The sequence below is a fragment of the Phoenix dactylifera genome, chromosome 4 (assembly GCF_051530095.1).
Source record: "Phoenix dactylifera cultivar Ajwa chromosome 4, Ajwa_hap1_PhDact_Kaust_v1.1, whole genome shotgun sequence".
NCBI lineage: Eukaryota > Viridiplantae > Streptophyta > Magnoliopsida > Arecales > Arecaceae > Phoenix > Phoenix dactylifera.
Window position 1 is genome coordinate 46,415,171 of NC_143193.1, and position 67,659 is coordinate 46,482,829.

At 38.4% G+C, this 67,659-nt stretch overlaps 2 protein-coding genes and 1 pseudogene across 3 annotated transcripts; 2 read left to right on the top strand and 1 right to left on the bottom strand.

Annotated features, from left to right (window-relative positions):
• The first annotated feature begins 3,159 nt into the window (after positions 1–3,159).
• LOC103724095 (putative E3 ubiquitin-protein ligase ARI8) lies at positions 3,160–32,189 on the top strand. Of its 2 annotated transcripts, none has more exons than XM_088720122.2 (15): positions 3,160–3,659; positions 6,386–6,510; positions 10,313–10,415; positions 10,566–10,656; positions 18,675–18,847; positions 22,772–22,876; positions 22,979–23,067; positions 24,132–24,239; positions 24,328–24,418; positions 24,525–24,614; positions 28,139–28,186; positions 28,498–28,569; positions 28,663–28,762; positions 28,849–28,975; positions 31,581–32,189. In XM_088720122.2, exons 1-15 carry the CDS (start codon positions 3,495–3,497, stop codon positions 31,858–31,860), a joined length of 1,767 nt encoding a protein of 588 aa, XP_088576248.2. In that variant the 5' UTR covers positions 3,160–3,494; the 3' UTR covers positions 31,861–32,189. The 2 variants fall into 2 exon arrangements, 1 of the variants encoding a protein (XP_088576248.2); XR_015977255.2 differs by having other exon boundaries at positions 3,252–3,659; positions 28,849–31,475.
• On the top strand, positions 15,185–16,570 carry LOC149767816 (uncharacterized; annotated as a pseudogene).
• A 1,344-nt stretch (positions 32,190–33,533) lies between the features above and the next one.
• On the bottom strand, positions 33,534–37,699 carry LOC103716121 (nicotinamidase 1-like). Its single transcript, XM_039133728.3, has 5 exons — positions 37,372–37,699; positions 36,454–36,637; positions 36,139–36,272; positions 35,767–35,952; positions 33,534–33,966 (listed from the first exon to the last, which is right to left on the bottom strand). The coding sequence occupies exons 1-5, from the start codon at positions 37,531–37,533 to the stop codon at positions 33,874–33,876; spliced, it is 759 nt and encodes a 252-aa protein (XP_038989656.3). The 5' UTR covers positions 37,534–37,699; the 3' UTR covers positions 33,534–33,873.
• Positions 37,700–67,659: the final 29,960 nt, after the last annotated feature.

The window sequence follows — 67,659 nt, forward strand, 5'->3', positions numbered from 1 at the left end:
GTTATTTCAGCAGGTTTTATATGTATTAATTTTGTGTTATAACAATGTCTGGGCGCGCATAATAATTTGATCTAAAATATAAATATTTTTGTATTACTACATTTGATTATTTCAGCAGGTTTTATGTGAAATTATTTGGATGGTTACAAGAAACAATGAGCATTTTAGGTTGCGAAACTTTCGATTTAGGAGCCTCTAGTGAGGAATGTTCACATCAAAATAGAGGACAACAGTTAAATTAATGAGATAGTATTTCAAACAAATTTTCTATATATTCCATCATTCAACATTTTAGATGAAAATATATTTCAGTTGTAATTGGAATATACTTAAACTAAATCATTTCTAATTTCACACCTTTAACTAAGGAAAAAATGAAATTAAATTTTACACATCCAAGAAATTAGAGCAGTCTCAAAAGCAAAATAAAGGAGATGATAGGGCTATATTTAGGAGAAAATTGGAATGCGTCTAGTTGACCTGGTGAAGTCACTAGACTTGGATATTAGTGGTGAAGTATCTACCACCACAACATTGCAAGGACCGAGCTAAAACAGAATTAATTAAGAGTCTTTACATGCATTCACTAATTTCACTAATCCTAGACAATGAGGCTTGTCCAGATGAAGAAAGTTGCTGAAAACATGGACCCTTCACAAATCCGTGCAACTGAGCACAAGTTCATTCATATTATGAATTAAAAGTAACCATCATTTTTATAGCATCAAAGTGCACATCCAACCACATGCAAGTATGCAACCAACATCGACGGTAGGCAAGGAACTAATTAAGACTGCATAAAGTTAATGTTGACCTAGCATAAACCATCTATTTGGCTACCTATATCCATTTTATGGCTCATGTGGAATCATAACCTACTAAAGGTGCCATTTAGGTTGGGCTCAACATGAACTTGCCTATCAAATCCACTTATTAGATAGGGTACCAATTTCAATTGGGCTTGGGCTAAAAAAGCTCAATACAACCTTTATTTGGGCTACCCTTACTCAAGTTGGACCCAACCTAACCCAACTCAATATATAAATGAATAAATAATTTACATACATACATATACATATACATATACGTGTGCGCTATGATATGATATGGATAAATAGTTTATATACATCTACTAAGGGCTCGTTTGGTTCGCGGGAAGCATTTTCCTTCCTAGGAATATGATTCCTGGGAAACAAATTCCTAGGAAGAGGATGCCTAGGAAAGTACTTTTGGCATGTTTGGTTGACCATGGGAAAGTGACAAATTTCCAAGATGCTTATGTTTGGTTGGCCATCCACTTTCCTAGGAAAGTTATATATAATTCCTATTATGCCCTTAATAAAAATTAGGTTTTTAATGCCTCTTTTATGCTTCTTTAATGTTGAAGGGACTTTTTGGGAAAAAGTAAAAATGGAATGATTCCCGCCTCATGGGAAAGTAACTTTCCCATGTTTCTCATGGGAAAGACTTTCCCATGAAATGTGGGAATCATATTCCCATGGGAATACAACTTTCCCTTCTCTCTCCTTTGAAAACTCCAACCAAACAAGAGGCATCTCATTACTTTCCCGTTGACCACACTTTCCCCCCTTCTTTTCCCGCGAACCAAACGAGCCCTAAAGTGAAAGTCAGAGTCAGTGACAATCTTACAAAAAGATAGGAAACCCCAGCAATATAAAACTTACAGACAACAGAAGCAGAGGATAGCTAAATTCTTCCAAGATCTTCAAATGCAGCTGGAAACCTGACATGCATCTAATGGGCAATACAGAGACAAATATTCCAACCAAGAACAGCAGTGTCAAAACAGAACAAGGTGCAGCCGGCTGAAGATGATATTGATCTTAATTTGCAGTTGCCCTTCTCAGAATCGGCCATGAGGATGAGCCCAAGCGAAGGAGGAACTGCATCTCCTGTGTCAAAAATAATATACGGCCAATAAGGCAATGTTAGCTAAGAAATTAGCTGCTCGGTTAATTTCTCTGTAAACATGGGATGCTATGAAGAAGTGATAAGAAGCTTTCTAAGCCATAGGACTTTTGTGATGCCTGCAATGGGCTGGAGATGAAATCCTTTGGATAACCACCGCTGAATCTCCTTCCAAGCATAGCTGCTCAACTCCTAGACAGTAGCTTGCGTGATACAAACTCATAAGCTCACGCATCCTTTAAAGCAAGACTCCACTTGCACTAAAGCATTCATTTAATAGCTTTTTTATAAGGTTTTCTCCTAGGAGTGAACCTGCAAATGGAAAAGGGCTCTTAACCTTTCCAATTGCAGCAGGGTTATACATGACACCCTTCCACTCTAACGATGATGATTCCGCGGCAGCCGGCACTCACAGCACCTCCATTTAATACCTCATTCCAAGGTCACTTCCAGCGGTAGTCCGGCAACCACAAGGTCCAAGTTTCCATGCAAGGAAATTAATTAATCAATCAATCAAAGAAAAGATAGATGGTGTAAGTAAGTATATAGAGGTGTTGGTGATGAAAGAAAATATGAACATAGGATTAACTTTTGCAGCCTCATTAAAATGTGCAAATCTGTACCTAACCTTCATTGGATTGAACACCGATAGATAAATCGGGTATTGGAATCAGAAAAAAAAAAGAGCAACTTTACACTTTGATGTTTAAGTAAGTAGAAGTTTAATCCAATCCGAGCCACTGTTAGAGTAGGAATTTTATTTTTCCATGCTCAACTTCTTTGGAAAGAAAACCTAATAGTTTATCTAGTATATAGTGTAGTTCTTATCCTATTTTTAGCGAATGCTCGAAAAGGAATAAGTGGAAATTGAGGATTCCGAAAAGTGGCATTGGCTCCGGAATTAAACTCTGGTCTTGATCTATGCTTGATTTAACTTATAATTAAGCTAATATTTACTCGAGCTTCTAGCTAACACAATTTTTACATATAAGATGTGAAGGTTAAAACATATATGAGTCTAATTCTAACTAATATAATAGCATCACTAATAAACTTCTCATGGATGATATATACTTTGTCATGCAAAAAAAGAAAAATATTTGCAAATGTTCGCCCTTTTTAGCTCTTCCCGTTTAAGTATGTATAAAGTATTAAATACAAAACGGTTAAGATTTATCTGTATGATGATCCATGCATAATTTAAGCTAATTAAAATCGTGTCGGAATAGCAGCGCGCATGTCAGGAAAAGGTGGAGTGAGTTTATCGGGTCGCTTGCCAAAAATCTCTGTCGCATAAAAATAGCATCTGGTTACCGTTTACCTTCCGTTTCCCTTCCTATTTTTTTATGTAAGAAGCCCGCAAGATTCCTCCTTTCCAGTAAAATTCCAAGACCCAAACCCTAGAATCTCCCAGCATTCTCTTCCCCAAATCCGATCTCCTCCCTGTCTCCATCGGTCGGATCCTCCTCATTCCCGCCCCGATTCGAGCCCTAATCGCCCGTTCCGGCGGAATTCTAGGGTTTCTTGGGCGCCTGGGGCTGGGGATCGGGGGCCGGCGGGGAAAGATGGACTCGGAGGACGACATGCATGATGCGAATGATTTGGAGTCCCTGGACGACGATTTCTACAGCGGGGAGACCGCGATGGGCAGCGACGATGGCGACGCCGACTACGATTTTGTCGATAATGAGTCGGACGGCTCCGAGGACATCATCTCCCATCGCCAGCAGGTGAAGGGATAGGAAACAGTTGGCTTTTTTCTTCTGATCGCGCGTGCTTGCTTGCTTCGCTTCAGTGTCGTTTAGGTTTGGTGGTATCGATGTTAGAGCTGGATCTGAGATACTTATTGATGGATGAGCTAGCAGTAGGTGATATCTTGAATAAAAGAGAAGTTTGTGCTAATTTGTGTTGGAACTACGGCGTGATTGTTTCTGTCTCAATGTCTTGCTTCGTAAATTGTCTTAGACTGATAAATTTAAGATTTTGATGGTTTGGCACCTCACATTGCATTGTCATGTTAATAAAAGCAGGCAATCCTTTTTCCACATATTTCTTTTTCATCAATAAGTTGGTTTCTTGCCCCTCTTCATGGGTAATGTTTTCATGTTGTGGACCCGGTGGATAAAATTTACAGTCAGGGCATGCTCTTCAAGCCTTTCGAATGGTATCCTGCTTTTCAAAATCACATCTGCTTTCATATTTGCTTGTTTCTGAGTGGTAGCTGCTAATGCTCTGATATGGAAGACGAGCATAATAAATGTCACATGGATTTTGTTTCCTTCCTGTTATATTTCTAGCTTATTTATATTTTCTGTATCTTTTCTCTCACCTTGCTGATGCCATGCATAGTATGTCGAATGGTGAATGGGATTTTAGTCACCTGAGCAGCTTTAAATGTTTGCTTTAGCTTTGTGCATAGGATTTCATAAATTGTTGCTTAGCATCTTACTTTGCAAGTGCATCGACTGATGACCTTTGGTTTGTCTGAAGAAGGATTCGAGCATATCAGCATAGTGCATGTTTTGGTTCAATGGCTCTAGCATTTGACTCTATCTAGCCTTGCTATCTTAGACTGGACTTTCTTAATATCTTATGATAGTTACATCAGTAGCAGATATTACATTTGTGGTATAACAGCACAAAGTTAGAGTGGTTACAGTCATGTGAACAAAGAAGGGCTGGTTCTAGAGGATGATAGGAATTGAAGTATGTTACTAGCTTTTAAGGTAAAATATCACAGTGTGTTTTAGTTGCTACTAACATGTAATTTGATAATCGTGTTTTTAAATAATTTGATTCAGACATTCAGCATGCAAAAATTAATGAAGTGTTGAATGGCTAGTCCAAATGCTATATAGACAAGGCCAAAGATGGTCTGAAATAGGAATCTTGGCAAGCAATCTGGTCCTTTTTTTGAGTATATCTAGAGCAAGAAATCCTTTTCCCCCCCTTTTTTCTAGACCTTTTATTCAACTTATTAATTCATTGCTCAAGTTGTATTTTTTTTTTGTTCATTGGTTTAAACCCAAAAAGTATATAGTTCTCTATGGGATAATTTTTTTATCATGTACAAAGACATTTTTGTTCTACATCATATTGTATTCTTCTAAGATGATAGACACTAGCTAAAAACCTGCCTACACCATAGGCGCACCAGGAACCTAAACAATTGCAACCATATACATATGAAATGATAGCAATGGAGTATCAATCCTTGGTTTTGATTTGTAAAGTCTCAATTCCTTGGCAATCAAAGCCCAAAGATCTATGAACTAGCTCATGCTTGACCAACCTATCAGATAAATGATCTTGCGACATCTTCTTGATCTCTCCACCATTTATATTTGTATTGAGTATTTCACGTTCACTACATTTACAATGAAAATTTCAAAGATTAACCCACTGTTTCTTATTCTGCACAAATGAACCATGCTTGATGCACTAATTTGTGGGAACATGTCAAACTTTGGGTTTTGAAAAATGTTTTAGAAGGCATGATTTCTTAGGGTTGCTGAGGTCATAGTTCCACATTGACTAATAAATGGGGCGCTACACAGGTTTACTAGCCCGAGTCAGTCCTTCTCCCAACAACTTAAGCTTTTGGGCTGTGAGCCCATGACAGGTGGTATCAAAGCCAGGTCCATTGCGCGTCATAATCTTTATTAGTTATATGGGCTTCTCATTGGGGGATACCAAGGTTGAGGAGGACTCGGGCCATAGGTGGGCTCCCCCTCTCTCGAGTAGGAGCCAACCGTGATGAGGGCGTTATGAGGTTGAGTGGGGTGATTGTCGTAGTCCCACATTGACTAATAAAAATTGTACCATATTGGTTTATTAGCTTGGGCCGGTCCTCGTCCGACAACTTAAGCTTTTGGGTTGTGAGTCCGTGATATGAGGCTGTCAAGAAAGAACTTAGCAACAAAGATTTGTATGTTCACATTTGGTTACTGATTGCTCATTCAAAATCATATCTTATTATATTTATTTGGATCCATAAATTTGACTCCAAATACTTTGGACAAGGTTGGATGGTCATGGTTATGACACAGGTCCTTGGAAATAGTAATTATGGCATGGTCCTTAGAAATTCTTGAAGCATATATGAATAGGAGATAAATCTAGAATGATTCTCAGGTCTGCTAAGGCAGTGAAGATAGAACTGAGCGACAAAGATTTGTTATTGTTGCATTTGGTTACCTATTTCTTATTCAAAATCACATCTAATTATATTTATTTGAGTGTATTTCTTCATTTTGCACATGTACAAATAAAAGTATGCAAGTAATTGTAACTTTTCTTGAAAGGTGTTTACTTAAGCAAATAAAAGTTTTTTGAGCATGATAAATTTACTGAGAATATGCTGTAATTTATGCTATATGTTCCATGTATGGTTCTTTTACATGTGCTATCGTTTTCTAGTTTGTTTAATTATCACCTTGCTGATTTATAATTTCAGCAAAATTATACTATTTTGAGCGAAGCTGGTATACGACAGCATCAAGAGGAAGACATAAATAGGGTGTCTACTGTACTTTCAATATCAAGATCTGCAGCATTCATTCTTTTGCGCTATTATAACTGGTAAGAGAGTTCAGTTTGTAGAAGTGGAATATCTTTTTGTATATTTTTACTGAGGTTTCTGATATAAACTCTTTCAGTTATGCAAGATTCTCTTAGGTGCTTGTGGTGGACACTTTCTTTGTATGCTCATATAGGATAGCAATAAAACATGGTTAATATTGTGAAAATATTCATTTTCTTTGTTTGGTTGTCCAACTTTTATGGGGGGACATTTCAGTCTAAATTTTGGATTCAAGTGGACTATTTTTAGGTTGAAACACTTTCATATCTTGTCAAATGTGCGAAAAGAGGAAATTGTAAAATTGTAAAATTGTTATAAAATAAGAACATATAAGAATCAAGTTGAAAAAAATTGACCTCATTTTACTATTATCTCTTTAAATTTATAATATATTTTCATTAAAAATCTATGAAGTTGTAATCGAGCCAATGCATTCCATTCACCTCTTTAAATCTAATTAGTTAATTTTTTTAAAGGAAAAAGGAAATAAAAGAGTGCCAATAGTGTCTTTTCATACTGCCTAACTTGACCTAAATGATTTGAGCCTTCCAATTCAAATATAGTCTTTTAGATGCAGAACAATGGCGTGCCTCAACCACCAATTTCAATCACGATCAAGAGAGCAGGAGAGCTCTGAGTTCAAGACCTAATTTCATTGAGAGACTACACATAACTGTCTTCTTTTATCTAGTAAGAATGTAAAATAAATTGTGTTCAACACTGTGACACTCACCTTCAGATCTTGCTGGTCTATAGTCTACTTGATGAATGGTCGTGGTATGTAGGATTTTGGAGAGTGGCAATTGGAGGCGCAGTTGCTTCCTCTTGGATAGTTAGTTTGCTGTGAGTGGTTGCTGTCTCTTACACTATGGGGCAGCTCTCCCTTCTCCCTTCTTCCTTCACCCTTCGCTTTTGGTCAAAGATCCAGACTATATATTTTTTTTCTCTCATAGTGGCAGACTAGAGTAGCATTAGTATCATCTCCTACTTGGCAGGGAGCAACAAGGTGAGCATAGGAAGGGATTCTTGGATGGGAGGGTGATCACATGCCACAATTGCATCATGGTCGTGGAACTGAACTGGCATGTTGGTGGGGGCAAATATGGACTCACGATCCTCGTGGGACCCAAGGCTTACACTATAGTTCACCGAGTGGGAACATGTGTTAGTAGCACTTGCCAATGCTGAATTTATCCGACACTGCTGGTCCCAAAATTCTAAATGTCCATTCTTTTGGTATCATCTTCTTCTCTTGGAAAAAGTGGAGACTTTGTGAGTCTACTCTCTCTTGATCCCTTTGAAAGAAAGAATAGCTTTTCTCTCTTCCCTTTTCCTTTCTGCCTTATGCTTCCCTTGAATCTTGTCAACTACCTTGCTGGGATGCTCGCATCCGCCACCCTCCTCCTTACCAGCTTTTTCAAATTTCCCTCCTCCTCCCCACTTCCACCTCTTCTGCTGCCTCCTCTGACCTCGTCACTGTCTCCACCACCGATTCCCTTGGCTTCCACCCCAAAGACCATTTCACCAATCTTGCTGTTGCGTTCACTCAGTGGGACTCCAGGATGAGGTATACATGATTCGAGGAAAGGCATGAAGGATAGATGACCACTGCATCATTATACAGGAGGCCATTTGTGGGGATTGTGTCACATTGAGGATGGATCATGTCAACATCTTGGCGGAGGAGTGGACTTGGATTGTGGACAATATATATAATCTGTACTGGTATTGATGCAAAATGACTTGTCTATGAACCAAGTCCCTTAAAAATATTGTTATAAAAATATTATAATCTGGCAATCATATAATTGACTTGAGGGTGATGTTTGTTGACTTGTTTCTCAGTTGACCAGGTGATGTGGGTTCTATTGCCTCAGTGTAGAGCACTTGACGATTTCTAGCACAAGTGGGATAGTCATAAGGGAACACAAGGATAAAAAGCGGACGAGCCCAAGTGGAAGTGCAATATATATGTATGTTTGTATGCATGTATATATGTATATTGGAACAAATGACACAGGGATAAGCCTCCATTGTGCATGGAATGCTTTGAAGGGAAGCAATTTGAAAGATGAACTGCACAGCAGGTCAGGCCTCCACAAAGGGGTTGCTTCATATGCATAATGATGATGTGTGCAAAAGAGGTTGACCTTCGCTCCCCTGGGATATGGTAGAGTAATTCAAATGTTGTAGTCTGAAGGGTGGTTCTAACCTCCACTCTGTATGGTTCGGCCGAATCTATTGACGTGCCTGCTTGTGCCATAATCCTTGCACAGAATTCCCTCCAATAGGAATGGAAAGGCATGCTCAGTTAACTAAAGTTCTTCAATGGAAGTCCTTCCATTGCCTGTGAAGTGAATACTTGTGTTGCTTCACTATGTGATCGGTTGCCACATCACCTTTTTTTTGGATATTTAGGAGTTGGAATGTCTGAAGTCTATGTTCTGATGGTCTTTAGCTTTATTTGTTTCAGATACCACTATATTCATTTAACATGCATGATAACCCCTGTCCCCTATATATAAAAAAAAAAACAAAGTCGCCTAAAACAAAAAAAAATCCCTCTTTGCATGTGCTGTAGCACATTAGATGCTGTCTGGCTCAGCCCGCATTCTGTGCCATGTGTTGTAGCAAGCACTGTGGCTAAATTTTGGGGTACACATAGTTGAAGTAGGATAGAGATGGAACAGCCTGTCTGGTTATCCATGCAATGGTATATTCAAGATCATGATCAACATATCATTTATCCAAGTGGGAGGGTGTGAAACCTTTAGGAAGAAATTGAGATGCCTTCTGTATCATGTATAAGCTTTTTTAGGATGAGGAGATAATAGTTTGATGTCAAAACTCTATAGGAGATAATAATGATGAGATTGTGAGAGACATGCAAATAGTTTTTCAGCTGTAGGTTGGATAAGCTATCTCCAGTTTAATTTAATTTAATCTATATGATTATAAATATGCATATATGTATGTCTGCATATGCATCACTAGAGTCCACTTATTTCTTTTTTCCTTTTTAACATATTGTGTGTTACCAAACTGAAGATAGTTGTTGCACCTTCTTTTTTTATCAGATGTGCTTTCTCAACTAGTATGTCTAATGATATACTTTTTGTAATAGTGTATTTCCAAACAGAAGACAGTTGTTGCACCTCTTTTTATTGGATGTGCTTTCTCAATTAGTGTGGCTAATGATGTAATTTTTGGAATGTCTTATGCTGCTTTAGATCACTATATTATGTATATGACTAGAATTTGTCTTCTTTTTTAATGAATATAAAAAATCATCCAAGATTTTCTATAATAACAATAAAAAACTTCTATACTGGTTTTGGTGAAAGGAATGCTGACAAAATAGGCTTAGTAAAAATGCTGTTACAATAGTGAGATTGTGCATCCCATAAACAAGTTAAAGTAACCTATATTACATGAACTCAGGTAAGCATTCAGTCCAGGGTGTATTTTAACTGCTGAATCCTTCCAATATGTAAGGTTTTCTTCTTACAGAGCTGCATTGAAGCATCAAACCATAGCCATATCTAAATGTTGGGTGCGGTTAATTACACGAAAACAAAGGGGTCCATGTATCATGGGAAATAATACAAAGTTGTGAATGCAAAATGCTATACATTTGTTTGTAACTTTTCTGTTTGATAATTGGAGGTTTATGTAATCTTATAAGACACATCATCTATTGTTATGATGTCTACTATCTTTCATCTTTGCATGAGAATGCATTTATTTTTAATATTCAACTTTAATTCTTTAGTCTGAAATACTTGTTTCTTGAGTATACAGGAGTGTCAGTAAGGTGCATGATGAATGGTTTGCAGATGAAGAAAATGTTCGGAAGGCCATTGGCTTGTTGGAGAATCCGGTGGAAATGCTGAATGCTAGGGAAGTAAGTCAGATTCATTGATTATCTAAGCTTTTACCTATGAGACAATTCAATGTATATATCTGAGACAGGATATTTTTAGTGTTGCATAAACTCTGTTTATTATTTAATTCATTTTTGTTGCTTCTTATGGACTGTTTACTTTTGTGGCAGCTGACTTGTGGCATTTGTTTTGAAAACTATCCCCGTAATAACATGAGTGCTGCTGCTTGTGGCCATCATTTTTGTGGCGCATGCTGGAGAGGTTTGTTTATCCAGAATCTGTTGGATGTTATTTGGTTGTATAGAGTTTTTGAAACGTATTGTTGGCTTCAGTTTTTGATATCACACGTACCCTGCCTTTTATCTTATCATGAATCAGCATGTAACAATGCATGTGGTGTTTGATAGGAGGGGGTTTGGTTCCATTGTGCAATGAGAAAACAATGGTGCGGTATGCATGTTCTTTCAGATTTGTGTTAATATTTTCATACAAATTCATCACTCATCTTAAAATCCACGTATTCATAACTAACGCCAATTGGCTGCTGCATAGAGTGCATGACCTGTATTCCATGTGAGAGTATGTGACTGCTCTGATATTCGAGTTGTGTTATCTATTAATTGTGATAGTCGAGCGGCTAGTACTAAATTCTTTGGTGTGCTGTACCCTATTTTGACTATTATTGCATGCTGATATATTAGTATGCTAACCTTGTTCTTAATCAGATCTTACAGATCATTATTTTGTATATTAGTGCTGAAGTGGTCATCTGCAGATTCTACATTGTTAAGGCTATTTTTGTTGTCAACCTTAGTAAAGGAGGAGTTCCTAGAAGTCTCATGTAGTTTCAAAATTGTGATTTTTTTCTGCCCTATGCAGCATAAATGATTAGTCTGGACAAGATACGCGGTACCGACCATACCGACGTACCGGTGGGCATCGGTACCGAACCGAGCCGAATCGGTACCGAACCGATGGGGCTGGTTCAGCCGAGTTTCGACCCTGTCGTCGTTTTTTTTTTGAAGAGTTCTCTCATTTTTGGATCTTTTTTTGATGTTTCTATGTTTATGTATAAGGTTTAAACTAGATGATGTATCTTATTACTTCCAAATGATTCAAATAATGAGATGAAGAACATAAAATATCTTCAAATTAAGATACAATCAATTACATACATTTAAAGTACTCTCGAATATCTAAAATCGGGTCGAGTGGCGATGCGTCTCGTCGATATCTGGATCATCAGCATAATAAGGAGGCAGATCAACCCATCCCTCTACCAAGCGGCATTGTAGTCTTGTATGCTCAATCCTTGAGGAATGCGCGTCGGGTCATAAGAACTCTCGGATCTTTCATTAAAGTTCTGGCTCTGAGAGGTGTACTGTTGTTGATAATGGCTGTGGAGGGGCCCATCCGATATGCCGGCACCAAATCCGACCCATAAGACCCTCCGGGCTGCGCAGGGTAGTAGCTATCGGAAGATGACTTCGATGCACCATATCCATAAGCTGGCTAAGGCTGCGGATAATAGGAAGATTCAGAACTTGATATATTTATGGATCCTACTCTACATGCGAGGTCATCGCAGCTGCATCCTGTCCTCCTGAACGACCTTGAGGAATCCGTCTTCGATATGCAATGGAATCCGACCGAGGTCTATCAGACGACCTACCGTGGTTCGTATCTTGTGTAGCATGCGTAAATTGGGACTTACTGGTGTATCGAAGATCTGCCTCCGGCTGTGTCTCATAAGTAGTACTATACTGTCTTCCACTTTCTCTATGGCTAGCAAATCCATCACCACCAGAACCTTCATCGCTGCTGGTCCAGGTCTCCTCGACACTCTCCATTGGGGCTCTTTTCTTTTCTTTTCTCGTTTGCTGGGATTGACGCCCTCCTGACCGAGTTGACTGGGTACTAGAGCATCCTCGTCTGAGCATCTCTCGATCATCTCCCTGAGAGGGTGTGTCGTACCAGTCATGTGGTGACTGGCTTTCTTTTTAGCCACGTCCTATCAGCTATAGGACTGCGTAGAATGTTGCGCTCAATCCATTGCTCTGGATCGACCCTAGTCTTGCTGGCTATAAAGTCGGCTGGTCGTCGAGGTGATCCTGGCTAGTCAAGCTCGGGCTCCTGCTGTTGGCTCACAAGCCAGCCGAGCATAGGATCATTATCATCTGTGAAAGTCGTATAGATGAGATCTGCATACTTGAGCTCCACTTCCTCCTGAATGCATTTGAGCCTCAACCGCAGATTGTGGTGCACATAAATTAGGTCGTTGAGGCGCTTTTATGTCAAACGGTTTCTCTGTTTGCTATGGATGAGGGCGAAGGTAGACCAGTTGCGCTCACAGCCACTCGAGAAGACCGTTTGGGAGAGGATGCGGATAGCTATCCGCTTAAGATTTTTCGTGGATCCGCCAAAATGAATCCACCATTCAGCTGCAAAAATATTGAAAGATAATTACATATATGATGGCCTCATAGTTGAAGATAATTCAGCTGCAAAAATGTCTTGCAGATTTGTATTATACCTGGATTCATAGTTGTCTTGCTCACGACAGCTGATTGCTATCCAAAGCTGTAGCTGCCGTCTCTAAATAATTTGGTCTGTGAAAAAGAAGCGTGGTATACTATGTTAATAATAGAAGATTCGATATACTTACACATGCTACTAAATCATAGTTACCTCTTCTATACATGACGCGGCGACTTCTGGATCAAGCTCCATCTTGTAAATAACATTATGCAGAGCATCCAGAAGTTCATCATCCATACCAATTCCATTCTCGTACTGGAACCGGGGATTCAGATAGTATGCTGCACATAGATGACACCGTCTTAGTATAATTATACAAATATATCCATTAGTATAATTATCAATGTTATTGCTTATCTGCTAGATGTAATTTTCTACCCATTTGGGCTCTCCACCACCGCTCAATGATATCGATGTACTTGTGGGCATGGGCTAGATCTGCCTTCATGATCTAAGCCTTTGCCTTCTCCATCATGTGATACAGAAAGTCCATCTGGAGGTACCTTTCGCTATCCACGGCCCGCAGCACTTGATATAATGGTTTGATAGCCTTGACTATCGCATTGGCCCGCTGCAAGAATGACTGCCTCATCACTAAGTCTTCCATCCTGCTTCCTTTAGTGCCGACCTGGGCATATCTACTTTTCTGCCACTCAGGACTGATAAACATCTAACGTAGGGCTCCTTTCTTCTCGATAAGGCTATCAAGTGCAATGTAGTTCGTAGCAAATCATGTGACCCCTGGTCTCCGAATCTCTTCTTTAAAAAAGAATATAGGGAAAGAAATCTTACCTTATTTAGCTTTTGCTGGATCTTTCTTGAAGAAAAACGATGCTTTCTGATCCTCAATTTTTTTCACGCTTTTGTCTTTGCCTCTCTTCCTTTCCTCCTCTTTTGTCTTTACCTAGCTTTCAGTTTCTTTCAGCCCCTGCCTAATGCATCGTTCGGCTTTTATAGCTGAACCCACGCATTGTGGTAGCCACAGCGCGTGGCACTTTCGGCCACGCTGGGCGCTGCATTGTGGTAGCCACAGTGCGTGGCACTTTCGGCGATGCTGGGCGTCGTGGCACTTTCGAAAGTGCCACGGCGCGTGCCGCTTCCGGAAGTGCCACGGCGCGTGCCGCTTCCGGAAGTGCCACGGCGCGTGCCGCTTCCGGAAGTGCCACGGCGCGTGCCGCTTTCGAAGTGCCATAGCGCATGCCGCTTTCGGCCAGTTAATGGCGCTGTGGCACTTTCAGAAGTGCCACAACGCGTGGCACTTTCAAACCACGCTTGGCGCTGTGGCATTTTCAAAAATGCCACAGCGTGGGGACTTAACGCGTGGCTTTAGTCACGCGTTGTCTTGCATGAACTCACCCCGAATCGGTGTGTACCACTAGGTTTGCACGGTTCGCACCGGTACGGGTATGTACCGGTGTCGGTTCGCACCGGTACGGGTATGTACCGGTGTCGGTTCGCACCGGTACAGCCCATGAACCGATTGGGTCGGTTGGGTCGGAATCGATTTTCATAGCCGTACCCAAGGTCCGCTGTACCGGTACCGGTTGGCGTACTGGCGGCGGCCCGGACCGGTACGAACCGGTCCCTTACCGGGCCTATACCGGTACGAACCGGTCCCGTACCGGGCCTATACCGGTCCGAACCGGTTTCGTACCGGTCCTCCAACAATAAACTACCGGTACCGGATTCCACGCTAATCCGGTACCAATTCCAGGCCGGACCGGTACGTACCAGCCCGTACCGGCCGGTACGGACCGGTACGACAGACCATGGCCGTACCGGACTGGTACGCATCGGTTCGGGGTGAGTTCACGCGAGACAGCGCGTGGCTTTAGCCACGCGCTAAGTCCCCACACTGTGGAAAGTGCCACAGCGCCAAGCGTGGTTTGAAAGTGCCAGGCGCTGTGGCACTTTTGAAAGTGCCACAACGCCATTAACTGGCCGAAAGTGCCACGTGCTGTGGCGCTTTCGAAAGTGGCACGCGCTGTGGCGCTTTCCAAGTGCCACAGCGCCCAACGTGGCCGAAAGTGCCACGCACTGTGGTTGCCACAATGCGTGGGTTCGGCTATAAAAGCCGAACGATGCATCAAGCAGGGCCAGAAAGAAGCTGAAAGCAAAGACAGAGACAAAGAAGGAGGAAAGGAAGAGAAAGGCAAAGACAAAGGCGTGAACAAAATTGAGGAGGGTCAGAAAGCATCGTTTTTCTTCAAGAAAAATCCAGCAAAAGCTAAATAAGGTAAGATTTTTTTTCCCTATATATTTTTTTAGGAGAGATTTTAGACCAGAAGTCCCACGATTTGCTACGAACTATATTGCACTTGATAGCCTTATCGAGAAGAAAGGAGCCCTACGTCAGATGTTTGTCAATTTCGAGTGGCAGAAAAGTAGATATGCCCAGTTCGGCACTGAAGAAAGCAGGATGGAAGACTTGATGACGAGGCAGTCATTCTTGCAGCGGGCCAATGCGATAGTCAAGGCTATCAAACCATTATACCAAGTGCTGCGGGCTGTGGATAGCGAGAGGTACCCCCAGATGGGCTTTCTGTATCACATGATGGAGAAGGCAAAGATTCAGATCATGGAGGCAGATCTAGCTCCTGCCCACGAGTACATAGACATCATTGAGCGGCGGTGGGGAGCCTAAATGGGTAGAAAATTGTATCTCGCAGGTAAGCGATAACATTGATAATTATACTGATAGACATATTTGTTTAAGTATACTAAGACGGTGTCGCCTATGTGCAGCATACTATCTGAATCCTCGGTTTCAGTACGAGAGTGGAATTGGTATGGATGATGAACTTCTGGATGCTCTACGTAATGTTATTTACAAGTTGGAGCCTGATCCAGAAGTCGCCGTGTCATGTATAGAAGAAGTAACTATGATTTAGTAGCATGTGTAAGTATATCGAATCTTCTATTATTAACATTGTACAACACGTTTCTTTTTCATAGACCAAATTATTTAGGGAGGGCAGCTACAGCTTTGGACGACCAACTGTCGTGAGCAAGACAACTATGAATCTAGGTACACTACAAATTTGCAAGACATTTTTGCAGCTAAATTATCTTCAACTATGAGGCCATCATATATGTAATTATCTTTAATATTTTTGCAGCTGAATGGTGGATTCATTTTGGCGGATCCGTGAAAAATCTTAAACGGATAGCTATCCGGATCCTCTCCCAAACGGTCTTCTTGAGTGGCTGTGAGCGCAATTGGTCCACTTTCGCCCTTATCCACAGTAAATAAAGAAATCGTTTGACACAAAAGCGCCTCAACGATCTAGTTTATGTGCACTACAATCTGCGGTTGAGGCCAAAATGCATTCAGAAGGAAGTGGAGCTCAAGTATGCAGATCCCTTCTGTAGGACTTTCACATATGATGACGATGATCCTATGCTCAGTTGGCTTGTGGGCCAGCAGCAGGAGCCCGAGCTTGACGAGTCAGGATTACCTCGACGACTAGCCGGCTTGATAGCCAGGGAGGCTAGGGCCAATCTAGAGTAATGGGCTGAGCGCAACATTCCACGCACTCCTATAGCTGATAGGACATGGCCAGAGGAGAGCCAGTCACCACATGATTGGTACGACATAACCTCTTAAAGAGATGATCGAGAGATGCTTAGATGAGGACGCTCTGGTACCCAGTCGACTCGGTCAGGAGGGCGTTAATCCTAGCAAACGAGAAAAGAAAAGGAAAGGGCCCCAATGGAGAGTGTCGAGGAGACTTGGACCAGCAGCGATGAAGGTTTTGGTGGTGATGGATCTGCTAGCCATAAAAGGAGTGGAGGACAGTATGGTACTACTTATGAGACACAGCCGGAGGTAGGTCTTCGATACACCGGTGAGTCCCAGTTTACACATGCTACACAAGATACGGACCACGGTAGGCCATCTGATAGATCTCGATCGGGTATCATTGCATATCGAAGACGGGTTCCTCGAGGTCGTTCAGGAGGACATGATGCAGCTACAGATGACCTCGCATGTGGAGTAGAATCTATAAATGTATCAAGTTTCGAGTCTTCCTATTATCCGCGGCCTTAGCTAGCCTATGGATATGGTGCATCGGAGTCATCTTCCGGTGGCTACTACCCTGTGCAGCCCGGAGGGTCTTACAGGTCGGATTTTGGTGCCGGCATAATCGGATGGGCTCCTCCATAGCCATATTATCAACAATAGGATATCTCTCAGAGTCAGAGTTTCAGCGAGAGATCCGAGAGTTCTTATGACCCGACGTGCATTCCTCGAGGATTGAGCATATAAGACTATAACGCCGCTTGGTTAGAGGGATGTGTTGATCTGTCTCCTTATTATATTGATGATCCAGATATCGACAAGAAGTATCGCCACTCGACCCGATTTTAGATATCCGAGAGTGCTTTAAATGTATGTAATTGATTGTATTTTAATTTGAAAATATTTTATGTTCTTCATCTCATTATTTGAATCATTTGAAAGTAGTAAGATGCATTATCTAGTTTAAACTTTGAACCTAAACATAGAAATATCAAAAAAAGATTCGGAACTGATAGAACTCCCCCCCCCCCCCCCCCCCCCCCCCCCCCCCCGCCAAAAAAAAAAAAGAAATACTAAGGAGGTCACATATTCTGCTGCATGGTGGTGAGTGGATTGCCTTTTTGGCCAATTTGCAGTATGACTGCATATGGTAACTGCATGCAGGCGGCACAATGCAGTCAAGGGATGGCATTCATATATGTGGATGCATATGCGACAGTATCATTGCACTTCAAAACACTGTCGGCTACTATGTTGTGAAACTAGTCCCAAAATCCCTTATTCCAACAACTTATGCTTGAATAATGCAGACTTCTTTGGGAGAATGATTTTTCATTGTACTGCAATGATGGCACTGCACATAAACATAATAGAGACCAAAGCTATAATTTTTAGAATGGTAAATGTCATCCATGGCATAATATCAGAAATGCTGTTAGTGCATTTTTTATGACATGATACTGTATTTAGCTTTAGCAATTTGTGTTTTGATGCACCTGTAATGGAACTTTGGCCAGTTTATGATGTTTTTATCATAGTGATAAATGGTGATGATGTTTAAAAGTATCTTTGCAAATTCATTATACAGATTTATTTTTCAATGAATGAATTTTAACCTTATACTCTGCAACTAGTTGTCAAGCATTATGTTGTCCCCCCCATCGCAGTTAGATGTTGGATCAATTTAATGCTCTGCAAAATATTAATCACAAAGTGTAATCACCAGAAGCATCTGAATGCTAAGAGGTTATATAGGGGGCTCCATCATGTTTCATCTGTAAATAACCTCTGACAAGCTCTTTTTAACTAAATCATGGAAGGACTCGTTTAAAATCAAAAGAATGAATACATACTTCAATTCTTTTCCTTCATTGATATCTATGTCTAGCAAACATGCATCCTTTCTAATCCTGATTATAGCAGTTGTCTTTTATGTTTCCTTGCAGAATCATCTTAGTGGTTTTTTATACAGACATTTCTGGGCTTTTTATGATTGTAACAATACCTGAAAACATCCTCTCTCTCTCTCTTTTTTCCTTGTAAATATTGAATTGACTCTGAATTAAAATCTAGATTGGCAAGACTAGGTTCATGACATAGACTTGCATCATATATTCCCTAGCAGTTCTTTCTCTTTTGTTTGGTCCAATGTTTTGTTTAAAGGTTTATCTTAAGTTTTTGTACCAAAAAAAGGTTCATCTTAAGTTTTCACCTGCAGGTTATATTAGTACATCAATAAGCGATGGCCCAGGATGCTTAATGTTGCGATGCCCTGATCCATCATGTGGTGCTGCTGTTGGTGAAGACATGATTAATGTATTAGCTACTGATGAAGATAAAAAGAAGTACTCACGTTATTTTCTTAGATCTTATATTGAAGATAACAGAAAGGTACATGTGGAGTCTGCAGAATACGCTTCTCTTCCATTTCTTCTCATCTTACTACTTCTATCTGAAACTAAAATAAAAAGAAATTATATTTATGTCCGTGCCATCTGCTAAAAGCTTTTATTATTATGAGTGATAATTGACGAAGTTAAAAAATCTGTTTTTTCTCTACATAGTCCACTGATTGGGCAGATTGTAGAAAATTATAGAAGAGAGTTGCCAGTAACATCTGGCAGATCAGACTCATTGTTATGTTAGATATATACTTGAGACAAATGAATAAAGTTCTGACTGTTGTTTCTTCTTTTCAACCTCATTATCAAAACTTTTTCCACTTTTTTTAAAGAAAAAACTGTTCGAGAAAATGTTTACTCTTGCTATATGCTAGTATTTGTTTTCAGCTTATTACATTGTGGTGAGGATAGTGATTCGAGAAATGTGGATGTGAATATTTCTTGTTGACCACCTTGAGAGAACCATTCACTCGTTAGATGATGTCACTGGCAGTCGGCAGACCCAATAATCATTTCAATTATTGTGCTTCACAATCTTTTTAAACATACAAATCAAGTTCATATGTGCTATTGAAATTTCGGATTTAGCCAAACCTTTTCTAGTACTCTGTCTGCCAGTTGCAAAGCATCTCCTATTGGAAAACAATTCTGCAAGTTGATTATTTATATTTCGACACTGATTTGCTATCTCCCAAATTGGCTTTCCAGAGTCATGTCTACGCATCAGACCAATGGCTGTTGTGTCATCATCTCCTCCTTATGGAGTCATCGGAATTCACATTTGCCCAAGCAGGCTTTTTTTGGAATACACCTTTTCCTCCCATTTATGATCATATATTTCTCTGCGAGAAAGATCATCTTACGAGCAATCTTCTTCCTCTGATTTCTTGTACCTTGGAGCACCAAGTTACCCTTGTCCTTCCAATGGCACAAACCCACAATAGCTTGTCTTCTTTCATCAGTTTCAATAAAAAGTGGCTTTGAAAAAATTCTAAGATAATCCTGCAAATATAGCTCCTAAGGCCCATCTTTGTTAATTTCTGTCCATGCTTCAGCTGCATTTGGGCATTTGAAAAAGAGATCCTGTAGATCTCCATCAGCCAACCAGCTCGTCATGCAACTTGCGTATGAAGGACGCTAATATAGGTGCACTTTTGCACAATTGTCAAGCCTTGAACCATTTTATGGATGCTATTTTGATATATATGCTAATCCCAATAAACGGGTGGGATAAGGCTTGTTGTTTATGGTATACTTATGTCAAAGAAAGAAGAATGGTCATTATCTTTACATGAAAATAAAGTTATAAATAAGGAGGTTACTAAAGTTGATTGTAACTCAGGAGTGCCTAATGATATGTTGAATATGTGTAATCAATTTAAAGAAAAAGGTTTGAAAGATTATTGCGCCCTCTCATTACCTATGCATTTTCCTCTAGTTTGTTTCAAAGAAAAAGAACAAGTGGAAGACAAATGGGAGTTAAAGGAGGGAAGAGAAGTAGATAGGATAGACAAAAAAGGTAGCTATGTTAGGTCAAATTCTATGGTTGGTTCCAAGAACAGTTTAAAGAAGAGACTGTTCCCCATATGCGAGGAGGGGGAGAGGGTTGATAGAAAGCAAAGGTAGGGGACTAGGAATATAATGTTTGTGATTTAGCCACTACGTTGTTGCCCATCTCTCATATTGCAACTCATCATCTATGTTCTCTTTTCTAGATTGCCGACCACATGAAGTGAAGAAGTTAAGCTCATTGATGGAAGGAGTAATCAGTGGTTTTTTTCAAGTACCAAATGCTCATAGGATACTGAGCTATAAATTAAACAATATGGTTGCTATTTAGGGCAACCACATGATATTTAGAGGACAAATATGCACCTAAGGTTGCTTTCAGTATCCTTGTTTTAAGACTAAAAGAATACTGGTACTCGACAATTTTGTGCTTTCAGGAGATGACTAGGACTTTTGGTATTACCAGAACAAAGTTATAATGCATAATTTTTTTAGGCGTAAAAAAGGCTCAACTTTTTCAGCTATACATTCAAATTCATGTTGCATAATGATTCCCCAGTAGAATTACGTCATCCTTAATGTGCATAGCTAACCACCTTATTGGGAATAAGAATGAAATTAAACTAAAAAAAGGAAAAAAAATACCGTGTCGAAATGATATTGAGCCATATATTGTGTCTTTGCTCCCTTGACCTACTTTTTACCTTATCTTTCCCAGATACCTTGCTTCTCACATTATGTCTCCACTTAATTTCAGCATTCTGAGACACCTTACATCTTCGAGTTATGGTTCTTCATACCGGCCTGAACTGGATAATACCATGCGTATCGTACCAGTTTGGTACTGGTACCCGATATGGGTGGCGTACCGATACTTGGTATATCGAAAAGACTCCATACTATACCGTACCGACACAGTGTTAGTGTGGCATCGGTACGGAGTTGGGTGCCGAGATGGCGAACCTTGCTCCAAGTACTATTTCCTTCATATTTTCTATCCTTTTTGCTAGGCTCTATAACACCAAACTAACACTCTAGGTTGACTTGTCAGATTGGGTGTGCTTGACTAACTTGTAGCCCAACCTAACCAGTCATGGTATCAAGTACTGGTTATGGTTGATAGCCCATATGACAAATCTTAACTGGAATTGGAGCTAGTCTAACTTGACTCGGTTGTGCGAGTGAATGGGATATATCTAGTTGTGCTAGATCTATAAAATTTAGTTGTACTTTGACATGATGTTCACAAAAAATTACATGTGAGGGATACCAGACCTTCTTCCTCACCATGTTTCCTTTTATTCAAGGGAGGGATGGAGGGAGGTCTAAGTCCCTTACTGCTGGTACGGCATTATTCTTCCCCCTTCTTCACCCTAAGTCCCACATGTATGTGGGCATACGCACATGCGCACATGCATACACACACACACACAAAATCCAATTAGAGATAAGCTGCCCATGAGCATCATGGCATAGGTCAAAGGAAACGACCCATCTTTCTCTCTAGAGGGGCCCAAAAGATACAAATACACTCCTGAGGAGTCTTCCTGGGAAATTGACTCTTCCTTTCCAACCCACACACACACACACACAGAGAGAGAGAGAGAGAGAGAGATGATACCATTCCTAAAATCCCCACCTCTATGGCTTTCACCTCACCCTTTGCTCAATGCCTCCTTCACTTTTGGATAGCAATTTGCAAATGTGCCAAAATTGTGGTCTTCTTAGATTAAACTCAGTGCTGCACCAAAAGTTGAGAACTGGTACTTATACACACCGCTTTTACATATCTTGGAATGTGACATTCCTTATGAATTCATACATGCCTGAAATCAAATACACCTTGAGCAAAACCTGTTGTGTGCAGGTATACGAGAAATGTTTGTCTTTGAAGTGTAATATATCCTATTTCATTTTGGTATATGATTTCTGATCACTTTCCCCCTTTGTTACCTGATGTTTACTTGGGAACAGCACTGATAAAAGACAGAAAGATAAAATCTGATTCTGATCACTGTATATCATTCTTGCTCTATGCATTTTCTGTTTTTTTTTTTTCAAACTTATTCATGGTGTCGCATGTTTAGGTTCTCACTGGAAGTTATTCTCGTGGCTATTAAGTTGAAATTGTTTTTCCATGTGAATGCAGTTTATTGATAAGTTGTTATTTGTTTTTAGCCGTTAGAATTCTTTTCCTTCTTCTATTTATGTCAATTGTCAAATACTACTTGTGCTTTGTTGGTGTCTTCTGAAATCTTGATATGATATTCCTAGATAAACCATCATCGAACTTGTCTATATTGCTTAGCAAGCTTTTGCTTTTTGTGATAGCCTGGAGAATTTACTTTTTCTTTTCTTCTCATCTTTTCCACTATATACCTTAAAGTTTTAATTTTTTGCATAGACAAAATGGTGTCCTGCTCCTGGTTGTGAGTTTGCAGTGGAATTTGTGATGGGTAGTGGAAGCTATGATGTTTGTTGCAATTGTTCATATAACTTTTGTTGGAATGTGAGTATATACTGACCAACAAAGTTTGCAGTATTGTTTCCATAATGTTGTCTATTCTATGCTACCGCTTAACATTTTGAGTTGCTCAAATAAAACATGCAGTGTACTGAGGAAGCTCATCGGCCTGTGGACTGTGGCACAGTAGCAAAGTGGATATTAAAGAATAGTGCAGAGTCTGAAAACATGAACTGGTAGGGTACATGAAGATCATCATAATCGTCATCGTTATCATCATCATCATCATCATCATCTTCTTCTTCTTCTTCTTCTTCTTCTTCATACCGGCCAGAATATGTTGTAATGTGCTTTACTGAAATGTTATGTTACTTCAAAGTTCAAACCTAAACTTATACGTTACGTTGTGATTGAATTATGCAATACTGTTACTAAGCTCTTGTCCATTGTGCAAATTTTGTGTGTACTATTATACGTCTGCTGTTGCTCTTACCGACCAGCGTGCGCTGATCCAAATATGCTGTGATGTCTGCTATTACTGACCATTGATCCAACTATGCTATGATGTCTCTGCAGAGGTTTTCTGTTAAAACACAAATATGTATCATTTGATTTTGATAAAATTTGATAATTTGGCTTGTAAGATCACTCCTTTGTGCTAACGTTTTAAATTCTCTAGCAAATTATGTTCCGGTTGCTCAAGTATGATTTCTGTCCTTGCTGGTTTCTGATGATATCTTTTCACCATAATTTTCTTTCTGTAATAAATTAACATTCAATAGTTTTGGCAACTCTCGAGGCTATGATATAATTCATCATTTCAATGCTAAATTGTGCATTTTATGTGACTTTTGACTCTCTCACTTTTTTTGTTGTTGTGACATTTAAGAGAGTTTTTTAACACATATACCATGTCTTATATGCTCACAAAGTGTATTGTGTTTATGATCATTTTTCATATGATCAATTGATGTACATTGGTCTCCATGAAACTTATGTTTACACTTACATTAGATTTTAAGCTTTCTCCTACTCTTTTATATCAACTGACAAGTATGAGGTTGTGAAACTGAGTGCATACACATGTTTCAAATTCTCACTTTTGAGGCTTTCACTTTCTTTATGGGTGAAGAGTCCCCTTTTAGTTCCGCTTGAGGTCTGATTTTGCATTTTGGATTCTTGAACAATACTTCTTGTTTGCAGTATTACCAAGTATCTGATATTATTTCCAACAAATTTGCTATAATGTTTCAAATTTTTGCCTTTTTTATTCATATGAAGTGCTGATTTTGTTTTTCAGGATATTAGCTAATTCCAAGCCCTGTCCAAAGTGCAAGCGTCCCATTGAGAAAAACCAGGGGTGCATGCATATTACATGTACACCTCCTTGTAAATTTGAGTTTTGCTGGTAAGATCTTCAAATTGGCAATTTCAATGGTTTAAATTTTTCTTAGTTTCACTCTTTTTATTTTTAACTCTTTTAAATGTGATTGCAGGTTATGTCTTGGTGCATGGTCAGAACATGGGGAGAGGACTGGTGGTTTCTATGCTTGCAATCGTTATGAAGCAGCCAAACAGGAGGGGGTGGTATGCTTATCAATCACCAGTTTTATTTTCTCATTGCATAATAAACTGCATTTCCAATTCTTAAGGATGCTAAATATCACATTTGCCACTTCATAAATGGTTTCAGTATGATGAATCTGAAAGGAGGAGAGAAATGGCTAAAAACTCACTTGAGAGATACACACATTATTATGAGCGATGGGCCACGAATCAGTCAGTACGTAACTTTCCAGATATTCTATCTTTTCCTTGGGCTAGTTTTAACATTTCTTTTCTTTGTATCTGGCATATTTCGGTCATTGATATTAATAAGCTGAGATTTATTGCTTGTATGCTAATTTATATCATGGTTGAAACTAGACCTGAGCATTCATTGGGTTGGGGTCTGTGTCCAATAATAATACAAACAGCCAACCTAAACCTGGCCCAATCGAGACTCAGGCTTGAAAATTGCAGCTTGAATCTGGCTTAGTGGAAAAGGAAAGGGTCTGAGTTTGACCTGACTCGACTTGTGTAAGTGCGGGCAAATCATGCATGGCTTGATGGCATGACTAGACCTAGGTAAGTGTGGATAAATCATGCTTGGCTTGACCTACCTGGATGGGCCAAACCTAAGCCCGATGTTATCGCTCCTAGAATAGGGTTTGACTGTTCTACCTAGTCTCAACCATGAGAGAGAGATAGAGCTAGAGAGGGATAAAGGATGGTGAGAGGAGAGAGGAAGGAGGAACAGAGAGAGAATAGAGAGGAGAAAGGAGGAAAGAATAGAGAGATAATAGAGAGGAGAGAGGAGCTTGGGGTGGGGGGTGGGGGGTGGGGGGTGGGGGGGGGGGGGGGGAGACGAGAGGAGCTCGGCAGTTGGGACACTTGGTAGGGAGAGGAGCAGTACCTAACGTTGGGTTCTGTTAATGGTTGCTACTGAGTGGTGCCAGTGGTTATTGCTGAGAGGAGAGGGGGGCATCATCCAAAAGAGAAGGGAGGGGGACTGCTCAAGATTGGGATTCAGGTTTTAGAATTAGAGATCTAGATTTTAAGAATTTTTAGATTATCAAATATATGAGTTATATATTAATTTATATTAGGCTAGGCTAGGTTAAAATTTATTGAGCTCGAGCAACATTCTAATTTTAAGTTGGGCCTAAATCCTTGGCTCAGTTTCGGCTTGTCAGGACAAGAACCTTAGCCCGAGCCTAATAAAAATTGGCTGGGGTAGGATTGGCAGCATAGAACCATGCTAGGCCGGGTCGAGTTTCTCTGTGGCCCGGGCTCGGGCTTGAATTTTTTTTTTTTGGGGTCAGGCTAGGGCCTAGGCCAAGAATCTTTTCTAGGTTCGTCCCAAGCCCAAACACGAGCATGACCTGAAACCCAATTAGGCAGGTTTGATCTATGCCCGACCACACGAAGAGAGAGCACCTCTTGTCGGGAAAAAATGATAAAGGGGAGGGAAATTAAGAGTAGGTCTGTTAACGAGCCGAGCTGCTCGGGCTTGGCTCGGGCTCGGCCCGGTAAAAGCTCGGCTCGAGCTCGGCTCGTTAGTCAAACAAGCCCGAGCCCAAAATGACGTCCGTTTAAACCCTAGCCTGAGTAGTTCACGAGCCCAAACGGAGCTCGTGACTTAACACGACTAAATGAGGGGGCGGCTTTGGGATCCGACGGTCGAGATCGCGCCACCGACGAAATCGTGGGCGGTCAGATCTGGATATCGCTACTTGGAAACCCTGCATCCAACGATTCCAACCCAGGGGCCAAAACCCTCCCTCTCGTTCACGTCCATGGCTCGCCCCTCCGTTCTTGTTATCATCTCTCTCGTCCTCTCTGTTCTCCTCGTCCCCTGCGAAGCCCGATCTCGATCCACCTCCAAAACCGGCGGCGGCCTTTCATTATTAGAAAAGGAGGAAGTCACTGTCGTAAAGGAAGAAGAGGCGCAGCGGCGGACGGAGTGCAAAGGGCGGTGGATCCACATCCACGACCTCCCGCCGTGGTTCAACACCGACCTCCAATCCTGCAACGCCTTCTCCCTCTACGACGACGGCAACTTCTGCCCCTATCCCTATATCGCCAACCACGGCCTTGGTACCCGCACCCACAACCGCTCCTGGAGCTGGTACCGCATCGGCCCCACATGCTCGAGCCCTTCTTCCACCGCCGCCTCCTCGAGTACCCCTGCCTCACCCCCGTACTATGCCGCCCTCGACGCCCTCCCTTTGCTCTACCATCCGCCCCTTTTCAACTATAGCGCCCTTCACGGCTGCAACCTCGCTGACTTCCTTTGCCGCGACCGCCCCGCCATCTGGGGTCGGCGCGGCGGCCACGACCACTTCCTTGTCCTTGCTCGCCCCGCCTGGGATTTCTCCCAGGACCCCGACGCCGACCCCCCCCCCCCCCCGCTCTGGGGTACCTCCTTCCTCCACCTTCCCAACTTCCTGACCTCACCGTCCTCTCCCTCTGGGGTACCGAGCTCTGTATTGGGCTTGGGCTCGGGCTCGGGCTTGAGCTTGTAATTGAAACGAGCTTTACGAGCTCAAGTTTGAGCCTTTGTTTTGCCAAGCAAGCCCGAGCTCAAGCCCAATATAGAGCTCGGTACCGATCCCAGGCCCGAGCCCGAGCTTCTGTGAAACGAGCCAAGTCCAAGCCTCCCAGGCTCGGGCTCGGCTCGGCTTGGCTTGTTAACAGGCTTAATTAAGAGATTGAGAGAGAGAAGGGGGAGGCAAGAGATTGACAGATGAGAGACATTGAGAGATCATGGGGGAGAGAAGGGGTGCTAGGGAGGGAGAGAGGGGGAAGAAAGGAGTGAGTGAGAGAGAGAGAGGAGAGAGATTGTGAGAGATAGGGAGTGCAGGGGAGGGAGAGAGAGAGAGAGGGGGGGGAGAAGGGATGGTGCTATGGAGTGGGATGGAAAGAGTAGAAAGGAATGAAGTAGGGGGTGCTCAGGTCGGGCTTAGGCTAGGCTTTGTTGGGTTGGGCTTCAGATTGAGCCGAAGCTAGACCTGAATTGGTCTGAAAATTTTTTCAAGTTTGAACTTCAGGGCCAAGCTCGACCTGATTCTCCTGGAGATAGGCCCAAAGCCCAATTTGAAGCCAGCATTCTGAAAGGGCCTCAGCCTATCAGGCCCATTTCCAGCACTGGACTGCCCAACCTGGGCTAGACTCCCCTTGTTTTTTTGCCCAAGTCTAATGAAAGCCAACCCCAACAATTTGGGACAAGGGTCGGTGGTTATGATCAGACATTGAATGCGACACTTTGAAGTTGGTGAATGATGCTGTTGTCACTCACTATTCCTTTCATTAAAACTTGAAAACTCTTAACTTTCAACCTTCACAGTTCTAGAGTTGTTACCTATTGGTTTACCTGATACCATATATAAGGACCTCCCTTCTTATCCACCTGGTGAAATTTTCTTCTTAAAAATGAAAATGATAACACTACTTGTTCTGGTTACATAGCCAATGTTTTTTGGTTCATTTTTTCAGTTTAATGTCTTTTGCACTGCATAAAGCGATGTGTTATTTAGCAGTTTACAAGGAATTTTTCTTCTTTGTTTGGTTTTGCTTGCATATGAGCGATTTTCGTTGATTCTGTTTTATATTTAATGTTTACTTTTGGTTTAGCTTATTAAATGTACTGCTATATATTTATAAGATGCACAGATGCATGTTTCTACTTCTGTATTGCTTAATTCATCTAATCTTCTGTTATTCAATTGCACTTTTCTCTGATTTTAACATTTCTGTTATTGGCAGTCAAGACAGAAGGCACTTGCAGATCTACATAGTATGCAAACTGAAAAGGTACATAACCTTGTTGCAGTTTTTCTGCTTCAACTTTTATTTTGGCATAGTAATGGTTTTGAAAAATTATTTGCATTTCTTAGTCAAGACAATGTGTATTTGGGGCTTAAGCATATAATGGACTATGCTAAACTGTTTATCTATCTAAAGAAAAGACATTCTATTTGAAGGCGTTTGAGAATGCTATAGCTACTAGCATGATCATGTTTGATGTTCAAGTCATTTACAATTTCTTTAATTTAGAAGAATGGTTCTTGCTGATCTTATTGTAAGGATTGCACCTTGTGACAGTCTCATTTAAAATTTGGCAGCTTGAGAAGTTGAGTGACAGACAAAGCCAACCTGAGTCCCAGCTCAAGTTCATAATAGAAGCCTGGTTACAGGTAGGCTTTAAATTAGTAATAATTTTTGAAGGGTGGCATTTATCATTTTACTTTAACCTTTTTTCCAAGTTGGTATGACATTTTGCTGTGCAGATTGTGGAATGTAGACGAGTATTAAAGTGGACATATGCATATGGATTTTACCTGCCTGAGCATGAGCATGCCAAAAGGCAATTCTTTGAATATTTGCAAGGTTCATAATTCTTTCTTTTGATAATCAGAGTTGGTTATTGAGTGTGTCCTGTTCATTCAAAGAATTGCCTGCCTTTGATTCTTTAGGTGAGGCTGAGTCTGGGTTAGAGCGGCTCCACCAATGTGCAGAAAAGGAGCTCCAAGTCTACCTTGATGCAGAAACTCCCATGAAGGAGTTTAATGACTTCCGTACAAAGCTTGCTGGGCTAACCAGGTAATTGCATCCAACGTGTTAGACAATGAATGTGGCTTTACGGTTGGTGTCCATGGCTTATCAAGACTTAATTCGTTAGTGCAACAGGAAAAGAAAGGTCTAGTTGATGAGTAACTTTGGTTCTTTTGAAGATATTGCCTCTACATTATATATTGGTAATATATGAACTTTTTGTTTATCAGGTTACCACTAATTTAGTGGGCTAGATAGAAGTGAGATTTGGAACATTGCATAGTAAAAATTTTAGGAAATCAAAAGGGCCCTAGTACATGAAATGAGCTCCATTGGAATGATTATATGGAGACTGAGAGTGGTAGAACGAGGGTGGTTTGAAAATGAGCATATTTAGAGGGGGTGCTGGAGCTGACCAGTTGATAAAGTGATGGGAAGGCTGGCTAAGATGCAAGGACATGTACAGCAAGTAAGAGGGTTATTTTATGTGGAGTACAAGGAATAATGGAAAGATTAAGAAATTGTGGATTAAAAATATGATGGAGTTTTAAATCTCTTGAGAGGTATGAATGGTGTAGAATCGAGAACCTGGTTAGAAGTTTTCAGAAATGATTTCTTATGAGATGTTCCTTGTGGATATAATTTGCATAGAATCAACAAAGCTGATTCTAGTATTGTGGTAAGGCTCATTGTTTGTGGTTATTGGGCCAATTGACTAGAAGTATTTGTACACTTTTTGACCTAATGCTATCTGTCTTCTCTATTATTTTGTCAAATATTATTTTTGATTGTAAAGGCAGCATATCCCTGACCAGGTTCTGTAGATTGCATACAGTGTAGGAGTAGCTTAGCACTATTTCTTAGTTGTCTTGGCCTTTTCTGAAAATTGTCTCTCTTCCACTACTCTTTTTGTTAACAAATGTTGATTCATTCCATAGAATTCAAGCTTTACAGCTGAGTCTCAGTAGCGATTTCTGCATAAATGTGACTTATAATGAGAAGTCAATGCATTTCTCTGTCAGCAATATATATAAAAAAGAAGAGGGTAATCATCTGTCTCATAATCTGCTCTCCCTTGTTCTTTAAGAATTATGGTGGGGGAAGCACTTGGGAAAACACTTCCAAGCATACTAATGCTTTGATCTGTTTCGTGCTTATGGGATATTAAAATGTCAGGTCTTTTTTTGTCCGGCAAGAAAATGTCTGAGGTCTTTCAAGGGTGACATCTAAACCACTATTAATTATGGTACCATTCTTTCTCAAAAAATGATGCCACAATACTCGGTAACAGCATATCTGGAATTTGGCACAGTTGTCATCTGCTGTGCTGATTGGAAGTTGTTACAGTGAGTTGCTGTTCGTACTGAAACTGATTTGATGCAGTCTTAAATCTTGTTCCTTTCTCATCTGTGAACTATTGTCAGTTGTTGTGTGAATGCTCGAGTGGCTTGACCCTAATTAACTTATTATTGATTAGTTCCCTTCTCTATGCAAAGAAGGTTCACCATGAAAGTAGACAAGTGACCTGTGTTAAGAACGCTCGATGATGGTTTTTTTGATTTGGTGAATGCTCTCTTTTATTAAAAAAGTTCACGTTTGTATGATGAGACAATGGAATTTGAAAAATAAATAGAATATGTTATATGTTAATGCACTAAAAAGATTGATGTTTGCTCAATTTATGTAATATCTGTTTAACTTACAACTAGAATCCCAAAACATAAGTTATTAGGGAAGGGGTCATACACACAGATGTATATACCCATATACACAGATATACACAGATATAATATCTGCCTCAACACCTCTCCGTACATGTGGCCTGGACCATGCATGCGAAGGCATGAACAGGTCACAAACAACTCAGGAAGAGTCAATGATGACTCAAGTTCGAACTGCGAATGAGTCGACAAGAAAAGACTGATGAAAATAAACAGGTAAAATTGGCCTGAATGGAAATTAGGCCCAAAATCTTTGGTTCTAATAGCATGTTAACTTACCGTTAGACCCCAAAAGCTTAAACTATTAGCAATCGGATCAATAATGTATATCAGGTCGATAGCGAAGGAATTCCTTCTCAAACTTCTAATGCAATTTTATTATTAGAATGTTTTATTTGTTATTCTGTGTTATAAGCAATACAATTACCCATGCTTTGACCTGTTGCTTGGATATCAGTCCTAGGTATGATTTATTTGCTTCTTCAACCTTTTTTTTTTGTCCCCTTTTTCATCATTAGTTGGAATAAGTTGAAAAATCAGTGCAGCACAGAATCTCTAATGCTACTGTAGACACATCACTTGGTCAAGCATCATAGGCGAAACTTGGAGAAGTGAAGCCCATCTTTGTGATACGGAAGTTTTTCACGGATGAACTCTTGTCATCTCTCTGACTTCAATGATGATCTAGGGAGGGACAAGGAAAGTATTTGAAAAAGAGGATTGTTTCTATTAGTGCAGGATCTTTTACGAAAGGAAAGCTTTCTGTGTGCAGACCAATCCTCAAATCTTGTGTCATGTGCTTGTCACTCGAGTCTGGATTGCACCTAGTACTTGCTGGATGTCCCCTTATTCATATTTCTGAATTTTTTTCTCATAATTTCTTTGGCATGAAATCTTACATTACACTTGCCTTGTGGGACATTTCCTGACAGTGTAACTCGAAACTATTTTGAGAACCTTGTTCGAGCCCTGGAGACTGGCTTGAATGATGTAGGCTCTACAAATAGCCAGGCTACATGCAGCAAGACTTCGAGCTCCAAGACCCTGGGAGGCAAGAGTAAGAGCGGAAAGATAAAGGCAGCTGGGACCAGCTCTAGATCTGGCGGTCCTAACCGCAGCTTGGATGAAAGCAATCTCTGGTCCTGTGATCAGTGCACCTATGCCAACCCCAGGTCCACCAACACATGCCAGATGTGTGAGCATCACCGGTAGGCCATGCAGAGCTATCTCCTGCATCCAGATGGCATTTTATCTGTAAAAATCCTCTTCCCTTAACCTGTTCCACTGGCCTGACTTCTTGGTAGAATCATGTTCCATGATGCCGGCAAGAATGTATTTTTAATCGCCTCCTAGGTTGGGTGCTAGAGGAAGTGGAATAAAAAGGAAAGGGAAAACAACAGAAAGGAAGGAAGCAAGAAGTTGCCTCTTCATGTAGTGTTCTGTTGTTTATTAGAGGCAAGTGAAACATCAGCTCATTATCTGTATATATATTTGTCTCATTATGTGCTTCCCTTGCTTAATTTAATCGAAGTTCATCACAACAGATTATGCCTCTAATTTCATCCATGATCTGAATCAATATATGAGCCAGTATTTTAGTGGAACTTCAGGTAATTTTGGTTCTTATATAGATGCGGCATGGTTCAGGTAATGAGATGGTAATCTTTGTTGGCTGTTGTGCTGGGTCATGCATTTGAGAGGCCACCATCGATAACTTTCTTTTTGCATTTCCTGTGGTTGGTGGCTGCCTTCATCACCAACCATTTACTGATGTACTGGAAAGTGATATCTATCCTTCTACTCCATGCGTGCTGGCAGAGCAACTTTAGAGCTAGAATTGGAGCTGGATATGATTTTCTCGATAGAGTTGCAATCCAAGAGGAAATTAAATGCGCGAAACAAAATGGTGACTGGTAGTAGTTAGTCGCAGGCGTTAGTTGATTCTGAAATTGTAACAGTAATGGGATGCAGAGATTTGTATCCATGCCAGAAGTTCTTGCTCTCTCCTCCCTAAAACCCTAACATAACCCTTAGAAATTCCTCGCACTCTTGGTTCTTGTCATTTGGAACACCTTCGCATGGAAGCTAGCTTCTTTCAAGGAAAAAGCTTTGGAGGAATCAAGGAGCTGGATCTTCCTTGAGACAACTGGTCCAGGCGAATTCCAGAATTCCTCAGGTCTTTCAGCTCTTTGCAGTATCTAAATCTGTCATTCAATGATCTCAAAGGCGAAGTGCCAAAGGGTGGTGTCTTTGGGAATTCAAAGTGGAACTTTTGTCCAGGAGGTTTTATGGAGGTGATCGTAAGTTGCTACTACCACCATGCTCTGTCCAGGCTTCCAAAAGGAATCTATTCAAGATAATAATAATACTTGCAATTGCTGCAGCAATCATATCCTTGTGTTCTCTGGTAATTCTCTTGCAACCGAGAAATGAACGTGAAACTCGCCGAAGGGGATGCATATAGAGCTATTGAATACTTCTGCTAGGAAAGAAGCCTACAAATGCCATGTTTAAAGATGTTCCAGTATAGACCTTAATAGGTTCGTCGAGATGGCTATCCAGAAAGAGGTATATAGAATTTGGATCCACAGATTCTGCAAGATGCAGTTGAAGAAGTTGATAGCAATATTGGAAATGAAAATTTTGCTAGGATGAGACTCGGGAGTTGCATAATTTCATCGACTAAAATTGGTCTCCTGTGCTCAAACAAATCTCCACCAGCCCCTCCATCAGCATAATATAAGCTCAGGTACAGGAAACCTTACGTCCGAACAAAAAACAAATGCACCATGGGAAGTTCAATGACTCGCCTCCAAAATGACGAACACTGAAATGCCAGCATTTTCAAATGCATATAACTAGAAACATACCATCAAGAAGTTCAATTGATAACATATGATAACTTTATTTACATTTAGTTCTTATTCATTTAAAAAAAGCCCTTTGCTGCTTCCCTTCGCTAAGGGGTGATCCCTCTGCAGCATTTGTGGCTTTCAGTCATCAAGAGGAAATTGAGAAAAACCACTCACATATTGCAGTATAATACCTTTAAACATGGACTATGGCCATATAAAGGGAAAAATGTCAGCATAACAATCCCACTGTACATAACAGGCCCAATTTATGCTGAATGTCAGATGCAACTCCAGCAAGAACCTAATGAACATGGTAACTTAACACTACGAGAAGTCGGAAGTGCTGTCCTCATTAAGCGGTGTGCCCATGTCATGCATCCTCTGATGAACCAAGGGATACTCTGTGCACTACCTTGGCTCCCCTTCCCTTCGCCATGTAAAGTCCTATGTGATGGAGCAGCTCCTGGAGACAAATTGAAAAATAAATTTAAAACTTCTATGGTATCCAAAATCGTTATGTGCATTTAAGTGTCAACCCAACTAAATTAATTTAACTTGCTGAATGCTAGATATCCCATTCCTATTCCAATACATTGAAGGCAAAAAGTGCACTTCTCTGGAAACATGAAGAGGATGGAGGAGGTCATGGAATCCAATGGACCTCTCTTACCCAGATAACTTTTATTTTAAAGGAAAATCTGAATAATTTTTTTGAGCATATCTTTCTCCAGATAGCTAAATAGTCATTTATTTATTAGGTAGAAGGATCAATTACGACATAACAGTAGGACTAGTGTCCCTTATCAGGGAACAGATATATCGAGAAGAAAACTCATTAGATTTAAAACACAAAGCTAGAATTCTCTTCCTGTACTTTACCAAGGATAAGCATTGATTGTTTTTTCTAATAACTAACTTATGAGATACTAATTTGTAGGTCAAAGGTTCATAATACCTGTGCTATACTGAGAATGAGTATGTATTATAATTTGTAGGTAAAGTGTCCATAATACACAGAAAGAAGGCACAGCTCATCAATTTACCCGAGTTATTTATCAGGACCATCAGGTGCACAAGTATAGATAATCAGTTAGCTTTTGCTACTGAATGGAATTTCTGTAGCAATTATGCAATTGATCATTGCCACAAAGCAGTCAGCTTTTTGCAATACATGCTAGACCAGCAGCATTCAAAGATCTGACAAAGGGTTCAATATTGTATTTCAGAGCATTTGTCCAGATAAAGTGTTGCACTTGAGGTAGGAAGCAATCATGGTGGTTAACAATGCAACACAAAATTAGCATGTGGCTTCGTACATCTCTTGTTGAGAAGGAAATTGCATGCTTCGTACAAGGCATGACAGTATCGGTGTAGATGATTGGTGTCAAGAACCTCTTATTTTTTGTTCCACAGTTTTCACTGTCTAAAATTTCTGAGAATATGACCATTGACAAGGGCAAATCATAGAAGTTGCAGCATTCCAAATATGCAAGTGGGGTAAAGACAAAAAAATATTGAAATTAGCACATAAAGAAGAAGCATTGGGACAATCCTTTCTTCCTTCAATATGTCAATAAAGTGGGTTGTATTTTCTTGGGCCTCATTTTACCTTCACCAAAAGCACACCTCACAGAAAAGGAAATGGTGGAGCCAGGTGAGGCATAATTAGGGAGGGCACATTTGTAGCAAATCCAAGACAATAAACAGCATATAGTTTAGCTCTGTATTTACATAATTGACCACCAAGAATTACAAATCCACATACATTAATTGGCATGGGTACATAAACACAGACTTATGAATCCATATATGCATGAATGTGCAGATATACATACTAGATATGAGCTTATCTTTTACTTTTTCACCTTTCCTCCATAGAAAAGGAAGGGAAAAGGAAAAAGCAAGTTCACATGGGTATAAATAAATTGTTCTTTGTTTCTATGGAGTTACATGGTATCATTCGAAACGAAATAGAAGAACACTCCAATTTTTGTTCACAGTACCAAGGAAATTTTCCTTTCATGATCAATTCCAGCAAATAAGTATGCGACAAAAAAAAAAAAAATCCAACATTTCTTCCATTAGTTGTAATTGTAATCACTAGTTTCTCTTGGCAATTCTTACAATCAATGAAAATAAACATTGGATTAATCAGCTACCAATATGGAAAAGAAGCCTATCTACAGAAATTTTTAGTGGCTTTGAAAGCATAACACCTATTGCATATAATAGAGAAGCAAAAAGAACAGTCAGAAATTCAAACCTGTGGATGGGCTAAAGCTCCTTCGATATTTCTAGAGACACGAATAGGGAGGTCATATGTAGCACATCCACGTGAATACACTACAACATCTTCCAGTGGTGGCACCTGGCCAATATTTCTAGCACTCAATATGGAACAGACAAAGTCTAAAACACAAATATCAGTGCATATTCCTACAACCAAAACCTGCACCAAATAATAGCTAATTAGTAACAATATTACTATCTCCATTTACTCTCCAATGACGTAAAGTAAAAGAATGTATGTGAAAATGTCTAAACAGAGGACCTATCAAGTTCATTCAATAAGGAATGTATTAAGATCTTAACTCAAAATGAATTAGTTTCACTATCAGAAATAAGAATAACTTACAACTTTAATTTCATTCCTTTTCACCCAATCAGCAAATGTATTCGAGCCATCCTTCTCCATTGAACCAAGGTAACCATCTATGCAATTTTTGCATCTAATGGTCGCATTTGGATCATTCTCCAACCACTGCAAAGCTGCAGATCACGAAAACGCAGCATGATGCGATCTCATAATTGTCACAGAAGCTTAAAAAAGTAAACCGCCAAATAATGAACAAAATTTCAAATTTTTGATCTAAAACATAGAACTAATAAGGGAAGGATGAATCCTAGCTTAACAAGAGAAAAGTATGATAAAAGGGGGTAGATGTTGTACCTGGAACCAATTTCTCTTCACCTGAACCAATTATACAATGAGGTGGGTATGGATGTTCAGGTTTATCTGGATGGTGGGTGTCCAGAAAAGCATAAACGGGCCAGTTTCTATCACAGAACACCTTGGCAAGCTTTGCAGCCTCCTCCACCATGGTGGATATCTGCTTGTTAGGCTCAACTGGAGCCTGCGACCGCAAAATATATATTTAAATGGAAAAATAAAGAAAAATACATGGTCCAGGACATGCAGAAACTGCAGAATAGAGGGAACATGATATCCAACAAGAAAAAAATTTAGCTTCATTTTGATTATAAAATCTATCATCTTAAATAAAAAAATCTGGCTATATATGAACCCAGTTCAGCAGGATAATATTTGATGATCTAAAACAATCACAAAGTGAGGACAGAAAACTGCGAACAGGGGATCACTGAGAGATAAGAAGACTAACAAACTAAATGACTAGAGTATTACATCATGCTCATCAAGAGATGTCAAAGGACATCAAAAAAAAAAAAAAATCTTTAATAAATTGGGTGGCTTTCGCCTCCCTTTGATCAAGAAAATAAAAAAAATCAAACAGAGAGAGCGAGAGATAAGAAGACTAACATACATCTATTTCCCTGAAAATCCGAACCCCAAACCCAGCAAAATTAACGAAGATCCAACACCAGAATCACAAAAAGATTCAAACTTTATGACCAACAACGCAAAAGCACTGAAAAAACATCAAACATCTTGCGGGTTCAAATATTAGACTTTCTCGGAATTTGGCCTCAAACTATCAAAGGAACACATAGACCAGAGCAAAATCACAACTTTCGATCAACAACGACTAGAAGCTCAATGGAAACCGATCAAAACCAGCAGCAGAATCAAAGAGAAAATAGTACAAGAAGGGGAGTAACGGAGGCATACGAGATTGCCAGCGCCAACGGTGCAGAAGCCATTGACAATGTCGACGAGGACGAGGCCGACGGCCCTCCCAGAAGCGATCTCCGATGTGAGGACGAGATCTCCGTCGTCCTCGAAAGGTATCTCGGTCTTCAAGGCATCCAACGCCGTCGTCTCCGACCCCATGAGAGACTCGCCTTCGCCGACCAGACCACCGACAAGTCCAATCTAAGGATTGAATCAGATCTCAAATTAGATATCCCTCGCTGGCTGACTGGCCTCCTCGCGGTTGTTTATGGGAGGCACGAGAGAGTTGGGATCCTGTCACCGCCTTCTGGGTCCTGACACCACCTTCCAAAAGAGTGCTCTATACCTATATTATATAGCCAAGGAATTTTTATAAATGAGTAGCCTTTGATGTAACAAATTGTACCAAAAAATTATTCACCATTACAATGATTATTATAGTTATTGTTTGCAGGAAGGCAGCTTCTCAGTGTTCCTTTTTTTTTTTTTTATTTTTACTACTTTTTGAGATGATATGAGGAAGGCAATGCCGTGGCTAACAATTGCTACAAAGTTTTGAACTTTGGTGGAACCCCTTGGTAAGTCCTTAGGGAAGGTACCTCGGCCAAAAAAAAAAATGATAAAATATTTTAGTCTTTTCCTGATAAAAACTAGAATTCTACTGACAGAATATCTCAAAAAATGAAATTGGCCTTTCCTTGTTTGCCATGTATTTTGTTCTCAGGTTGAAGTGGATATTAATCTTTTTTTTTTTCATGTGCTTTCTCCCAGTGCATTTGGAATATTTTTTAGATTCAGCTTAGTTATGGTTCTCTATGGGATGATCTAATTATGTTCTAAACAACTCGGAATGGCTTTCTTCTCATAGAGAATTTCATTTGAGTTGGACAACTTTGCTGATGTCTATTCATTGGTAATATTTCTGCTGCTTGTTTTCATTTCTACTTGCTTTTTGCATTAACATTTTCATTTTTCTTACCTTTGACTCCTATCCTCTCTCAACTCTCGAGTACGTACTCTCTCTTTACCCTTACATTTATTGAATGAAAGTGATTAGGCCTTGGCCTAATCTTTGTTTCAAAATAAAACTTATTATTTGTCTAGAATTACTTAGCTGAGATTAATTTGGATTAAAGTGGTGATAATTATAATGATTGCTATTTTTCATCAAAAAAGACAATAATGATCAACGATAACAAAATAACAGTTGACATCACAATAATGCCCATTGCTCATTACAGTCAAATAATGATCTGTGTATATATTTGATATTAATATATAGTATTGCGGGTCCCTCCAAAATCATTGTTGCAATTGTTGTAACATTTTGTGAGAAGATCAATCATTATAACATTATCATAGTTATATATCTAATGCATGGCATGGATAACTATGATTCGCATCTCAGTATAATTTTATTATTTATCTTATTTGACAATGCTTTCTGATTCTTATTTATCTTGTTCTCTAGCCAGTGATTCATGCACTCAAATTTGCATGCTTACCGGATAATCAAAGAACCTACCTATTTTTGTATGTGCCAGGCTAAACCACCATTTTTAATTGCACAAGTGATTACATCTTCTTGGCCTCCATTTGCTTGATAGATGTCCTGTTTGAGATTGTCATTGATAGTAGAGTATTTAGAGCTTTTGAAGGTAGAGCTTTGAGAAGTAAAATTTTATACAAATTTGTTGGCTTTTTGATATTTAAATTTTTAAATTTTTTTAAAATTTTAACGTATGTTTTGATAACTAAACTACGAAAGTATTTTTAGTATAAAAAATAAAAATAAAAAAATATTATATAGTATTAAATAATAAAAAATTATAAATATAATAATATATAATATAATATTGTATACTGCAGCTTCCGAGATTACACTCACGGCGAGTGGGCATACCCCGAATAGGATCCAATTAAGGTGGGATTCGAAGTCAACAGAAAATGGGCCCTACGATTTGACACTTGTTCGCTTTACTAAAGGCTTTCCGATAAAGATCGATGGATCCTGTCATAATCTTACATGAGCACAGTCAATTAAACCTATAATAAAAAAAATATACAGTGACAAAGTGACGGAAGCATGTCCAATTTAAAATATTTTTTTAAGTTGTTGTGCAGTCCAACCAACAACTCTATATGTCTTTCAAAATATATGTACTATTCATAAAGCACTATATTTTTTTAGCATTATATAGATGTTATCTAGAAAAGGATGTTTCGCTTTTCCCTGCCCTTCCCCTCCATGCCCTCAATGGATAAAGATCAAAGGCTTTCGGATAAGAACAATGGATCCTCTCCTTGCGGATGAGCGTGAGATATCCCCACCTCTCTGGTTTCTGGCCTTCTGGCATCCAGAATCCTTCACCCGGAAGGTGATAGGACGCAGAAGCATGAAAGTCGCTGTGGAGCCCACCTCCGTAGAAAATAAGAGTAATGAAGGGGTAAAGTACCCAAGTCTTGAAGATTCCAATTTTAGGGTCGCATTTTAAATAATAAGGGTAAAAGGAGACAACATGAGAATAATTCTATTTTTGACCAACCCATAAGAACTTAAAGAAACCTATCCGTAACACATGGTTTCTACTCCCACTTCTCTTTGTTCATGGCACGAACCTTCTTTATGTTTTCGAGAAGAATTCTATAGCTTTTCTCTTTGTCAATCCTTATCTCTTTATTGATATAAAGCAGTGCGTTTCATTGTTCGGAATGTTGAAAATCCACTGGATAGAGTTAGCTTTCGTTTTTAATTTTTTTTTTGTGGGCCAGCAATGGAGTTAAATTTGAATTCTTGAAATAGTTTCGGGGAAGACAAAGCAGTACTCTCCTTTTACAAATTCTCTCAGAAGGAGAACATAGCACCGTAGGTTATAAGGTTTGTTTATTTTCTGTTCCTTCTTGGCAAGATTTTCATCTAGGCCACGATTTTGGTTTATCTCAACATTGGGTACTTTCTAATACAAGTTATCGACATTTTGGTCCAAAAAATCTTGGTCAATATAAAATAATAAAATCCACTATATCAACTGAGGAGGTATAAACATATCCGAAGCAAAAATATTATCCTTCATACAGATATTTTCGATCAATATTTTCCTTCATCACTTGATATGGTGAAGTATTATTTTTTTTAAATAGCTCCAAAATTGTATTTCTTGATATCTCGGCCGAGATGAAAAAATAGGTCATGTATTTATTTATATTACAAACCATTTTTCAACATAAATATATGAAAAAGTAATTCATAAACAATACTGTAATAACTATTTTGCACTAAAAAATTGATATGTCATGAATAATATATTTACAAAATAAAATTTATGATATTTTAGTACTCTTCTCATCTTGAAAATTGAAAAATATTGAAAAATAGAAAATAATATCAATATGACAAAACAATAATATAAGAATTTATTTTGAAAAATTAATAAATGGTGTGATATTATGGATGACTAAAGGAAGGAATATCTTGTGCATAATCTTTATATGGAATAATCCGGAAATAGTTGTTTCACATTAGTACATGAAACACGTGTATTTCTATAGAATTCATTTTATATTCTTCTATTGTTCTTTATATAGGAGTAGCTTTTCTTTGGTGGGGTTTGTCCCATCTATAGTACAGAAAATGAAAATACCACCCTCTTCCCTTTTAGCCCCACATTCTCCTACCACACTTTGTTACTTATGAACTCTCATACCTCCATCTATATGTTTGCCAGCTCCAGAAACTCCCTATTTACTTGCCCTTATCTACACTTCAATTCCTTCACTTTTATTTTTGTTAGCCTCAATTTCAATTTCTTAACATTAATAAATGGTGCTTCAAGTATATATTCTTTAAGAAGGCACAAATTTTATATTTTTTTTACTAATATCAATAATCCTAAGTTCGAATCATTTTATCTTGCAAAAAATATTTATGCTCATTGTTTATTATCAAAATTTAAAATTATATTAACTTCAAGTATTTAAATTATAAAATGAATAAATATTATGTATATGTATCTCCACGGATGTTATATTGTCCATCTTTATTTAACATTTAAATTTACAAGGATAATTATCCACTATTTAACTATTTATATAATCTATATAATATAATATATTGGTATAATTTAGATTAATCATATTATTGTAATCATCTATTCGACATTAGTATATAAAGTTAATTATCAATTATTTAAATTTATTTTTATAATTATAATTAGTAATGTATAAGACCTTTTAAATTATTTAACTAAAAAATATTATATTTACTAAATAATTTGAATAATTATTTTATACTTTTATATTATGTCATATATAGTTATTAATTTGTAATATCTATGTAAAAAGTAATTTGTTAGTCAAATTCCCACCTAGGCCAAAATAAGATGTCTCGGCCAAGATATAACACTTGAGATATCACGATATCTCAGTCATTTAAAAAAAGGTAGCCAAATTAGTTTCCCAATAGAATATTTTGGTCGAGACAAACAGAGATCTCGACTTATCTTGATATTAGCCCCCTCGCAAGATGATCATATATCAAGATCTAAAAACCTTGGTTCTCGGGGCTCAGCCATGGATGAAAAGAAGAGGAATTAAGTTGCCACTCTCCTTATTTTTGACTTCTTCTCACCGGGGAGCTCGTTCAAATCATGTTTGCTAATAAGGAAGGAGAATGATGCAGGTTTTGTCTTACAGGACAAATATCTGAACACCTTGTTGATCGCACAGCTGAAGGACTCTGAGGCCAAGCTCAATTGGGTATTGGCTTCTTCATGCCTTCTTCCTGTCCCTTCTCTTGCACTAGCTAGGCTGTGGGGTGGGCGGGCCTCTATTTTGAGGCCTCTCTTTTTGTTTTTTACCTTCCCTCTTCCGCTCTTCTACTCTTCCACTAGCTCCTCTCTCTTCTTCCCCCCTGCCCTTCGCATCTTCTTTATGCCAATTTCACATTCTTAATGAAGAGTTAATAATTTGATGATATGGTGGAATCACTAATAGACATTTTAGTTGGTTATAGCCTATACACTTCATTGTAGAAGACTTGGTTATGAAAGAGAGTATGTCATTACAATATATGACCATGATCATGGAAGGGGGTACTTTGTTATGATATATGACCGACATGATCTAGCCTATACACTTCATTTGCTATGATTCATGAAAGAGAGTATTTCATTACAATATATGACCATGATCATGAAAAGGGGTGCTTAGTTATGATATATGACCGCCATGATCTGGCTTGGTGATTTTCTTTTGATTTAAATATCTTGGTATAACGTAAAATATGGTTGATTGAATGCACATCCACTGGGTCAATTTTTTAATTTGTGAGATTAGAAAGTCTACTTGAAATGAAATGTTTTTCTTTTAAAACTTTAAAAGAAGAAATTTATAAGTGGCCATTAAAGATGAAATTGGAGAATATTAGAATTTATCCCTATAATATGGCCTAAATAACCACATGTTTATAATTATGTTCTATTTGAATAAAACCAATGACATAGGATAGAAGAAAAAGAAGGAGAAGAGAGAAAAAGAGGAGGGAAAAGTAGAGGAGAAGAAGGCAAAGGGTGAGAGCAACTTAATATTTTATATTTTGAAATCTCAATAATGCGAACTGCCTTCTCAATTAACATAGTAATGGATTTATATAGATAATCTAAAATCCTAATAAGAGTCTATCTAATGAGCATTGCATGTGGCTACGCCTTTTAGTTTTTATGCATCTAAACCGATGATCCAAGGGTCTACATTGCATTCTCTACACTACATGCATCACATGACCATGCATCCCACCAATCACATCCGCTCGTTTCTATAGATTCCATTCATCAAGCATCAATTGTGATGCATCACTAGAGAAATGAACAGTTGTGATTGGTGGCATTCACTGTCATGTGGTGCATGCAGTGTAAAAAATAATTTTTTTATTACCTTGGGGTTTCTATCCTAGGGGCTGGCCCAAAATTCCTTATGAGTTTCAACAATGGATCTTTGGTCCCGCATCGGGTATGCACTAGATAGATCTTTGGTACTTATATATGACCTAGGAACCAAATTATATCTTTTACTAATTTTTTTGGATAAAGTTCTGCATCGTTACGAATATATATTATCGACTCTTGTTAAAACTTTAGCTCTTATAAAGTATGTATTTTACATTTAGTTCATATTCATAGCTTAAGTCTGTTCTTTAATTACACATAATTAGACTTATTCTGTATACATTTATATATCCTTACATATATATTGCACATGCATGTAAATAAAGTCTATCGTTATATAGGGTTTGTTGTGACTTGTGAGGGATCTCGGTGTAGGGAAAACACTCCCTCACTTTGTGAGATCACAAACTGATGCCGAACCAGATCCGGAAAGGATGACTGCAGTGGTGATGATGTACTTTTGCTGAGATGAAAGAGGAAGTGAGAAGGAGAAGAGAAAGAGGAAGAGAGGAGGGAAAGACGTGGGGGAAGAAATTGTTAAACCTTCATTAAAACCCTAATCATGAAAATAGTCCCCTATATATAGGGCCAAATAAACACAATTAACATAAAACCTCCTTCCACAAAAATAACTCCTAATAAGTCCACAAATAACACAAATAAGCCCTAAAATGCAAACAAGCCCAGAAATAAAAATAAAATAAATATACAAATAAACGGATCTGACTCAATCCGGGGGCTCAGGATCATCTGGATGAAGGGCTCTGATGTCCCCATCACAAACTCAACCAAATATGGCCAACTACGTGTAAGTTTATGAATACAAAGTCTATAGAAGCTAGTCACCATAAATACCAATGCTAGGCAAGCAAAATGTATGGACGGATTCTAAGTGGCAAAACATCAAACACATAGAAGGCATACACAAGAGACACAAGATTTAATATGGTTCGGCATATAGCCTACATCCACGGGTCATGCTCCGATCAAGCATCCACTATAATAAATAAATTACAGTGATTTCTACTCAAGTATCAACATATTTCACTTGAGCCAACACAATCCAAAAAGAGGAGAAAGACAAGGGTTACCTCATGAGCATGAACAAGCCAACTCCAACACAAAATCTTCCAAACAACTTGTTGGAAGAAACTACGCCCTTGAAAACACAAGCTTCAATGAGTATCAATGGATATAGGAGTAGGACACACAAGCTCTCCCCAAACTCTAGCCGTCTTCCCTCACAAAGAGCTCTGATTTTCGTGTTTTTGTTTTTATATCCAGAAAAAACAGCACCCAGGCTTTAAAGTTGGGCTTAAAATAACTTAAGAGGTTCCATGGGCTTGGACCAAAAGAAAAGGCCCAAACCATATAACAATCTCCCCCTCCAAGCCCATGAGGGAGGAGAACCAACTAATGACTCCTCACCGGGAGCCTAAACCCGCCAACTTGGCGCAAAGCTCAAACTTTTCTTTAGGAAGCACTTTGGTCATCATATCAGAAGGATTATTATCTGTGTGTATCTTCTCAAGCCGCACCTATTGCTTCTCTACTACATCACGTAGCCAATGATACCTCACATCTATATGCTTCGTACGAGAGTGATACGTAGCATTTTTACTTAAATCCATAGCACTCTGACCATCGCAAAACACCACAAACTTGTCTTGCGATATCCCAAGCTCAAGAAGAAATCTCTTCATCCATAGCATTTTCTTGGTGGACTCTGTAGCAGCAATGTACTCTGCCTCTGTAGTGGACAATACAACATATTTTTGAAGCTTTGACTGCCATAAAACAGCTCCCCCAGCGAATGTGAATAGATATCCCGAAGTGAACTTCCTATGGTCTAAATGTCCTGCCATATCAAAATCTGTAAAACCCTCCAACACTGGTTTGTAGCCACCAAACCTCAAACACAACTCAGAAGTACCCCTCAAGTACCTGAAAATCCATTTCACACCTTTCCAATGATCTCTACCTAAATTTGAAAGAAATCTGTTAACCACACCAACTGCTTGGGCAATATCTGGTCGTGTGCACACCATAGCATATATAAGACTCCCCACAGCTGATGAATATGGAATGGCCTCTATGGATTTTCTTTCATCTTCAGTAGATGGACATGAGCATTTAGAAAGCTTAAAGTGACTAGTAAGAGGAGTGCTAACTGACTTAGCACTTGCTATGTTGAATCTTTGAAGCACTCGTTCAACATATTTCTCTTGTGACAACCATAACTTCTTTGCCTTTCTGTCTAAATTTGCATGCCCAAAATTTGTTGTGCTACACCTAAATCTTTCATATCAAAAAACTTAAATAAAGCTTCTTTTAACTTCACAATCATTTTTGCAACCTGACCCAAGATAAGCATATCATCCACATAGAGCAAGAGAATAATAAAGTTTCCACCACTAAACTTCTTGAAGTAAACACAATGATCTACATCTGTCCTTTTGTACCCATGATCAACCATGAATGAGTCGAACTTCTTGTACCACTGCCTTGGTGCTTGCTTAAGCCCATAAAGACTTTTCTTCAACTTGCAAACCAAGTGCTCTTTACCTTTCACCTCAAACCCCTCAGGTTGAGCCATGTAGATCTCTTCTTTCAAATCACCATGAAGAAATGCAGTTTTAACATCCAATTGCTCTAGCTCAAGATCCAAACTAGCTGTCAAACCTAAGGCAACTCTAATAGAACTCATCTTCACAACCGGAGAAAAAATCTCATCAAAGTCAATGCCTCTCTTCTGGCCAAAGCCTTTAACAACCAACCGAGCTTTGTGTTTTACTAGCTTTCCATTGCCATCCTTTTTCAACTTGAACACTAATTTGTTCTTCAATGCTTTTCTGCCTCTAGAAAGCTCCACAAGCTGATAAGTGTCATTTTTCAGCAAAGAGTTCATCTCTTCTTGCATAGTTCTCATCCAACTAACCTTGTCTTCATGAGACTGTGCTTCTTGAAAGCTCTCTGGCTCCCCCTCACTAGTAAACATAATGTACTCCGAAGCAGGATACCTTGATGATGGTCTATGCTCTTTAGCAGATCTTCTGACCTGAGGTTCTGCACTTTCTTGTTGAGTAGATTGCTCCCCCTGCTCACTAACCTCATCTTCAAGCATCTCATCATCATCCATACCCATTTCTGACATATCACTGCCACTAGTTTCTGGTACCTCATCTCTGCTAGATTCATATTGTACCTCTCCCCCATCTGTAGTATACTGCAAAGGAGTCGGAATAGGTACAAAATCGATAGCACCTGCTACCACATCCTTAGATTTGTTGGCCATTTCAGCATCTTCAAAGGTTTGGCCTTCATGAAAGACCACATCTCTACTTCTGATAATTTTTCTCTTTACTGGATCCCATAATCTGTATCCAAACTCTTCATTGCTATAACCAATAAAGATACAAGGAAGTGCCTTATCATCAAGCTTCAGCCTTTGCTCCCTAGGTACATGTGCAAAGGCTTTGCACCCAAATACCTTCAAATGTGAATAGGAAACATCCTTTCCACTCCATATTCTTTCTGGAATATCAAAGCCCAAAGGAACTGAGGGAGATCTATTTATTAAGTAACAAGCAGTGAGAACGGCTTCACCCCAAAATGCCTTAGGTATGTAGCCATTTTTAGCATGCATCTGACTCTCTCTACAATGGTGCGGTTCATCCTTTCCACCACCCCATTATGTTGTGGTGTACCTGGAACAGTTTTTTCATGCCTAATACCATGCCCAGAGCAGTAACTTCTGAACTCTTTTGATGTGTACTCTTCCCCATTATCACTACGGAGACACTTCAATGGTTTTTCTATCTCTCTTTTAACCATGACATGAAACTGTTGAAATAACTGAAGCACTTGATCTTTTGTCTTCAACAAATACACCCACACCTTTCTTGATGCATCATCAATAAATGTGACAAAATACCTATTGCCACCCAAGGACTCTACCTCAATGGGTCCACAAACATCAGAGTAAACCAACTCAAGAGGATTAGATTTCTTAGAAGAAGATTTAGCAAAAGAAACTCTATATTGCTTACCAAAAAGACAATGATCACAAGGATTTAGAGTTTTACCTTTGGCCAAGGGAACAAGAGACATCTTTGCTAAAATTTGCAATTTCTTCTCACTCATGTGAGCCAACCTCTTGTGCCACAAGCTTGGAGATGACTCATCTTTTGTGACATACAAGTCATCTCTACACACCTTTATATGTGTCTTGTAAAGAGTGCAACAACGCTTTACTTTAACTACCACAAGTGACCCTTTAGTAAGCTTCCATCTTCCATCACCAAAGCAATTCACATAACCTTGCATATCCAAGACATTCACGGAAATAAGATTAAGGCACAAATTGGGAACATGGCGCACATCCTTCAAAGTCAAAGTACACCTGGCATTGGTTTGAATGCAAATATCACCAATTCCCACAATCTTCGAATAACTTTCATTGCCCATCTTCATATTTCCAAAGTCCCCTTCCTTGTATGAAGTGAAGAACTCCTTATAAGAAGTAGAATGGTAGGAAGCTCCAGTATCAACAACCCACTCAACTTCTTCACCAACATGCATACATTCATCCTCTTCATAAGAAAGAACTACTACTTCTTCACTCGAGCAAGTAGCCGTTGCATTCTTGTCATCTTCTTTCTTTTGTGTATTATTCTCTTCTTGTTGTGCTTTCCATGCATAGCAATTTCTTTTCATATGCCCCACTTTACCACAATGATAACATTTGCCTTTTTCACCAAACTTTTCTCTAGACTGAGATCTTCCCTTAAATTTACTATGAGCTTTGTGTTCTCTACTCTTGCTTCTACCCCTGCTCTCCATGACAAGAGCTTGTGCATTATCTGTACCCGCTGACTTTCTTCTGTTTCTTTATTGAACAAGCTACTAGTAACTTGACTCATTGACAATACACCACCCGGAGCAGAGTTACTAACTGTGACAACCAAGGTCTCCCAACTATTCAGAAAAGAACTCAAAAGCAACAAAGCTTGCAACTCATCTTCAAGCATCATTTTCATTGTACTCAATTGAGTCACAACATTTTGAAATTCATTCAAGTGATCGGTAATGGGGCAACCCTCTTTAAACTTCATATTCACAAGCTTTTTGATTAAAAAGGCTTTGTTTCCAGCGGTCTTTTGCTCATATCTAGTCTCTAGCTTCTTCCACAACTCATGAGCATCGGTTTCTTTAGACACATGATGAAAAACACTATCATCCAACCATTGCCTAATTGTTCCAATAGCCTTTCTATACAACTTTTGCCAAGCTTTATCATCCAAGTCTTTAGGCCTAGCCATTTCACCCTCCACGGGCTCATACAAATCTTTGCAATAAAGAATGTCTTCCATTTTTGGTTTCCAAATCAACCAATTTGTGTTTGTAAGCTTAATCATGGTACTAGAAGAACCTTCCATCTCAAACCACACAAGTCAACCACAAGCCACACAACTTAGCTCTGATGCCACTTGTAGGAAAAACACTCCTTCACTTTGTGAGATCACAGACTCAACCAAATATGGCCAACTTTGTGTAAGTTTATGAATACAAAGTCTATGAAAGCTAGTCACCATAAATACCAATGCTAAACAAGCAAAATGTATGGACGGATTCTAAGTGGCAAAACATCAAACACATAGAAGGCATACACAAGAGACACAAGATTTAATGTAGTTCGGCATATAACCTACATTGGTACTGGGACCAAATCAAGTTGCCGGAGCCATGCCTCCTTTACCATGGGCATTTTATGGTAACAGACTTCGGCTCCACTTTACGCTAAATGGATTCTTGCTGCGCTGAACTGACTTTGGATGCTCAATTACGTACAGATAACGAAACAGACTAAATATAAAATCGGCAATCAATCCAGATGGCGGAGCTCGGCTGCATCTACCGGGTATTTGGACTTGTAATTTCCTTTATTGGAAAACGAACACTCTAAATATCGCAATATCGTTGATTGCATTCAACGATTCCAAAATTAAATAATCAACACTTTCATGGGAAGTACTATACTCATATATAATCTGATAAGTTATTTATTCAAATGCAGGTTATTACAAGATTTTGGGCTCCATTTTCATGTGAATGGTAAAATACGAGGACGGAAAGATGAAGATAATTGCGGTACTTCTTTGCGCCTTTGCGGAAATCTACGGTTTCTTGACACTGCAATTCCTGTCGCATGGTGGTTCCACCTCAACGGGGGGAAACGTGGGAGGACTGGGGGGTGGGCGTGAGGGCCTACCTTCCGCTGCATGAGTCATAATGATGCATCAGATAACAAGCCGAATAAGATTTCTATTCAATATAAAATATAATTTATTAAGCAGATTAGTGGCTATTCTTGTCCTAGAATGGCTCCTCTCTCTCTCTCTCTACACGTATATTTTATATACATAGAGGAGAGAGAGGCTAAACATTTTACATTAATTTCTTCAAAATGGAGCCAATAATTTGAAAAACAATGATAGGCCATCAAAATTGAAGACTCACCCTATTTAACATAATCTACACTATAACAAATAGCTAGAATCAAAATTTATTATATTTTGATAGTCTCTTACCTATATATTGTATTGATTAAAAGTAAACAATATTAATTGTATTGGTACAGTAAAGTACATGATAGGGAATATACATTAAAAATTTACTTTATAGATCAAAGTAGACAAATTTTAAAACAAGGATATATTTAGAGTCATTAGATTTTGATCATTAGGTCATGTAAAGTATTGTATCACACTATTGAAATTGTCTGTTTTGGCATCTACTTGACAATTAAGTTAAAGAAATCCAAAATATATAAATTTTATGTATTTTTATAGTTTAGATCATGTACAATGACTTGATCTTGAACTTCAATAGTCCATCAGTTTTGAATTATGAAAACACACACACACACACACACACAATATATATATACATATATATGTATATATACATATACGCATATATACATATATACACACACATACATATATACATATATATATATATATATATATACATACATAAATACATATACATACATACTCATACATACATACATACATACACACACACTTGTATATATAGACATATATACATATACATGTATGTACGTACATACATATAAGGATCTCCACTCAGATCTGATCAGGTCTAGATTGGATGACGGAAGTCCTACATCGTTGATTGAAGTTGTTGGATGTGATCTACTACCTTTAGATTTCTTATATAACTAAAAATCATGTGATTTGGAGACGCCTAGCCTATGCATTAAATCGTCCAAAAGTAGACCGTCTAAATAATAGTAAATTATATTTTTGTAATCATTTGATGCATAGGCTAGGAGTCTCCAAATTATATGATTTTTAGGATGAAAGAAGTTTAGAGATAGTAGATCAAATCCAACGGCTTGGATCAACAATGTGGGACCCTCATCATCAAATTGAAGAAGTCCCGTGGTATCAAATCAGCAACACGTTTTCTAACTGGATTCTGAGAACATCGCTAACAAGGAGACCACTGATTCTCGGAACAACGGCAAGGCATTGTTCTTCAAATTGGGCCCGTGGAAAGACCCAAAAGAGAATGGATCAGAAAACTGGGGCAATAATTCTATTACGGGGTAGAGGCTCTCCCAGAGAAGGGAACCCTTTGTTTGGTACTTTAATGGGGGTATTCTTGCACAGCTTGGTCCTTTCCCTGGCGCACTGCCATCAAAGCTACTAGTCCTTCTCAAACCCAATGGGATAGAATTCCACCAGGTCTAGGGCCCTAGACCGTAGCCAAGTCCAACTCTATATATATACATATATCTACATGTGTATAGACCAAAATATACGTATATGCATGTATACGCATATGTATGTACGTGTAGACAAAAATATATGAATTTTTGTTATATATATATATATCACGTGTACATATGTATTTATGTATGTACGTATATATGTGTATGCATGCGCGCATGTGTATATCTACAAATACACAAATATTTATATGTATGTGGTATTATATGTGTGTATTATATATATGTATGTATATATAGAGTACAACTATTATCTGGGTGCCCATATAATAGCACTTGTTAGATGGATTATGGGCAGACGACATAGGGGCCCATCACCAGTGATCAAAGCCATTAGATGTGATTTACGGTCTTTAAAATACTTATAATCAAAAAAATTATTTGATTTAGAGACTCCTAATTTATATTTTTAGTGATAAACAAGATAGTTTAAATAACATGAAATAATGCATTTTTTGACCACTAGATACATAAGATAAAGTTTCCAAATCACATAATTTTTTGTCAAAGCAGCAATTGAGATATGATATACCACATCCAACAGCTTGTGCTAGGTCCCCATTTCATCTTGGGAGGACTAATCTAACATGTGCTATTGTGTGGGTATCCTCATAATAGCTCTTCTCATATGTGTGTATATTGGAAGTCTCCTGTTTTTGTGTCAAGTGAGCATAAATAAGCGATAGCAATATTTGTGTGAAGTGAATAAGCATAACTTTGATATCAATCCAACCCCTCTTCAGAGTAAAAAAAAAAATCTATACTCCTCCCCTAATTTTTTTGTTGTTTCTTGTACGCAACAAATCATTAATTTCTTCAACCAAGGAAGGTGCCTAATTACCGAAAAAGACAATCAAGGGAGGTGTTAACTATATGCATCTGAATTTTGACCCCAAAAGTATTCGTGAATCGGCCATGCTGAATAACAATCTTAAACATTATTTGTCATCTAGAAAGAGATTGTATCATGAGGATACAGCGAGCTCAAGATTGTCTATAACAGGAGAAAACGAAAACTCACCACCTAGAGGCTTGTTTGCTGCTCTTATAGCTACGGCCGTGGGGATGAGAGGGCCTCCCGAGACCAGCAGCATGACTAGTAGGAGAAGAGCCTTCAGAACCATATTGTTCTTAGATAGCTAGTACGAGTAACCAACACGTCTGCTTGCATATATATATATATATATATACATAAGCTCATAGATGGCGAGTATATAAACAGAAGAGTTTATAGAGCGAATTGTCCTCCTCCAAATATCTCTAGTCCTCCATATCTTGACAAAGATGGGATTTGATCGCAGGTCACTTGAAATTTCCTTGGCCCCAAAGTCATGGAACTTGATTGCGAGATTGACCTGACAAACCCTCATCCCTTTCCCTGAGACTTTGGGATCAAATCAGAGTAATACAAAAATCATATTACTAAAATACTTTGGGCATCCGTTGAGTGCACAGAGAAGCCCAATAAAACTAATTTGACCAGTGGCAACCATACCGAACCACCACCCGCGTTTGGAATAGGAAAATACTCTAAACTCCCGTTAAGTGCACAAGAAAATTTTTGGGCCAATAATACTAGGTCGTGTTTGACAATAATTCTTTCCGGTTATGCCAATCTCCTCGTCCAGAAATTTCTGTGAACGCCAAATGGGCTCCTTGGTGTGAACAGAAAAATACTACATAGACTTTATGATAGCATTTAATCATCTATCTTTATCCTAAGATTACTGTCCTGGATTGATCTTGGCTTTCCGACCTCAAGGACGGACATTCCATCACTAGATCGGAAGGTAATTTGGGATCATTGCCATGTAGAATTACTATGGTGCAACCAAACATGGTAATCTCATCACCTCTACCCACATCACTCTTGATCTTGCAATGATCACCCCATTCCAAATGCCCCTCTATAAGGCTTTAGGATTTTATACCTTTTACCTTGCCCTGTAAGGTTACTCCACGTCTTGCTAGGGCAAGCATATCCGCATCAAGAATGAGTGCCACTTTTTTAAGAGACAGAAAGTGTATATGTGATAACTATTACTTATTAAAACATCATCCAATTTTTAGTTTGCACGATATCAGTATTGGCAAGAAAGAATCAATACTTGACTAGCTGGATTTAATCCATTGCAGCTTAAAAAATGCACTTGCGATGCAGCAGCTTATTATGCTTGGCAAATGCAGTAAACTGAGAGGAAAGGCACAAATATTATTTAACAAATTTTTCATAAAAGAAATAGATCTCTCTCTCTCTCTCTCTCTCTCTCTCTCTCCACACAAAATGATACCTTTCTTAGGGTGTAAGCGATAGACTATACATAAATTTAAAAGTTTACTACATATTTATTTATGTCCAATATATATTTTGAATATCTGATGCATATTTCTTTAGATTATAGCTTGCCATAAACTTCTAGGAACAAAATCATATGGGGATCGCTCTACATGTGTATCATTTGGCAAGAAAAAATAAATCCGATCGTTTCTTGTGAAGTCAGTAATTAGATAAATCTTTTATGCAACATTTGTTATTATTTCAAGTATAGGTGAATGTTGCCAAGATTTACCCAAAAAAAAAAAATTGTTGCCTAGATTTTTCCCTTGTTGCCCTGTTGCCATCAACTATTAATGGTCAAATAGTTTTGTTAGCGCATATTCACTATAGGAAAAGAAGCGTTTCCTGACTTTTTACTGCCGACGCTAGGTAGAAGCATCGACAATTATGGCTCAGGCGCCAAATTTTGCCGGAGCTTCAAAGAAGCGTCAGCAGGTATGGAGAGTAGACGATGCTAAAGTGTATCGTCGTAGTCAACCTGGCCTTTTATGACGCTCGTAAGTGTCGTCAGAGGCCTGGACCTCGGACGACGCTTATAAGCATCGTTGAAGGCCATTGCACACGTATTGGCCTGGCCTAAGACGACACTTATAAGAGTCGTCGGAATCCTAGACCTATGACGATGCTTATAAGCGTCGTCGAAGGCTGCCTTTCCTAAATACCTAACCCGATCGACCTGAAGACTTCATTTCCAAGCCCTAGCCCTCCTTTTCCTCCTCTCCAGCGCCCACTTACTGACCCGAAGCCCCGATCGATCTTCTCCTCCCTCCTCGCCGACGCGAGCTCTGCCTCCGCCCGAGGTGTTTTCTCCTCCTCCCTCCTCTTCGGCGTTGATCGACCAGCCTTTAAGTCTCGATCGAGCTTTGCCTCCGCCCGAGGATCTTCTCCTCCTCCCTCCTCTTCGGCTCTGACCGACCGATCCTCAAGCCTTGATCGAGCTTCGCCTCTGCCTGAGGATCTTCTCGTCCTCCCTCCTCTCCGGCGTCAACCGACCGACCTCAAGTCCCGATCGATCGAGGTCCACCTCCACTCGAGGTATTGCACTATGCATCATCTTATAATTTGCGCCACCATTTTAACTCTTGGCTCATACCACAAATACTTTCCACTAGGTTTTGTTGGACATTTGGGTGTTAAAACTTGCTTGATCCATACTGTAAATGTTCTTAGGGATACTGATGATGTTATAAGTCTAGCTGTAAATTGGTAGTACTGTGTCACCATAAATCTCGAGTTTGATTTGAATTCTTTCTATGTTTTTGATGAATTACTTGGAAGAAAACTGGCAAGGTCCATGCTACTCCTCTACATCAAGAAACAGAGGTTCATATAACTGAATCATCCCATTGATCCGAACACCATTTGATCCAAAACAGAGGAACCTCAAGTTTGGCTTCGTTTCGTACATAGAACATCCACCCAAAGACATTACCTCCCAGTGAACTTGAGCCTCTGGAGCACCTTTCACAAGTTGCAAGGATCGCTAAAGCTTGAAAAAGATCCTCATGCTTCTTTCCCTCCGTGAAGCCCAGAACATCCCAGAAATTGCTCCATCCTACTACTGCTCAAGTACAGCTTATAATAGTTACATAATAAAGTAAAACTACAACTACTACTGCATAGCGCTCGAATTCACAAAACATGAGCTGCGACTAATCTTTGTCGTTCTTGGCTGTAACAACAGCATCCCCCAGACGACTCTTCCCTCGGATCATTCTCTCCAATTTTTTCTTATCTCATGGCATCATCCAAGGCTTCAATATCACACATAGGTTCAATGAATAGATATGCTATTATACTATTAAGTTCCTTTTTCTTTCTAATTTCAAATAGACAGAGACTCTGATTTTAAGGTGACAATTGTGGTAGTCCGACTTTCCTATCAGAACAAATTGGGTGCAAGTGTTTCTTGGAACGCCCCCACCATGCATTAAATTGGGTGCAAGTTTTTCCTCTCTGGAAAATGATGTGAGGAGACTAGGAGCTTATGGACAACTAGAAAGACTTTGACTCCTTTTTTTTTTGATGGAAATTACGAAGACTTTGCCTTAAGACTTCCATGCCATGATTGCCCACTGACCACTCATGATTCTATTTCTTGACCAAAAATCATTGGCACAGGCACATCGCTATGTTTTACTTCATAGTGACATAATATCTAAATTTCGTGGGTTAGTATGGTAATTTGAAATCTAAATTTATTATCATATCAGGAGAATGTAAAATAAAATACTAAACTAAAGATTTTCTGATCGTGCAGAGAATTTTTAATAGCTCAACGAAGTCTCAACCATAACATTCGTGCTACATCAAGGATTGAGCAACGATGGTTGGTTGAGTTATTTTCTGAATGGCTTTTCAAATAGGTTAGATGTTTAATATATTAAGCTTTTTTAAAATTTCTATAAAGAGAAATTAATCATTACTTCTATATTTTTTTTAGGTACCAATGATGATGGAGAGAAATTGTTCTGATGAATATTATTGTCAATAGATATGATGGGTTCATTATAAATAGTTTTAAATTTCATACTAAATAGCATGAGAAATTTAGAAAAACCCAACATAGAGGGGTTATGGTTGAGGCGGACGGAAAAATTATTATAGTACCCTAACAGATATTTATGAATTAGATTATTATGAAAAATTTAAGGTTAGTATTATTTCGATATGATTGGGTGGACATAAACTCACCTAGAGGTTTGAGGTTAGATATAAATGGATTCACATTTGTAAATTTTTCAAGGTTGATACATACTTGTGTGTTATTGAAAGATGATCTATTTATTTTTTTATCTCAAGCTCGACAAGTATTTTTTGTGCAAGACTCAAAAGATAAAAATTGGTATGTTGTCATTAAGACGAAACCTAGAGACTTGTATGATATGGAAAAAGGGTTGAAAGAGGAGGACGATGATACTTATACTCAGCGTATGCCTTATAATATTGTGACAACTGATAAAGTAAATGCGCCAACGAGTTTGGTTAGGACGGATGTTGAATGAGAATGTAGTTTCTTAATGGTAAGTAAAATTTACGATGTATACATTGAATGCATTATTGTGTTCTCTTTTCTTAGCAATTTATTTAGTATTGAATTATCATCTAACTAATATTGATTCTTTTTTGTGCATACCAAGTAACAACATGCGCCGATAGAAACGATTCAGAGATGTGGAGTTCCAACAGTCTCAGGGGGGATATTCTTTTGATCAGTCCCTGCAGTCCCAGCAGCCCTGTAAGCACCAACAACACGAGTCCTAATCCTAGCACGAGCCTCCTGCTGATTACCTGGGGGAGGAGGTTGTTATGGATGACTTGCAGATCCAGGATAATTCGATTTAAAGTTCATATTTTAAGTTATATTATAATCTAATTATTTTAATTTATTTGTCTTCAATGTTTTAATCCATATTTTATTTAATTTTAATAGATGGACAAGGAACGATGAGGACAAGATGGGGACCCACTCGAGCAAGGAATGTGTGGCAGCTTCGTGAGGGTGACAAGATCGTCATCCGATACAACGAATTGGGGCAGCCCATCAAAAGGGCTGGAAGTCTTTTATCAAGTTTCTTAGGATCGGTTGCACGCAAGGGTCAACTGTGTCTGCTTAACTATACGAAGTGGAATGAAATACTTTCATCGTATAAGGTTGAGCTTCTTAGACTTATACAGATAATGAATTGAATTTATTTTTGTTAATTTGATACCTCCTGTATGTTAATTTGCTTACTATCATAAATTTAATTTTTGATTTAATATTATTATAACATTATGTATTCCTTTGTAGAGTAAGTTTGTACTCCTTCTAGAGAGCCATGATTGGGTGCTAAAGTCCCTCAACTGCAAATAGAAAGAATATAAGGCGAAGTTGAAAACAGACTTCAAGCACGAGGGTATGACAGAGGAGGAGGTTGCTCGTGTTTGTCCTCCTGATGTATACCCTCAGTAGTGAAGGGAGCTTGTTCACTATTGGTTTTCTGAAAGAGGACAGGTTGTGTATATTGTTTCAATATCTTATATTATCTTTATTATTAATATAGATTGCAAATATATACATCGAATATATTATATTGTTTACTTTTTTTGGCAGGCATATTCCGATATTGGTAGAACTGCACGAGCATCTCAGACAGTCCCTCATACTTCAGGCTCGAAGAGTTATGCGAGAAGTAGAGATGAATTCATAAGTTTTTTTGAAATTCTTTGAAACTCTACTAACATATAGCACGTATCATAATATATAGTTTGCCAATATACTCTTCGTGTGTGTAGATAGAAGAGCATGGTAGGATGACTCACACCCATCGAGATGGGAGCTTTGTCCGAAAAAAGTCGAGAGATATAGTTGTATGTATTCATCTTTGATTTGTTCAAATTTTTTTATTAGTTTTACTTTTTTTAAATATTAATGTAACTATTTTTTTTGAGAAAGATATAGGACAGGGCTACATCTCTTATTTTAGAGCGCATCGAAAAGTCATCATCATCCAGCGCGACCAGTCGCGTCGAAGCTCAGGTCTTCGCCGAATTGATGGACCCAAAGCATTATGGTCGAGTGAGAGGTTATGGCGTTAGAGTTGTTGAGTGATTGTTGTTCCCTTATTTGATTTTGATGAGCCCAAAACACTTGAGTATATTTCATATTATACTAATGAATTCAAGTGAGTGTTTCAGGGAATATATTGCTATATACATTAGGATGACTTAGAAAATGGTTCAGGATTATTAAGATCAGTTATTATAATGTTTGGAACCATTTTTATCTTATCTTGCACTCGAGTCGACTCCAAGGTTTTTCGAGTCGACTCTAGCTCAAAAGTTTGTATCTGGCACAACCTCGAGTCGACACCCAGGTTGGGCGAGTCGACTCCTGATAGATTGGTTGAAAGCAGAATTACCGAGTACAGAGCACGAGTCGACTCCACCTGAGATTGAGTCGATCCCAAAGAAAAGACAGAAGACTCATTTCAACCCAACTGATACCGAGTCGACTCCAGTAAAAAGACAGAAGATCAATTGCTCAACCTAACTGATATCGAGTCGACTCTGACTGTTACCGAGTCGACTCTGAAAAGAAAAATAGAAGAGTGTTTTTTTCTACAGGACTGAGATCAAGTCGACTCCTAAAGATCGCGAGCCGCCTCCAACTTTTGACGAGCCGACACCAGATGACGTGAGTCGACTCCGATAAGAAAAGGCAGAAAGATTAGTTTCTGGCACTCTGAGATCGAGCCGACACTTGAAAGACATGAGCCGTCTCCTGCTTTTGGCGAGTCGACTCCGGAATGTCACGAGCCGACTCCTGGAGGAAAGCCGGGTAAGTATTTTTAAAACATAAAGTGAGGGAGTCGTCACCTGAAGAACACGAGTCGACTCCAGCCATAGTCGAGCCGTCTCCAAGTCGCGCGAGTCGACTCCAATCTCAATGGTCATATTGTCAGATTGCACAATTGAGTCAGAACGGCTCTTTCACCTTTTGTAACGGCTAGTTTTCGAAAAGGAAGGCTCTGAAAAATGTTTAAAAGGAGAAAAAAGACAAGAAAAATGTATCCATTGAAGAGCATTCAAGTTTATATCCACCAAAAAGGATTGGAGCCTTTCTCAAAGCAAAAAGAGGAGTAGTTGCCCCAACATCAAATTCAGAAGTACTCCTCTAATTCAAGGCTCGATTAACTAATCCTCAACCACCAGCATATTCAAGAGAGGATCCAAAAGAGAAGAAGCCACATCCCACTTCAACATAAAATCTGTTTGAGAGCTTCTTCCCTTTAATATTGTTTATATTGTGCTATAACTATATAACTCTTATATTCTATTATTATACTTGATTCAATCAGGGGATTGAATTAAGGGGAACTAGGTTAGTTGGTGAGCCAATGTAAAACCAGCAAGATAGGTTGTGGTTGGTGAACCAAAGAAAACCAACTGGGTTAGATTGTGATCCCAGGTAAAACAATTAGTTTGGTTGTAGTCGGTGATCCTATGAAAACCGACCGAGTTCGTTGTGATCTCGTGAAAACAACAAGTTAGGTTGTGAGCTTGTAAAACAACTGACTGTAATCAGAAAGATTATAGTGGAATTTCCAAAAGAATTTGGAGAGTGGATGTAGGAGCAGGGTTGGCTCCGAACCACTATAAAACTTGTTGTGTTTGTGTTGTGGTTCCTTGAGTATCTCGTTTCTATTGTTTTATTTATAGTTAAGATTTATCTCTTGGATTAAAATCAAGAAAGCTTTCATAATCCCATTTGATATTTCGAAAAGAAACCAAAATCTTTATTCAGAACCCAATTCACCCCCCCTCTTGGGTTGTTTATTGGGCAACAAGAGTTACCCTCACTCAGTTGTCTGCAGTAAGCCGATATACCCAAAATACCAGACAATGTAGTAGCACTGCGTTTGTAGTGTAAAGACAGAGGTAGAGCAGATAAGGTAGAGCCATAAGACAGAGGTAGAGGAGATAAGGCAAAGCCATAGGACCGATATTGTGGAGTTGAAGTAGAGCCATGAGTTAAAGAAACAATCTTTGCAGGATCAGCTTGACCAGATTTCATCTCTATTGCAGAGATTTGCCCCTCCAGTAAATAACTAAATCTATTTGAATATTTTACATAATTATAACGTATATTTGTACGAGCGATGATGCCATCGACCCTTGATACATTGTAGACTGTTTATTTAGGAATTTGATATGTATATTTTTAATGTTTTCGAAGTACAATGTAATCAAATATGATATTATGAATATTTCGAATGAAAAGTTCTTGTTTGTGACGTGACTTTTGTTATCTATGTAATTTAGGTTGTGTATTTGTTGTGTTGGAAAGTAATGTATACAGTTTAAAAATTGCTTTTATAATTTTTTTTTAAAAAAATCACTATTGCTGATGCTAAAAAGTGTCGGCAATAAGCAAACCAGCACGGCACGCCTATCTTTGATTTCGGCCGACGTTTATAAGCGTCGGCGGACTCCAAAACGGGTGACGTTTAAAAGTGGCGGTATGGAGTCTGTTTATGCCGACGCTTTCAAAAAGCATCGAAAAAAAAATCCCACCCTCACCTGCCTGACGCTTTTGCGATGCTTTTGGAAGTGTCGGTGCGAAAATTACCAATAATTATAAGCGTCGGTAATGGCTCTAAAAAGTGCCGAAGAATGTTATTTCTTTCGTAGTGATTATATTTCCTCAAAAATGCGGTATTTATTTCTAGATCTTTTTTTCTCCTCGTGCGGTCCTACTTAGACTAGCAATGGTATCGAAATGGGCACTTCATGTTAGACTTATATTTTCTCTTGTATTCGCCAAAAGATTTGGTGGTTGGAATAATGGTTCTTGAAGTTTCATCGATGCCGAGGTCCAAGGAAAAATTCATCCAACATGGGCCAAATGATAACATGAGTCTGCTTCACTTGAAATTTATCATCATAAGACCATGAAATAAATGATGCTAATGTAAAGGGATTTTAAATAAAAAATATTTTAAATACTCTACTCGTTTGGCTAGATTTAATTCATTGTTGTTTGAATATCCAGTAAATTGAGAGGAGGCGGCGATGTGCTCGACGACGTGCATGAGGCAAATACAGATAGGTCAGACGAATGGTATATTTTAAAAAAATAAAAGTAAAAATTTTTACTTCGATTTTTCTCAAAAATAATAAATTTTTTTAAGTAAAACAGAAATAAGATAACAAAATATTTTTTTTCTTGCATTGGATGCTGCATTTTTATTGAAAAAAATAGAAAAAAAGGGGTCACCAAACAGGGCTTCAGCCTCAGCTTGCCCAATGGAATCTCAATCCCCTTCAATATGCTGTAGGCTTTTTACCGAGCGAGATCTTTGGAAGGTCCGAGATTATACTCACTGGGGAGTGGGCATACCCCGAGGAGGAGCCAATTAAGATGGGATTCGAAGTCAACAAAACATGGGCAGGTCTCCCACGTATTAATGGCTCTAAGATATCTCCACCTCTCTGGTTTATCGCCATCTAGCGCTCAGAATCCTTTGCCCAGCAGGTGATGTGACGCAGAAGAATGGAAGTCGCTGGGGAGCCCACCTCAGAAGAAGAAGAGAAAGAGACCGAAGTATCTTTTTTTTTGTTGAAGGGAGTCTAAAGTGCTACGAGCTCCATAAGACACCAAAAGAGGCAGAAGTATCAACACGCAAAGATTGAAGTCGCCTTACTTGCCCCTGCTGCCATTTTCGTCTCAATATATTATATTTTCTCGAAAAGGTGGCAAGTGTTGCCCCAAAGACTTGGAGGTTGGAAAACGGTCGCTTGAACTTTCCCTGCACCGACGTCCAAGGAACAACTCGATCCTGGGTGGCTCAAATGATTTTATGTATCGCTTTTCTTGAAATTAATGTTGCCATCAAACCACAAGACCACCAAATAAATCATTTAAATAAAAAAGATGTAAAATTAAAAATATTTTAAAGACCGACTTCAGAAAATGCGCGGTCTCGAACCATTTTGGCCACTCGTGGCGCTGCCCTACAATGCCGTTACTGTACAATTATCGTGCCTCCCGATAAATAAGGTAACGAATACTCACCCCATTCTATATATAGGGGTGACTGGGGGACTCTCGTTAAGCATGCTCGAACACTCTCTCACTCGAGCACTCTTCCACCCTCATTTTCTCTCCTACTCCCACTGTTGCTCTAGATATTGACTAACTTAAGCATTGAAGGATCGCTCGCCGGAAGCTTTCCAGCAAGTCGACTTTCTTATAGGTCATGTTCACTTCTTGGAGATGTAACTTTGGTCTGTCGAATCCCAGAAGCTACTCCTTAGCTCTCGGCCAACCTGCCTTGCATTTCGGTAATTAGGCTCTGTTAATTAGGGTCAATGGAATCAAACCCCCATTGGTCGCAAAGGGTGGTACCAACCATGCAAGTGCTCGGTGGTACACCCCCAAGTTTGAAAATGATTGTGGACTTCAAAATATAACCGATGTCCCTTTTTATGGAACTCAAACTCGGAAACTTTGCACTAAAGAAAAATTTTATCGCATTTATCTTGATTCATCCATATTTTTGTTGGACCTTGTCCAATCTTTACTCTTTAATAAAAGAACAAAAAACTTGATTCATCTATGTGTTGAACATATACTTGATTTAATCAAGTTGGGGCAAGAAAAAAGAAAAAAAAATTGATTTAATACATATACTTGATTTAATCAAGAGACTAAGATTCGCACTTTATCAAAATACTATCCAATAAACATTGCCTAGGTTTTATTATGCATATCTTGAAAGAAAAGATCAATACCTGACTGAATCCAGGGTTACGTCCGGGAAGATGATCACGAAGATCTTTGATGTGTAGTTGCTGATGGAAAAAAATTGCACGTATGATGGAACAACATTATGTTTTGTCTAATTCCAAACTAGAATACTGAGTCGACGACTCAAGACTTGACCACTTGCCGTGTTTGACAATAATTCTCTCCAGTTATGCCGATCCCCTTGCCGAGAAACTTTTGTGTACGTGAAATGGGCTCCTTGGTGCGAACATAAATAGACTTTATGGTAGTGTTTGATGACCCAAAGAGGATCATCAAGGTGATCTTTCTGGTGATCCTTATCCTAGGATAATTTGATTCCTCATGATTTAAGATCGCCGCATTTGGTACGCTATGTTCTAGAAATTAAAGATTTTAAGGCATCTACGAGTAACCTATTTGATATTCTATTGGAAATCCAAGAACACTCATCATATAATACCAAAATTATCCCTAATAGATTTCATAATTAAAAATATATTTATTAATCATATAAAGTATATTATAACAAAATATTAATATATTTATCCATATATTAATTATTAATATATCATATCAAAATATATTTATTAGTTCCATAAATTACTAATCCTATAAGATATATTAATTATTATTATAGAATTAATATTTTTATTTATACTTATAATATATTTTTTAATACTAATAATTATTTTGATTAGAAAAATAAGGGAAATAGAAGTAAGATATTAGATAATTTCATTATATAAATATAAAGTATATTAATAAATTTCTACTATAATTTAAAATTATCATTGAATATAAATATGACAATAATATGATTAATAATATGTTATAATATAATATATCATAAATATAATATATATATATATATTATGTCAATATAACATACACAATATATATATATATATATAATATTGATTTAATATATTAACAATATATTGATATATCAATTTTTTCTGCCAGACTAAGAGGCATTTTTAACCTCAATCTTTAGCCTAAGATCACTGTCCTAGGGTGATCTTAAATTTCTGACCTCAAGGACGGGCATCCCATCACTGGGTCGGGAGGTGATTTAGGATCACTGCCATTTAGGATTACTATGGTGCAACCAAACATGGTGATCTCATCATCTCCACCTACATCATCCTTGATCTTGGGTAAGGCTACAAATGGGTCAGATTAACCCGTGACCCGACCCGACCTAATCCATTTTACTTGTGGAGTTAGGTCAGGTTCTAAAATCATCAGGGGATCCCTCTACATGTGTATCGTTTGGTAAGAAAAAATAGATCCGATCATTTGTTGTGAAGTCAATAATTAAATTAATCTTTTATGCAACATCCATTATTATTTCAAGTATAGGTGCATGTAGCCAAGATTTTTTGCTTGTTGCCCTGTTGCCATCAACTATGAATGGTCTAATAGTTTTGTTAGCGCACATTATATTTTTTCGAAAATGTGGCATTTATTTCTGGATCCTTTTTTCCTCCTTGTGCATTCCTTACTTAGACTAGCAATGGGATGGAATGGGCACTTCATGTTAGACTTATATTTTCTCTTGTGTTTGCCGGAAGATTTGGTGGTTGGAATAATGGTCGTTTGAAGTTTCCTCGGCGCCGAGGTCCAAGGAAAAATTCATCCTACATGGGCCATGAAATAAACCATGCTAATGTAAAGGGATTTTAAATAAAAAATATTTTAAATACTCTACTTGGCCGGCTAGATTTAATCCATTGTTGTTTGAATATCTAGTAAATAAGGAGGAACAACTCGATCATCGGTGGGTCAAATGATATTATGTATCGCTTTGCTCGAAATGTTGCCATTGAATCAGAGGACCACCAAATAAATCATGTAAATAAAAAAAGATGTGAAATTAAGAATATTTTAAAGACGGACTTCAGAAAATTCTTGATACCACCAGCTGGTAGTTCGAATGGTACCCATCTTTTGCCGCTTAAGGCAAGGGACAGGGGTTTGATGTTGAAAAGGTGTCAACCCTCCCGCCTGTAGTTTTCAGCATTTCAGTCCCATCAACTTTAAACTTAATTTATTTAGAATAGGGCTGAAATCAAATTGCATACGAATCAGATTATATTCATATTAACATTTATTTTGTTTGACAAAAATAAATACTAATATAAATATTAGTTGAATATAAAAATTTATTTTTATTTTTATTTTATATAAATATGAATACAAATCAGATACCGAAAGAATGAATATACATATGGATATAAGTTGAATAATTAAATTTTATAATTATAAAATAAAAAATATTATAAAATGGATGATAAATCAAATTAACAACATTTACATTTACAGAAATCTCGGTTTCTTGACGCGGCAATTCATGTCGCATGGTGGGTCCGGCTCAACGGGAGGAAACGGACTAGTGGGAGCACTGGGTGCTGGGGGTGGGGGCGGATTACGCCGCGTACATTCCGCTGCCTGAGCCATGATGATGCATCAGATAACAAGCCGAATAAGATTTCTGTGCAATATAAAATATAATTTATTAAGCAGATGGTGGAAGTGTTGCTACTCTCTCTCTCTCTCTCTCTCTCTCTACACGTATATTTTATATACATAGAGGAGAGAGAGGCTAAACATTTTACATTAATTCCTTGAAAATGAAATCAATAATTTGAAAAACAATGATAGGCCATCAAAATTGAAGACTCACACTATTTAACATAATCTACACTATAACAAATAGTTAGAAATCAAAGTTTATCATATTTTGATAGTCTCTTACATATGTATTGAATTGATTAAAAATAAACAATATTAATTGTATTGGTACAGAAAAGTACATGATAGGGAATATACATTAAAAAATTTACTTTATAGATCAAGATATACATATTTAAAACAAGGATAGATTTAAATTCATTAGATTTTGATCATTAGGTTATGTAAAGTACTATATCACACTATTGAAATTGTCAGTTTTGGCATCTACTTGATAATTAAGTTAAAGAGAGCCAAAATATAAGGATTTTATGTATTTTTATAGTCTAGATCATGTACGATGATTTGATCTGAACTTCAATAGTCCATCAATAGTTTTGAAACATGAAAACGCGCGCGCGCGCATGTGTATATATATATATATATATATATATATATATATATATATATATATATATATATATATATATATATATATATATATATATAAACACACACACACACACACATATATATATATATATATATATATATATGCATATATACACACACACACATACAAAATACATATACATACATACATATGCATAGACGCACACATACATATATAGACATACATACATACATATGAGGATCTCCACTCAGATCTGATCAGGTCTAGATTGGATGACGGAAGTCCTACATCGATGATCAAAATTGTTGGATGTGATCTACTATCTTGAAATCTCTTATATAGCTAAAAATCACGTAATTTGGAGATACCTAGCCTATGCATTAAATGGTCCAAAAATAGTCAGTCTAAATAATAGTAAATTATATATTTTTAATCACTTCATGCATAGGCTAGGGGTCTCCAAATTATATGATTTTTAGGATGTAAGAAGTTTAGAGATGGTAGATCATATCGAACAGCTCGGATCAGCAATGTGGAACCCTCATCATCTAATTTAGATCTGACCGAATCTGAGTAGAGATTCACTCGAGTGTAGCTAGGTCTAACTCTATATATATACATATATCTACATATGTATAGACCAAAACATATGTATATGTATATGCATAAGTATGTGTGTGTAGACCAAAATATATGAACTTTTGTCTTATGCATTTTTGTAATCTATATCATGATCAATATAATTTAGAAACTGGATAGTCGGTCACTGATTTCGTATCACTAATTAGCTTCATTTTCAAGGAGTCAGCATAAAGTGGATAGTCCTATATATATATATATATATGAAAATATATCATGTGTACATATGTATATACGTATGTACATATATATATGTATGCATGCATGCATGTGTATATCTACAAATACACAAACATATATGTATGTATGTAGTATTATGTGTGTATTATATATATATATATGTACGCAACAAAGCATTAAGGGCTCGTTTGGTTCGCGGGAAGCATTTTTCCTCCTAGGAATATGATTCCTGGGAAACAAATTCCTAGGAAGAGAATGCCTAGGAAAGTATTTTTTGCATATTTGGTTGACCATGGAAAAGTGACAAATTTCCAAAGTACTTATGTTTGGTTGGCCATCCACTTTCCTGAGAAAGTTATGTATAATTCCTATTATGCCCTTAATAAAAATTAGATCTTTAATGTCTCTTTAATGCTTCTTTAATGCTGAAGGGCCTTTTTGGAAAAAAATAAAAATAGAGTGATTCCTGCCTCATGGGAAAGTAACTTTCTCATGTTTCTCATGGGAAAGACTTTTCCATGAAATGTGGGAATCATATTCTCATGGAAATACAACTTTTCCATCTCTCTCCTTTGAAAACTCCAACCAAACAAGAGGCATCTCATCACTTTCCCGTTGACCAAACTTTCCTCCCTTCTTTTCCCGCGAACCAAACGAGCCCTAATTTCTTCAACCAAGGAAGGTGCCTAATTACCGAAAAAGAAAATCATGGGAGGTGTTAACTATATGCATCTCAATTTTGACCCCAAAAGTAATGCTGAATAACAATCTTAAACATTATTTGTCATCTAGAAAGAGATTGTATCATGAGGACACAGTGGGCTCAACATTGTCCATAACAGGAGAAAACGAAAACTCACCGCCTAGAGGCTTGTTTGCTGCTCTTAGAGCTACGGCCGTGAGGATGAGAGGGCCTCCCGAGACCAGCAGCATGATTAATAGGAGAAGAGCCTTGAAAACCATATTGTTCTTAGATAGCTAGTACGAGTAACCAACACATCTGCT

Coding starts and splice junctions, on each gene's coding strand:
- LOC103724095 (XM_088720122.2), top strand. CDS start 3,495: ATGGACTCGGAGGACGACATGCATGATGCGAATGATTTGGAGTCCCTG. Junction 3,660..6,385: donor TCATCTCCCATCGCCAGCAG/GTGAAGGGATAG, acceptor TTATAATTTCAG/CAAAATTATACTATTTTGAG. Junction 28,187..28,497: donor ATAGTATGCAAACTGAAAAG/GTACATAACCTT, acceptor AAAATTTGGCAG/CTTGAGAAGTTGAGTGACAG.
- LOC103716121 (XM_039133728.3), bottom strand. CDS start 37,533: ATGGGGTCGGAGACGACGGCGTTGGATGCCTTGAAGACCGAGATACCT. Junction 36,273..36,453: donor TGAAGAGAAATTGGTTCCAG/GTACAACATCTA, acceptor CGTGATCTGCAG/CTTTGCAGTGGTTGGAGAAT. Junction 35,953..36,138: donor AAAGGAATGAAATTAAAGTT/GTAAGTTATTCT, acceptor TATTTGGTGCAG/GTTTTGGTTGTAGGAATATG.